Source organism: Notechis scutatus, chromosome 2 (genome assembly GCF_049901735.1).
Source record: "Notechis scutatus isolate UNSWTSFEM ecotype Mainland chromosome 2, rNotScu1.2, whole genome shotgun sequence".
Classification (NCBI taxonomy): Eukaryota; Metazoa; Chordata; class Lepidosauria; order Squamata; family Elapidae; genus Notechis; species Notechis scutatus.
The window spans coordinates 5,052,363-5,122,903 of record NC_142010.1 but is presented as its reverse complement, the minus strand read 5'-3'; the positions used below and the strand labels follow the sequence as shown (position 1 = coordinate 5,122,903).

The 70,541-nt window shown below is 44.5% G+C and overlaps 3 protein-coding genes across 6 annotated transcripts; 1 reads left to right on the top strand and 2 right to left on the bottom strand.

Moving 5' to 3' along the window:
• Positions 1-12,624: 12,624 nt before the first annotated feature.
• LOC113430280 (uncharacterized) lies at positions 12,625-22,491 on the bottom strand. Of its 4 annotated transcripts, XM_087952982.1 has the most exons (6): positions 22,109-22,240; positions 22,002-22,069; positions 21,090-21,214; positions 18,489-19,190; positions 17,629-17,755; positions 12,625-14,432 (listed from the first exon to the last, which is right to left on the bottom strand). In XM_087952982.1, the coding sequence occupies exons 4-6, from the start codon at positions 19,173-19,175 to the stop codon at positions 13,126-13,128; spliced, it is 2,121 nt and encodes a 706-aa protein (XP_087809108.1). In that variant the 5' UTR covers positions 19,176-19,190; positions 21,090-21,214; positions 22,002-22,069; positions 22,109-22,240; the 3' UTR covers positions 12,625-13,125. The 4 variants fall into 4 exon arrangements, with proteins under 4 accessions (XP_087809108.1, XP_087809107.1, XP_087809109.1 ...); XM_087952981.1 differs by lacking the exons at positions 22,002-22,069; positions 22,109-22,240 and adding an exon at positions 22,352-22,491; XM_087952983.1 differs by having other exon boundaries at positions 18,489-19,187; positions 21,090-22,069.
• Positions 22,492-33,375: 10,884 nt separating this feature from the next.
• Positions 33,376-48,626, bottom strand: LOC113425260 (uncharacterized). The gene is made up of 5 exons (XM_026687329.2): positions 47,975-48,626; positions 45,362-46,260; positions 39,765-39,894; positions 36,609-37,787; positions 33,376-33,702 (listed from the first exon to the last, which is right to left on the bottom strand). The coding sequence occupies exons 2-4, from the start codon at positions 46,106-46,108 to the stop codon at positions 36,610-36,612; spliced, it is 2,055 nt and encodes a 684-aa protein (XP_026543114.1). The 5' UTR covers positions 46,109-46,260; positions 47,975-48,626; the 3' UTR covers positions 33,376-33,702; position 36,609.
• A 4,172-nt stretch (positions 48,627-52,798) lies between these two features.
• LOC113425265 (uncharacterized) lies at positions 52,799-66,239 on the top strand. Its single transcript, XM_026687337.2, has 4 exons — positions 52,799-52,911; positions 60,514-61,698; positions 62,828-63,089; positions 64,389-66,239. The coding sequence occupies exons 2-4, from the start codon at positions 60,922-60,924 to the stop codon at positions 65,069-65,071; spliced, it is 1,722 nt and encodes a 573-aa protein (XP_026543122.1). The 5' UTR covers positions 52,799-52,911; positions 60,514-60,921; the 3' UTR covers positions 65,072-66,239.
• Positions 66,240-70,541: the final 4,302 nt, after the last annotated feature.

The window sequence follows — 70,541 nt, the reverse complement described above, 5'->3', positions numbered from 1 at the left end:
GAGGTGTGTATAATGTCATCTTGGTTACATCTTCAGGTGACATCTCACACACCTGGCATGCCAAGATGGTTGACCTTGGCCTAGAAAAGATAAGTGGCTACATCTGTGCAGTAAGCAAATGAGCATAAGCAAGAAAGCATCCCAATTTTTACAATTCACCAACTTTATCCTCCAGCACCCTGCTCCCCATGAGGCCCAATTATCCCCACCCCCCATTTCTATGGCAGCCCGGAAAGAGACAAGCAGAAGAAGGAATCTTGGAGGCTGGCAGGTAACTTAGCAACCAGACAAGCCATTCCAAGCGCTGAAAGGGGAATCTCAATTTTTAATGGGTTTCCAATGCCTGTCCACTTATGGGCCAATGGGCGACATCAGAGATCGGCTACTAACTTCTCTCCCTGGGCTGGGACTGAGGAAGCAATGGTGTTTTTGACCTGGGAAGTGACAATCAAGGATGTTCAACAACTTTTGTCCCCCAGCCTCCCAACCCTGTGGCAGCCCTTGCTATGTTTTCACCTCATCAGTTTATTCTTTAAAATCCCTCTCAACCTATTAATTCTTAACTCCTCTGCTTTTGCAATTCCAAAGTCCTCCATTCTTTCTTTCTAATGGCATCCATCCATTGCTGACTCTCTGTCCCCTGGTCAGGCAGACTTTTAAAAGACTTTTAAATGCCCGCATTCAAGATGTGTTAATGCCTCTTTTGACAGACCCAACTTCTCTTTTTCATAAAACTAAGCGGGCACAATGGCACTCTTATACACAGTCAATTCGGCAGATGCTTTGCACCAAGATTGCCCATCAAGAACATTTGCATTTCTCCAATTTCAGAAGTCTGCCTCGGAGTTATTGATTGAAATGGAGGGCTGCTGGAACGCTGATATCACCCCCACCCTTGAAAAGTCAGTCTTGAGGGATGACATGGATAAGCCCACAAATCTTTACTGGCAAAAAAAAAAAAAATTGGCAAGATTTTCAGAAGTGATCTTTCTAGGATTTTCCTCCTAATATTGAGAGAAAGTCACTGGTCCAAAGTCACTGGTTTTGTGCTAAAGACAGGACACGAATTCACATTCTGGTTTAATTACTAAATTGACTGGCACTCTTGCCTCCAACTTTAGTAAACTAACCTAGTAGTTTAGTTTACTTTTAGTTTAGTAAACAAGTAAGCACTGTGCAATGAGTTAACTATTCAGTCATCAGAAACCTTAGGATCTACTACAAATCACCAAGAGACCAGAGACCTGTTCCTCAGGACTCTGATCCAGAAGGCAAGGAACAATTACAGGTCTGGTGCCTTCACAATCAAGCAGGGACCAGTTGTGGTTTTTAAAAGGGATAAAAAGTTCTGTTTTCCTTTGGGATAGCTAGAAATCAGGAGATGGTGTTGAATAGAATAGAACAGAATATAGAATATAGAATATAGAATATAGAATATAGAATATAGAATAGAATAGAATAGAATAGAATAGAATAGAATAGAATGTAGAGGAGAATAGAATGGAATATTATGGAATGGAATGGAATGGAATGGAATAGAATGGAATAGAATAGAATAGAATAGAATAGAATAGAATAGAATAGAATAGAATAGAATAGAATAGAATAGAATAGAATAGAATAAGGAATAGGAATAGGAATTAGAATAGAGTAGAGTAGAGTGGAGTGGAGTGGAGTGGAGTGGAATGGAATGGAATAGAATAGAATAGAATAGAATAGAATAGAATAGAATAGAATAGAATAGAATAGGAATAGGAATAGGAATAGGAATGGAATGGAATATAGAATAGAATAGAATTCTTTATTGGCTAAGTGTTATTGGACATATAAGGAATTGTGTGTCATGAACTCAAACCAACTTTCTGGATTTGCAAAACATCATCTTATATACTAAGTGAGTTGGAAGACCTTGGAGGTCTTCTAGTCCAACCCCCTACTCAGGCAGGAAACCCTATATCATTTCAGACAAGTGGTTGTCCAAACTCTTCTTAAAAACTTCCAGTGTTGGAGCATTCACACCTTCTGGAGGCAAGTTGTTCCACTAATTAATTGTTGTAACTGTTAGGAAATTTCTTCTTAGTTCTAGGTTGCTTCTCTCCCTGATTAGTTTTCCACCCATTGCTTCTTGTCCTGCCCTCGGGTGCTTTGGAGAATAGCTTGACTCCCTCTTCTATATGGCAACCCCCGAGATATGAGAACACTGCTGTCATGTCACCCCTAGTCCTTCTTTTCATTAAACTAGATATATCCCATTCCAGCAACCATTCTATACATGTTTTAGCCTCCAGTCCCCTTTGCCAGCTCCTCTCTTAAGTGTGCCCAGTTGCCATGGATCATCTTCCACACGTCCCTACTAGCTCAGATTGAAAGGGATGGGCAGATCCAAGACTTCCAGGGAGTATCTGTGACTGAGGACCTCATCACTTGACTTTATTCTACAGTCACGGACATCTTCCAACATCTGTCATTCCCCTGTCAGAGTCTGAATCGGAGGAGGAACAGCTGACTGGGAGTGGGAGTGTGGCTCCGTTGGCTGTGGAGGAAACTGGGGAAGGGCAAAGTCCGGCTGGGCAGAGCAGGGGAGAGGTAGAACAAGGGAGAGGTAGAACAAGGGAGAGGAAGACCCAGGCCCAACCCCTCTTCATCCTAGGGCACACAGGGAGGAACGGAGATGAGAGAAACATTGATTGTGTGGCTTACGGGGGAGGAAAGGGCCCTGATTCCCTTCATTAGCCACAGCTGGGAGGAGAGTTTAAAAGAAATGCATGCTGAATGCGGCAGTTTCTGGGAACAAACGTGAGTTTATCTTGTGTTGACTTTAGTTATCTGTGTTACTGGCGTCTTCCCAACCATTTCGAATCATTGCCATGCTTACAACCAACAGTTTGCTTAGTGACCGAAGTGACAATAGCACAAAAAAGTGACTTATGACTGTTTTTCACATTTACAACCTTTGCAGCATTCACTCGGTCACATGACTAAAATTCAAATGCTTGGCAATTGACTCACGTTTATGACGGTTCCAGTGTTCCCAGGATCATGTGACACCCACCCGCCCTTTTTTGAAACCTTCTAATGAGCAAAGTCCATGGGGAAGCCAGATTCACTCAACAAACCATGGTGCTAACTTAACAACTGGCAGCGATTCACTTAACAACAGTAGCAAGAAAGGTCGTAAAATGGGACAGAATTCACCTCAAAACTCACCTAGCAACAGAAATTGGGGCTCAATTGTGGTTGTACATCGAGGACGATCTGTATTTGAACACCAGTGCTGAGGCATATTGGGCACCAATGGAGACCAACTGGTATAATTCTAGGCCAGAGGTCTCCAAAGTTGGCCATTTTAAGACTTGTGGACTTCAACTCCCAGAATTCTCCAGGCCAGAGGTCTCTGAATTTGGCCACTTTAAGACTTGTGGACTTCAACTCCCAGAATTCTCCAGGCCAGAGGTCTCCAAAGTTGGCCACTTGAAGACTTGTGGACTTCAACTCCCAGAATTCTCCAGGCCAGAGGTCTCCAAAGTTGGCAACTTGAAGACTTGTGGACTTCAATTCCCAGAATTCTCCAGCCAGCATAACTTGCTGGAGAATTCTGAGAGTTGAAGTCCATAACTCTTAAAGTAGCCAAATTTGGGGACCCTTGTTCTATTCTAGGCCATTGTTGGTTGTAACTAACAATGGCAGCATGCCTCCTGCTGGATCTCTATTGAATATTGAACACTATTAAATTTTTATTTTATTTGTTCAGTTGCTATGGCTGCCCATCTCAGCCAAGGGATTTTACAATACATTTTCCTTCATCTGTCTCCTAGGAGCTTCCACTAGTGCAGTGATCCCCAACCTTTTTTACGCCGCGGCCCGGTATCCCCAACCTTTTTTATGGCGCGGCCCGGTACCGACATCAGCTGGGCGCCGCCATCTTGTTTTGATGAAAAAGTGCTTCTGGTGAGCTCACCGGAAGCACTTTTTCATCAAAACAAGATGGCGGCGCCAGCACTTCCGGTGAGCTTTTCTGGGTAGAAATGGCTTTCTACTCGGAAAAGCTCCCGAAGCGCTGGGCGCCGCCATCTTGTTTTGATGAAAAAGTGCTTCCGGTGAGCTTTCTACCCGGAAAAGCTCACCGGAAGCACTTTTTCATCAAAACAAGATGGCGGCGCCCAGCAAGCCAGCGGCCCGGTAGGACTTGTTCCATGGACCGGTACCGGGCCGCAGACCGGTGGTTGGGGACCCCTGCACTAGTGGACATGGTGGTTTTCCTTCATTTTATAACTGCAACCCTCGTCCAGCGAGGTGTTGCGAATGGGTAAGTTGAGGGTTTCAGGTTTGGTTGCTCAAATTCTAGTCTTGCCCTCTTATTGCTAGGACATGCTTGAAGTGTTGCGTTTGAGGAGTTCCCAAATGTGTTGGATTAATTGGTGAGAAATAGGAGATTGGGTTAGATAAGCCCCAGTTCTCCTTTAGCAACTCATTTTTACCAGCTTAATAATAACCTTTCAGATCTCCACACCATTCAGATAGAACTGAAGAAGCTTTCTTGGATGAGAAGTGAAACGTCTTCAAGGAAGAAAAAAGAAAGAACCAAGAAGTCCAGTTGCCTTTTGGAAAAAAGCATTTTTGGGACCTTGCAGATTTTGTTGGGAGGATGAACTGAACTGCAAACTATCAGCTATCAGGATGTATGCATGCGGTGTCGACCAAGTGGTATTCAGCTGATGGATGGTATATTCAGCCAGTTCGCACCGGATCGGGTGAACCGGTAGCAAGGATTTGGTGTGGGTTGCTGAACCAGGAGTAAGTTCTGGCTGGCCACGCCCCTGACCCGGTTGCTAGCTTGTTCATCCTGACGCTTGCCCTTAAAGGCAGTGGCCCCCAACACGGCCCGGTACCGGCATCACAAAATGATCCGCGGCCCGGTACCGGCATCAGCATGCATGGCAAGGCGAGCCGAGCGACCGGCCAGCCAGCCGTCCCCCGCTTCTCCCCGCCACCTTCAACTCCTCCTCTGTACCTTTGTCGATGGGCTTCGGGACAGTCACTCGGCTCGCCTTGCCTTGGGTGCTGAAAGAATCCTCGCGCCTTAGTTTTGTTCGAAGCCGCCCCCCCCCCTTCGATGAAACTAAGGCGCGAGGATTTCTTCAGGACCCAAACGCCGCTTTCCAACCGGAAAAGCTCACCCGGAAGCACTTTCTCATCGAAACAAGATGGCGGCGCCCAGCAAACCGGCGGCCCGGTAGAAAATGTTCCACAGACCAGTACCGGTCCGGGGCCCGGTGGTTGGGGACCCCTGCTTTAAGGTTTGTTTTTTTTTTCCTTCCAGACAATCAGCTGTTCATATGATCAGCTGTGCCAGGATTCTCCTTGCTGACACCCAGGAAGGCAAAAAATTGAGGGAGGGGCTCAGCCTCCCCTCCTCCATTTTTTGCCTTCCTGAGCACCACAGGAGCCTTCTGGGAGCAAAAACAGCCCTGCTAGAGGCTCTTCTGAGGCCCAGAAGGCCCAAAAACAGGTGGGGGGGGCTGCAAAAAAGAAGAAGCCACGCCCACCCAATCACATGGCCATGCCCACCTAGCCACACCCACCTAGCCAGGCCCATAAAACCAGTAGTAAATTTTTTTGAATCCCACCACTGCAAGGAATCCTATAAATGTAGTCCTTGACTTATAACCATGAGTTTAGTGACCGTTCAGGATTACAACAACACTGGAAAAAGTGACCTAGGACCGTTTTTTGCACCGTTGCAGCATCCCCAAGGTCCTGTGATTAAAATTTGGATGCTCGGCAAATTGATTCAAGCTTATGACGGTGATCACCTTTGGGGACCCTCTGACAAGCAAAGTCAATGGAGAAGCCAGATTCGCTTCACAATTGCATGACTAACTTAAACAACTGCAGCGATTCACTTCGCAACTGTGGCAAGAAAAGGTCATAAAGTGAGGCCAAATTCACTTAATAACAGTCTTGCTTAGCAGTGGAAATTTTGGAAGGGACTTTGGAGCCTTCTAATCCACCACCACCCCCACACACACAAGCAGGCGATCCTATATCAGGGCCCCACAACTTCCATTCCAGGGATTGGCATTGGACCACGGTATGCCAGCAATTGGGAAACGCGAACAAGGGTAGTCTCATCCACGGAATGCAGGCAGCACTTAAAGCCACGTTTCCCTCCGGACCACGGAAAAACCTTCCTCCACGGAACCGGCCCCTAGGGCCCAAAAGGTTGGGGGTCGCTGCCCTATACTCAGTGATGGGGTTGGAATAACATAACAAGCGGTTCTCTGGCTGGGTAGGCATGGCTGGTTGCTCATGTGGCTGGGTGGGTGATGTCACTCATCACACCCAGACCCGCCTCCCGGCTACTTGCCTCAAAGGAAGAGGACCGATTCAGCCGGTTGGCGCTAATCCCACCACTGCTTGGCCCCACACCCACCTGTTTTTTGGCAATTTTCAGGTCAAAAAACGGCCAAGAAACCCAGCCATTTTTCAGGCCATTTTCAGCCCCAAAAACGGACTGAAAAACAGCCTGAAAACGGCCAAAAAAAGAGCGGGGGCAAGGCCAACCAGTAATGGGATTTGCCGATTTGCCGAACTGCACAGAATCTTAACTACCGGTTCACCCAAACCAGTGCGAACTGGAAGCACCCCGCCTCTGCCTATAGCAGTGGTGGCTAACCTTTTTGGGTTCCTGTGCCAAAAATTGTGCGCACGCTCGTGCTCACATGCCAGCACCCAGAAGGCAATGCACGTGCACCCCATGCCCCTGTGTATACACGCGCGATTTCCCCGCCGCCGCCCCCTTACCTGCACTGCGCCTCCTAGCTGATTTTCGGCCCGTTTGAGGCCCTTTTCAGCTTCTCAGAGGCTTGAGGGGAGCCTGTGCAGCCTTGGCAGGCTGAAAAATGGGCCTGTTTCGTCACTTCTGGTATTTCCGGAAATACAGGAAGTGCCAAAATGGGCCTATTTTTCGGCCTCCAAAGGCTTCAGAGGCTTCCCTCAAGCCTTTAGGAGGCCAAAAAAGGCCTGAAAATCAACTGGGAGGCGCACGCATGCGCAGTGAGGTAAGTTTGTCTGGGGCTCTTGTGCCCGCACAGATGGCTCTGCGTGCCACCTGTCGCATGTGTGCCATAGGTTCGCCATCACAGGCCTATAGTATTCTGGACAAGTGGCTGTCCAATCTCTTCTTAAAAACCTCTCAAGATCTGAAGGCAAGCTGTTCCTGCCTTTGGTACACCCCTCCACACACACACACACACACTCATGACACTGCAAGAGTTGACACTCCAAGGAGAGATTATTAAGTCCCGCTCATTCGGTGCCTTCGTAAAATTGAAGAGTTACTGAACAAATAGTCATAACCCAAGCACTAGCTCTACACACTAGAGAATTACTAGCTTACTAGCACTGATGATGTTACCTAATTTGGGGAATGAAATGTCTTGCAAGAAAACAAGCAAGCTGAGAGAATCCATCACAGAATCCCCATCTATAAAAAAAATTTCAGCAATAAATCCTCGTCACCAAATATCGGAGAAATTGTCCAGGGGAGAAATCACGCTCAACCTGTGGGAAAAAACTTCAATTTGAGATCAAAAGTTATTACACTCCTGCAGAGGTGAGAAATCACGTTCTCATCCTCCAAGCGTAGTAAATATTTGAGTGACAGGTCTTCTCTTACCAATCACGTCCAAAGCCAAACAGGTGAGAAACTGTATAGGTGTTACGAGCATGGGAAAAGCCTCATTTCTTAACGCAGATTGTTGAAAACAACCCCTATTGTTCTCAGAAATGGAAAAGTAAGATGTGAATGCAGCCATAAGGGTGCTTATGTAGGAAAGCAAGGTGTGAAAACCTTTCAGACAGCAAAACTAGTCTTAACACAATTGTCTTTAAGAGTTACATTATTTTTTTAAAAAAAAGGAGTGGCTCTGTATATATTCTTTTGGGCCAGAAATTAAGATGAAACTGCAACTGGAAAATATGGTTTAGATTTTTAGAACTTTTAAACTTTTAAGATTTGGGTACTTCAACTCCCAGAATTCCCCAGCCAGCTATGCTAACAAACGCTGTTGAAAGATTATTTCCAGTTTAGAAATACCCCAAAGCCTAGCCTTAGATGTTGAAAATATACTTATTAAACACCTTGTAATTCCTTAAAAAAAAAAAATCAAAGGGACTTGTCTTTTTTTTTTTTTAAAGAAAACCTTGAGGCCCTAATTCAGCTGTCTTTCAAAGGCCAAATTTTGATTGGAGGAAAAGTGCCACCAGTAACAAAAATATCTGAAACACAATTTCCAATTATCATAACTGCGTGTACAAGTATTAAAATAATGTCATAACTTTTGATCCTTTCGTCTTTTCCTTGTTCGTTAAAACAGGCCCCTTTGGTCCCTGCCTGGATTAGATGAGATTGATGACACGAAAGTTTTAGATGCAGAACCCTTTGCGTATTGAAAACTAGCTCTATATCCGTGCTTTACTACGAAACTATGTAGTGGGGCTTAGTTTTTGGGGAGGAAAATAAGGGGAAAACATTCTGTGTCTGCCTACCAGCATCCATCGATATTCATCTGGCTAGCGTCCTGTCAGTGTGTGAGAGAGTTGAGGGCTGTTTGGAAAGTGAAACAGTATTTGCTATGTGAGCAAGGAGACAGCAAGGAGCCTGGACGTGGCTTAGCTCAACTGTTCTGTACTAAAGCTGGTGGCTGCTGTGAAACTAAAACTGAAACTCCTCTCCGCTGCTTGTGTTTTGCATTTGGAACAGATTTATTTTCAGGTGGGGAGGGGGAGTAGAATTCCTTAGTGTCAGAGTGTGTTAATAATAATATACGAAATACTAAGGATCCAATGGTCATTTCAAAAAACCCTTTCTTAGCACCTAAAAGCCAAGAGGAACATACGTGCCAAATTTCAAGTTTGTAGGCTTTACGGTTCTGGAGATTTTGTGATGATGCGCGAGTGGTATTTCGCTTCTGTATATATATATATATATAGGTAGATGTACAGAAGCTAAAATTTGTTTGGTGCTCTGGCCACTGCTATAACAGTGGGGAGGGGGGAGGGAGGGAGGGAAGTTTACTTTTGCGTTGAATTCCCAGGTCCCAGAAATGCTGTCTCCATCGTGATTCAATCAGCAGATTACCTCTGAATCTCTCTCTTAACTTCCCTTCAGCCTTATGTGCCACATCTTTGTATTTTCACCTTGCTGTTCCAGAAAGAAATTGCTCTCGCTTCCAAGCTTTTATTATCTAGTATAAACCAAGAGTTTAATTTTATTCAAATGCTACCATTGTAGAAAAGATCCGTATTTCAACTTATAAGCTTCATTGTTCCATCTGTTAGCACCATACAATGGTGTCTCCACACTACAGGAAGCTGCCCAACGTTCCCATGGCGTACTAGTTTTTTGTTCAAGACCTAAACAACAAAATTCATTTGGATTCGCAGATGAACGTAGGCAAGGCTAACCAAAGCAGCTAACATTATATATTTGTGGTGGAATGTCGCCCGGAGTCACAGGAGGGAGTGATGCCAGGCCCCACAACACTACAGGGTGTTAATTCTGAGTAGTTTGCTGGAACTGGGTATGTTTAGTTTAATGAAAAGAAGGACTGTGTGTGTGTGTGTGTGTGTGACATGATAACAGTTTCCCAATATCTCAGGGGTTGCTGCAAAGAAGCAGGGAGTCAACCTATCTTCCAAAGCACCCGAAGGCAGGACAGGAAGCAATGGATGGAAACTAATCAAGAAGCAACCTAAGACTGAGGAGAATTTTTTCTGACAGAACAATTAACCAGTGGAACAACTTGCCTCCAGAAGTTATGAATGCTCTAACACTGGAAGTTTTTAAGAGATTGGACAACCCTTTGTTTGAAATGGTACATGGGGTTTCCTACCTGAGCAAGGAGTTGGATTAAAAGGTCCCTTCCAATTTTGTTATTCTATTCTATTCTATTCTATTCTATTCTATTCTATTCTATTCTATTCTATTCTATTCTATTCTATTCTATTCTATTCTATTCTATTCTATTCTATTTTCCTTGTTGTTGTTCACCTATGGACAGACTCTTGCTAGATTAAAGCTACTACCTGCATAACTATAGATATACAGGTAGTCCTTGACTTACACTCACAATGGAGCCCCAAATTACCGTTGCTGAGCTAGACCCTTGTGAAATGAATTTCTGCCCCATTTTATAACCTTTCTTGCCAGTTATTAAGTGAATCACTGCAAGTTGTTAAGTTAGTAAGTTGGTGGTAAAGTGAAATCTGGCCTTCCCCATTGACTCTGCTTGCCAAACGACCCTGGGATACTGCAACCGTCGTTAAGTACGAGTCAGTTGCCAAGCAGCTGAATTTTAATCACGTGACCATGGGGATGCTGCTATGGCCACAGGAGTGAAAAACGGGCATAAGTCACCATTGTAACTTTGAATGATCACTAAGCGAATGGTTGGAAGCTTGGAGGTTTTCTTGGTGCCTTTTTCCCTTTACGGGGAACAGGTGTACCTCACCTGAGGTACTGCTGCTGGTGCCTTTAAGCACTCTGATGAGCTTTACGGTTGCTGCCCACAACGGAAACATTTCATGGAAGTCGGGGGACGACTGCTGTTTGACGTCCTTCGCGTGAAGCTTATTATATATTCCTTTTCTTTCTTTCTCTTTGTTGGTTATGGGGGGAAGGGTTTCGGGCTTGCCACTTTCCTAAGGAGAGAGTTGTTTAGGCTAGGTGGTTCTCCTTCCCGTGGGAACAAAAGCTGACCCTGCTGAGACCAGGCATGATATTCCCCTCTGGAAAAAAAATTTGGGCCGGCCGCGCGCAAGAAATCGCACACACAACACCAACGCTACACCTTCCTTTCCAGCCGGTCAGGTGTGGATCAGCTCCGGAGCTGGGCAGCCGCTTCCCTGGTGGCGGGGCTGAGGCCGCCGCCCGGGAGCGCCTGCTGCTTTCCTCGCCAGGGCCGGGCGGTGGCGTGTTGCCCTGCGCCGCGTGGCCCCCACCTGGCAGCGCTTCTCGGCACGAGGCAGCCGGGTTGCTCAAGGAGCCCGGCCGGCCAGGCGAGGAAGGCAGCGAGGCCCTGCCGGCTGGGGCGGAAAACCCGCTTGGCAAGGGGCCGGGAAGCCTGCGGGCGGAGGACCAAGCGGGCTGGGAGGCAGAGATTCGGCCGAGGCTGTCAGATGGAGAGACGGCTGGTCTGCTCCGGTGCCGCTGCTGCTGTTGCAAAGCGCCGCCGCGGCTCTTCCTTTTGCCTTCCCTTCCCGAGGCAACGCGGAACTGGAGCCGCACGGAGCCGTGCCGGTGGTAGCAACTCCTGACTCAGGGGCTTCCGAGGGGAGGGGAAGGAGGAGAAGAAGGGGGGGAAAGGGTGAGGGGGGGCGATTCCCCCAAAAACTGGAATTCCGATTTTAATCGGAAGAATATCATGTCTGTGAGACCTGGAGGTGAAGATTGATGACACCAGGAAACGTTGATTTACTCCTATTGGAGAATGTGACTTTGGGGGGCTGTTTCTAACTTCCCATATTATGTGGTGTACTTCCGGGTCGTGTCAGATCCGGAATTACAACAGAGTTTGCCCATTTGATGATTTCCTAAATAAAAGAAATTGTTTTGTGGAAGATGGACTTTGCTCTTTTCTTTTTAAATGGATTTCATCACTTGGAAACCTGACACTATCTGTACTCTGCGAATTGCTGGGGAGGGGCCATCTTAGCCCTCTTCCCGCCTACCAGACGTTCCAAGCTCCGCTGCCCTTTTGCCATCTGGGAATAGCCCCTCCCTCTTGGGACTCCAGACTTCATTCCACCACAATAGTATTGCTAACACATTGCGAATGGTGCTTCCTTATCAAGGAATATTTCTCAATTGTTTCTAAACTTCCTAAGAAGCTAACCCAAGCTCCCCCTCAATTCCAACCCCTGAAGGAATCTAGATTCCCAACTCCATTGTATAATAAATTCTAATTCGTCCCTATTCAGTGTAATAGACCAGGAGCGACCCAAACTTCTTGGTGCAGTGGTCGCCAACCAATGGGCCGGGGACCACTGGAGGTCCGTGAGAAAATTTTGGTGGTCCGCAGAGAAATGTCACCCTCAAAGCACCCCCCCCCAAAGCAATTAATCCAGGCTGCACAGGAACACAAGGCTGTGCTGCCCACACGGCCTGTGGGAACACAAGGCTTGTGTCGCTTGCATTGCGAACAACACGAGGTAGTGAGGGGAGGGGGGGGGGAAAGGGTGGAGGGGGAGAACTTGTCCACTCGCCCCACGTATCTTGCCTGGCCACCAGGCTGCTTCTTTCTGCTTCTTTCTTCTTCTGCTTTTGGCTCACGCAAGGAAAGCAGCAAAAGTCTTTCTTTCTCTCCCCCAAACTCCACTAGAAATGAGTCTTTGATTCCCTGCAAGGCATCCTGCTCCAAGAGGCTGAGCCATTCTGGGGAAGTTTGGGGAAGAGAAAGAAAGATTTCTGCTGCATCTGCTGCTTTCCTTGCATGAAGCCAAAAGTCTCTCTCTCCCCCAAGAACAGAGCTGCAGTATCCTGCGATCCCAAATAAAGAATGATCGATCGGTAGGAAAACGGGATGGGGAATTTTCCTGCAGACTTTTTGGGGGATTTTCCCAGGGTCTCTAGTCTGCGGGATTTAAAATTATGAGTTTGGTGTCCCTGAGGTCCAAAAGGTTGGCGACCCCGTCTTGGTGGACCATTCGAGTAGAACACAGATGTTAGAAAAAGACACCAAAGTCTTTTGCTGGATTTAACGGAGCCCTGGGTGATTTCTGGGACTCCTGCAACTAAATTGGGGACTTGGTAGAGCCCCACTTAATTTCTCTTCAAGTAAGCGTGTGCAGAAGAAGTGCAGCTCAGAGACTGCGTGCCTTTGTGGCTACTGCCTTCTCATCCTTTTGGGGAATTTTCCAATAACATCTGGAAATGCAGCTGATGGATCCCAGATCAGAGGCATAGGACAGGCTGGGCATGTATCAGGTCCTATGTTTGATCTCTCCAAGTAAGGCAGCGAATGACACCTGTCCATGAATGGTTTCTTCCCAGTGATGCTGACTCAATGGGCCAGGAGTCTACCGTAACATAAGGCAACTTTCCACGTGGCTATAAGTTTGGTTTTAACATTTGGCCCCCGTTCCAAGCAGACATCTGGATGCTTCCCTGGAGTGGATTCTCTTGTGCCTCCGGAGAGAAGCTTTATGACCGAAATTCTGACCGCAGTCAGCGCATTTGTACGGCTTTTCTCCCGTGTGAACCCGCTGGTGATTGACTAGGTTTGAGTTCGTGCTGAATTTCTGCCCGCAGTCGGAACACAGGTACGGCTTCTCGCCCGTGTGGACCCTCTTGTGGTTAACCAAGTTGGAGCTGGTGCTGAAGCTCTTCCCGCAGTCGGCGCACTCGAAGGGCTTCTCTCCCGTGTGGGTCCTCTCGTGGATGAGGAGCTTGGATCGGCTGATGAAACTCTTCCTGCAATAGCCGCACCGGTGGCTTTCTTCGCCCGAGGGCGCTTTCTTCTCCGTGTGCAGCCGCTCATGCTTACGAAGGTAAGAGCTCGAGATGAAGCTTTTCCCGCACTCGGGACACTCGTACGGCTTCTCCCCGGTGTGGATGCGCCGGTGGATGATGAGATCGGCTTTCTGGTTGAAGCTTTTCCCGCACTCCGGACACTCGTACGGCTTTTCTCCGGTGTGCGTCCGGATGTGGATAACCAGTTGTGGCCGGTGAACGAAACTCTGCCCGCACTCGGAACACTTGTAGGGCTTCTCCCCGGTGTGCACCCGCTTGTGGGTGATGAGGTTGGAGCTTGAGGTGAAGCTTTTCCCGCACTCCGGACACTCGTACGGCTTTTCTCCCGTGTGGGTCCTCTCGTGGACGATGAGCGAGGCCTTGTCGCTGAAGCTCCTGCCACACTCGGGACACTGGTAGGGCTTCTCCCCCGTGTGCACCCGGGTGTGTTTCATCAGGTTGCAGTTTGTGCTGAAGCACTTCCCACACTCCGTGCACTTATACGGCTTCTCGCCGGTGTGAGTCCTCTCGTGGATGATCATATGCGCGCTGTTATTCGAGACCTTCCCACAGTAGGTGCACGTGTAGAGTTTCTGCATTTTCCGGTTCGGAGGGAACGCGAAACCACGGTTCAGAACTGTCCCCCAACTGGCGGGACCTGTATTCGTCCTCTTTTCCTTCTGGCGTCCCGGCGGGAAGGTGTTTTCTCGTAAGCTTTCCTCATGAAAAAAAGCTGGGATCCCCGATTGGTTTTCCTGGTGGATTTCTTGATGGGGCTCACTTCCTGCCATCTTTTCCAGTCCACAGACTTGATATAATTTCCCATGGAGTCTTGCCAAGGACAGTCCACTGATGCCTACTTGTGGGTGCCTTTCAAAGGGGAAGGTCTCCTCCTCGTTTTCGTAACCTTGGTCATTGCCTGGAGGTACAAATAGGAGAATCGTGACTAGGGGAGTGTAAAGAAAATGACCCTGATGAAGAAATGCAACAGCAGTTACCTAAAGTCCAGGTAACGTTCAAAAGCTGCTTAGACACCTCCCTAATTCACAGGTATGTAAGAGTGGGGATTATGTACAGCATAATCAGACCTGCAGCATTCTGTTACTATAGCCCATCTCAATACATTTAGTCTTAGGCTTGCTGTGATGTTGATTTCCTGGTCTGGTCTATCTAGTGGGGCTGACATAATCTGATGTGGTGGAATGTTGTCTGGTGTCTCAGGAGGGAGGATAGATTACGGATAGTCAGAGGGACCTTGGAAGGGACCTTGTAAGTCATCTAGTCCAACCCCCCGCCCAAGCGGGAGACCCTACACCATTTCTGACAAATGGCAGTCCAATCTCTTCTTGAAAGTCCCAACTGATGGCGCTCCCACAACTTCCGAGGGCAACTTCTGTTCCATTGGTTGATTGTTCTCACTGTCAGAAAGTTTCTCCTTGTTTCCAGGAGGAGTTGTTGCCCAGAGACCTTGGAATGTCTGGTAGGCAGGAAGAGGACTAAAACAGTCCCTCTCTAGCAGTTCACGGATTATATCTATAGTTATGCCGATAGTCTGGCAAGATTCTGTCTGTCGGTGAAAAACAATAGAGAAACTACACAGAAGTAACTCCGTGGGTTATTCTTGGTTCTTGGGGCCTGACATCAGGCTGCTTATTCTATAGTTAACAGAATAAATACAGTTTCATATTTAGCTAGAAACATAGCATCCCTAAGGACCAAACACATCCAACTCTCTAAGGGAGATATTATCTGAGGGCCAGTTACATCAGCCCGATCATGCGGAGAAGCCATGCTGCAGGTACTGTCGGCCAGGTCCTACATTTGGTGGGTCCCAGGAGAGGCGCCTTCGCTGCTGAAGCACCTACCATATGGAACATCCTTTCCCCTAAAATTGGATTGGCCCCCCTTTTGTTCATTTGCAAGGCCCTCAAGACCTGGTTATGCTGCCAGGCCGGGGCTCCCAGGGGATCAGAGATCTGTCCAAGGGAGCCATTTTATGCTATTTATTGTTCTGATTTTTAGATTTTTTTTAATCGGTTTTATATTGGCTGTTTTATTTACTCTTGTTCACGGCCCAGAGTCCCCTATCAGGGAGATGGGCAGCTGCATAAATTTGATTAATTAAAAATAGATAAATAAAACTATATTTGAGTTAGAAACCAGACCGACTACTAGCCAGAGGGCTGCCGCTGGCGTTATAGGATGACATGGGGATTATTTTTTGCTCATTATTTTTTTTTTTTAAAGAGTGGGGTGATGTGAAGGGTGTTGAGTAAGAAACCCCAGCCTCAATTCCAACTGCACACTTTGGGGAAATTCAATGTTGGAAAAATAAACGTTGCGCCTCTCAGATCAATCTTGATTCACCGTTCGTGGTTTCAAACAACTGCAAAAGCTGAACTGCTGAAAGTTAGTTGTTTCCCCGCTTCCAATTTAGCAGTGGAAAGGTTTGCAAATGGGCTGCATGTGGCTTATGGGTTTCTAGTTGCTGACCACTGGTTTAGCCTGATGACTGGCAGTAACCAGCCCTTCTAAGGCAAGGCATTATACAAAGCATAAATGCTAAAAGCTCTTGTTTACCAAACATAGCCCTACTAAACTTATTTATTAGAATTTGTCAAACAAAAATGAGAACAAGAATAAAAGAATAAAAATACAAGGACAGGGACGATAGGCACGTTAGTGCACTTATGGACGCCCCCTCTACTAACCACTTAAGTATGATGTAAGGTGCACGGAAGTCAATTCGTGACTGAAACTGTGAAAATTTGTAGCTGAAACAACTGAACAGACTTTGACAACTCTATTACGGAAATCGTATTTTTTTACAGTCAAGTTTCGAACAATTTACACTGTGTTTAAAGTGGTTGTTAGCACGCATATTACTGCGATTAAAACAAAAAAAAGCCATTTACAGGTAAAACATTACTATGTATAATTTTGTATGCAATATCTAAGTCTGGCTGCAAGTGCCGCAGTTCTAAGTTATCCAAACCGAGAATTTCAAACCCAGTAGCATAGGGAATTATATTGTGTACAGAGAAGAGTGCAAGACTTTTCTCGTGAAATACTTCTGAACCCGTTCAATTGTACTGAACTTGCAATAATTATAAATTAAACGTAACTAGGAATAGTGGCCCAAGAGAAAAATCACTGCAGTTAAGTTAGTAATACGGTTGTTAAGTGAATCTGGCTTCCACGTTGAGTTTTATTTGTCAGGTCACAAAAGGGGATCACATGACACACACAAACACACACACACCGAGATATTGCAACTGTCATAAATATGAGTCAGTTGCCAAGCGTCCGAATTTTGATCATGTGAATCTGGGGGATGCTGCAATGGTTGTGTTGTGGTTCACCAGCAACCTGTGCAGATGGCAGCTGAATTGGACAATGGGGAAGAACGGGGACCAGTCCAGGAGTCTGGGGAGGACTCAGACGAGGGTCCTGCATCCAATGCAGAGATGGGGCCAGGACCATCTGGGAGTGGGTTGCTGACTCCGGAGCCTTCGGAGTCTGGCAGCAGCGAGGCAGAGGAACAAGGGGAGCCTGTTCCCAGGGCGCGTGTGCGCAGAGCTGCTGGAAGGCAAGAGCAGCTAAGACAAAAGGGGCGACTCGGAAGTAAGGCTGGGAGGTGATTGCCCCTCCCCTAAGGTATAAAGGAAGTGCAAAGGTAGAGAAACCTTTGAAAGTCGTTCGCTCTGTTCGGATTAAACTTTGAAGCTCTGTGTGGACTTGATACTTCGGTTGGTTTATTTTACAGCTAATTTGGCACTTTAGTTGTTGGCAGCAATTCAAAGGATATAAAGGTGGGTGCTTATCTCGAGGGACTATTTGGGACTCATTACGGGCTGGGGATGAACATAATTCCCAGCGTTGAAATAAAACGAGTTGTTTTAACTAAGCAGGTGCTTAATTATGGTCTCAGGAGGCCTCGGTTAGAACAGGTTGTAAGTGTGAAAAATGGCCATAAGTCACTTTTTTCAGTGCTGTTGTAACTTGGAATGGAAACTAAACCAATGTTTTTAAGTCAAGGGCTACCTGTCATTTCTTTCAAATGTTCTTTGGGGTTGGAAAGAAGAAAAACAGAAGGACAAGACCTTATCTCTTACCTATATAACTGGCCTCTTCATCACTCTCTTCTTCTGCCTCTGCAGAGAGATGGTTCACTGCTTCAGATGGAACCTGCTCTGATTTAGAAGAATTAAGAACAGTGACTTCTTCCCCCGCACAGGAAACCTGAAACAGGAACAAAGTTTCAATGGAAGCATAATTTTCCCAGGCTCCTCTGAGCTACAGTTTGTTTTGATCATGGCTGGCTGACTTTACCTCTAGTTAAGACATGATTTACACACACACACACACACACACACCAGAATGGCAGCCCTGCACAACCCAGGGCTGACACTCAGTTTATATTCTGGCGTCTTGCCCTGTCAGAGGTGAAATTATCTAGTTTGGGTAATAAAACATCTGCAACATAATAAGCAAGCTCAGAGAACTCCCAAGGACCCCCTCATTTCAACCCCGAGCTACAAATATTCTTCTTCACGGGTAACATTTGAACTGAACCCCAGATAATTTAAGGCCAATTTCCTTTTAGGCAGGAAAAGCAAGGACCAGCAATAGCAATAGCACTAGGACTTATATACTGCTTCACGGTGCTTTACAGCCCTCTCTAAGCAGTTTACAGAGTCAGCATATTGCACCCAATAATCTTGGTCCTCGTTTTACCCACCTCAGAAGGATGGAAGGCCGAGTCAACCTTGAGCCTGGTGGGATTCGATCTGCCAAATTGCAGGCAGCCGGCAGTCAGCAGAAGTAGCCTGCAGTACTGCACTCTAACCATTGCGCCACCACAACGAATGGTTCAGTAAACAGATCTAGCAACATTCACCGCAGATCGCAGAGTTTACACTGCTGTTGGTTTTATCTCCAACTGCCTTCAGGTGAGGAAGAGGGCTGTGCTTACCTTCTCTTGCAGTCTATCGACCTCTTGCACCCTCAGAAAGTAATCCTCTGCCAGGGCCACCGTCTGGGCACAGCTCCCTGGCTTGCCCTCCTTGATCCAGCCCTGCATCTCTGGGGGCAAAATGGCCAGGAACTGCTCCAGGACTATCAGGTCCAGAATCTGCTTCTTGGTGCGTCTCTCGGGCTCCAACCACTGCCAGCAGAGTTCCTGCAGCTGGGAGAAACTCTCCTTGGGCCCTTCGGCTTCCAGGTAGCAGAACTGCCTGAACTGTTGTCGCTCCGTTTCGGAGGCAGGGGTTTCTTCCACCTCCAAAATTTCTTCCTTCACTCTCACTGAGGAAATTAAGCCTTGGCAATCTTGGATGGGGCCTGGCAGAAGCCGGGTTAGGCTCCTTCTTCCTGGCCTCTGACTCAAATCAGCCGTTTCTTTAAACGAGGATTGGGAATTGTCCCCGGACCGGGCAGGATTGGGTAGCCGAGTGCGTTTCTGCCCAGAACAAGAGGGTTGCATTTCCTTCAGGAAATCCTGCCACTGAACATCCCAAGGCTGCTGGGGATTTTCTTCTGGCTCCTGCTTAATAAACCGGGAATCTAGTCCAACCGAGAAGTCTTGGATGGCTCCGAGCTGAACGGGATGAGAATTTTTCCGTCCTCTTGGAACTTTTCGTACTGGTCCCCGATTCTCCATTTCTACCCCGGCCTGCTGGGAAAAAAAAAATCCAACCTTCATCAGTTCAAAATAAAACACATATAAGGCATACTGTACATACAGGTGGTCCTCGACTTCCGACCACAATTATGAGCTCAACATTTCCGTGGCTAAGCAGGACAGTTGTTAAAGTGAGTTTTGCCCCATTTTATAATGTAGAGTGAATCACTTCAATTGTTAGGTTAGTAACACGGATGTTAAATGAAGCTGGTTTCCTCGTTAACTTTGCTTGTCAGAAGTCGCAAAAGCGGATCAACGCGACCCTGGGACACTGCAACCATCATAAATATGAGCCAATTGCCCAGCAACTGAATTTTGATCTTGTGTCGGCAACGGTCGTAAGTGTGCAAAACGGTCAAAAGTCACTTTTTAAAGTACCGTTGTAACTTTAAAACAGTCACTAAATGAATGGTTGTAAGTCAAGAGCTACCTGTATACACAATATGCCCCTCCCTCCCTTTCTCTCCATCACTAGTATGTAAGTGCTGAATTGATGTAGGGAGATTAGAATTAGAATAGAACAGAATTCTTTTATTGGCCAAGTGTGATTGGACACACAAGGAATTTGTCTTGGTGCAAATACTCTCAGTGTACATAAAAGAAAAGATACATTCATCAAGAGTCAAGAATCATCCGGCACAATACCTAATAATAGTCATAGGGTACAAATTAAGCAATCAAATCATACTAGGAGACAGTGCATATAAATTGTAAGGATACAAGCGACAAGGTTACAGTCATACAGTCACAAGTGGGAGGGGATGGGTGATAAGGAGTGATGAGAAGATTAACAGTAATAGTAGTGCAGACTTTGTAAATAGTTGGACAGTGTTGAGGGAATTATTTGTTTAGCAGAGTGATGGCATTCGTGGGGGAAAAAAACTGTCCTTGTGTCTGGTTGTTCTGGTGTGCAGTGCTCTATAGCAGTGATCCCCAACCTTTTTTACGCCACGGCCCGGTATCCCCAACCTTTTTATGGCGCGGCCCGGTACCGGCATTAGCTGGGCGCCGCCATCTTTTTGATGAAAAGTGCTTCGGTGAGCTTTTCCGGTGAAAGCTCACGAGCCTTCTCAAGATCTACCGAAAAAGCTCTTTTTGATGAAAACTTCGGTGAGCTTTCACCAAAGCTCACGAAGCACTTTTCATCAAAAGATGGCGGCGCCAGCAAGCCAGCGGCCCGGTAGGACTTGTTCCACGGACGGTACCGGTCCGCGGACCGGCGGTTGGGGACCCCTGCTCTATAGCATCGTTTTGAGGGAAGGAGTTGAAACAGTTTATGTCCGGGATGTGAGGGATTCAGGCCCTAGTTCCACCCATCCACCACAGAAGCTGCTGGGGGGGGGGCACTCTGAGCCAACCCCTCTCTCCCAATCTAACCTACCTCACAGTGTTGTTGTGGGGGAAAATAAGAAGGAGGGTACAAGGGACATTAATGGCTTGAAGCTTCTACATGAAAGATGGGATGTAAATCAGAAGCAACCTGGAATCAAGGAGAAACTTCCTAACAGTGAGGACAATTAACCAGTGGAATAGCTTTGCCTTCAGAAGTTGTGGCTGCTTCATCACTGGAGGTTTTTGAAGAAGAGAGCCACTTGCCTGAAATGAATCAGAACAGAGCTGGGAGGAACCTTGGAGGTCTTCTAGTCCAGCCCCTGTTCAAGGAGGATCCTATACCATTTCAGACAAGTGGCTGTCCAGTCTTTTCTTCAAAACCTCCAGGGATGAATACAATTTTTTATTGGCCAGGTGTGATTGGACACACAAAGAATTTGTCTAGGTGCAAATGCTCTCAGTGTACATAAAAGAAAAGATACATTCATCAAGAATCGTAAGGTACAACACTTAATGACAGTCATAGGGTACAATAAGCAATTGAATCATACTAGCACCTACAACTTCTTATGGCAAGCTGGTCCTGTCAGTGTTCCACTCCAAACAATAACTCAGAGACAAACATCTTCTCAAAAGATGTTTGTTTTATTTGGATAGAAAACTGGCACATCTGGGGAATCCCGAATCTGAAAGTCAATAAGTAAAAAAATTACAAATCCACCCCCCTGCACCCATCATCGCATCACATGCCCCAATCACCATCCCTCCCAACTGGAGACATGCCCTCACCCAGGTGCAAAATAACCTGACCTTGACTTAGCAGAAGAATGCTATTATGTCTAACCGCAACCACTCCAAGAACTTCCCCCCTCCCATTTTCCCAGGCTCAAGAATGTGGCTGTGTGGAAGCTGCGTCTACTGTCACAACATGGCTTCCAAAGCTGACAGTGTTAGGAAGCTTCTGTTAGGATGAAGAAGTTTCTTGGATGAGAAGCGAAAGTCTTCAAAAGAAAAACCCAGAAAGTCCATCTGCCTCTTGGGGGAAAAAAAAAAAAAAGCCCCTTTGGGACAACCTGGGTGACTGATAAATCTCCATAGACATTTCTCTTAGGAAGTTTCTCCTTAATTCCAGGTTGCTTGGTTTCCCTCCAGGGTTTCTTGCCCTGCCTTCTGGTGCTTTGGAAAATTAAACTGACCCCCTCCTCTCTGTGGCAGCCTCTCAAATACTGGAATACTTTTATCATGTGTCCACCTCCCCCCACCCAAGTCCTTCTTTTCTCTAGACTAGAGGGGGGGGGAACTACTCCTGCTTGAGCAATGGGCTGGACTAGAAGACCTCCAAGGTCCCTTCCAGCTCTATTCTGATCGGAAACAAACTGAATCTAAGTCAACAAAGGATGGCTGAAAAAATCTTATCACTACAGCATTATCTGGGGGACATTAGCACCTCACGAAAGAGCTTTCAGACCCCACCCTCCTCAACCAAGGGTTCCTTCGGCTTCACGCCTTCCCGCCCAATCCGTGACCAAAAGCAAAGCCCTCTTTTTTTGGGGGGGGGGAAGGGCAGGGTCAGCATCGACCTTTGCAACAGGATGGGGCAGCTTTAGAAAAAGAAAGCCAAAGCGTTTTTCCCCCTCCAAGTTGCGGTGGGGGGAGGGGGGGGGGGGCTGCGTGGGCTCGGAAGGGGAGAAAGCCACCCTCCCCCGCTTGCAAGCGATCGCCCCCCACCCCATCTCCACGCGCAATAGTGTCCCCCCGCCCACACGGCCCTCGTCGCTTGCGCTTTGCGCTCTCGGAAAGCGCCTCCCTCGCTCCCGACGCACCGGAGCTCGGCGAGCCTCTGCCTTTTTTTCCCCTTTCTTCCCACGGCCGGTGGCCGGACCCACCCCGGCACGGTGGGGCAGGAAAGTGCAGGGATGCTGGGGGGGGAGGCGATCACCGTCCCCCGCCCCCCTTTTGCTCCACGTTTCCTGTCTCTCTAAGCGACCGAGCTCGCTGGCCCGTTTAACCATTGCGGCGCCGGGGGAGATGCGCGGCAGATCTTTTATTTGTTTGGTTTGGTTTGGGTTTGGGTTTGGTTGGGTTTGGTTTGGGTTTGGGTTTGGGTTTGGTTTGGGTTTGGGTTTGGTTTGGTTTGGTTTGGTTTTGGTTTGGTTTGGTTTGTCAATGGCTTACAAGATAATAGGTATAAGTAAACACATAGTTATGAATACATGGATATGTTGGAAGTTGTGATTCCCCTGTCTTCTAGGAAAAGTTTAGAAGAAAGGAAGAGGTGAAAACACAAGTAGGGTCAGCTCCATCAGCCCCTCCCACCCCACCCTTTGTCAAGTAGGGCTATTAAAATAGCTGGAGCCAGCTTACTTTTCACAACAAAGGAAGGAGAAAATGACAGGCATGAGATACAGAGAAAAAACCCCCCTACAAACTAGCTAAGATCCTTTCCCATAGAAATCAAATGGGTGGCAAGCTATAAAACTTGTGAAAAGCAAATCAAGAGGCGTAACAGGAAACTCGGGATATTGCAACCTAATGCAACAAACAGCTACTATAAAACAATTACCGAGATCCCAGGAAGAGACAGGAACTCATCACACACACACACACAAACACACAAACACACACACACACACACACACACAAACCCCAATCAAAGACTTCAAAGTTTCACACTCACAAAATCAAAGGATCTGAAGGGTATAAAAAAGGGATTCTCTATTCACAAGATTAGATTAATCCTAGGAACGCTGTGAGATTTTTTTACCTGCCTTCCTATTAATAAACTGATTCTGACTTTCAACGCAGCTGACTAAATCATTTTTCATTTCTCCCAGCCGGGAAATTTGAATCCACAAAAGGAAAGAACTTTGCCTACACAAAAGGACAAGGGTTCTTTTTCCTTTCATTAGATACATATAAGAAAAATAAAATAAACAACAGGACAGGGACAGTAGGCACGTTGGTGCGCTTATGCACAGCCCCTACAGACCTCTTAGGAAAGGGGTGAGGTCAATAGTAGACAGCCTAAAGTTAAAGTTTTTGGGGTTTGGGGAAGAAACCACAGAGTCAGGTAGAGTATTCCAGACATTGACCACTCTGTTGCTGAAGTCGCATTTCCTGCAATCAAGTTTGGTGCGATTAACCTTGAGTTTGTATCTATTGTTTGCTCTTGTGTTGTTATGGTTGAAGCTGAAGTATTCATTGACAGGTAGGACATTGCAATGTATGATTTTATATACTAAATTTAGATCGGACCGAAAGTGGCGTAGTTCTAGGTTTTCTTGGTCTAGAATTTCGAGTCTGGTGGCATAAGGTATTCTGCAACTAGTAGAGGAGTGGAGAACTCTTCTTGTGAAATATTTCTGGACTTTCTCAACTGTGCTAATATCAGATACATAATGTGGGTTCCAGACTGATGAGCTGTATTCGAGTATTGGTCTAGCAAATGTTTTGTATGCTCTAGTTATTAGTGTAATATTACCAGAGAAAAAGCTATGTAAGGTTAGGTTAACAACTCTTAATGCCTTTTTGGCTATGTTGTTACAGTGGGCTTTAGCACTTAGATCGTTAGAGATGAGTACTCCAAGATCCTTGACAGAGTTTGGATCATCAACAAGGTCTTGACTGTTCAGCCTGTATTGTATTTTCTGATTTTTTTTTTGCCAATATGTAAGACAGAGCATTTATTTGTTGAGATTTGAAGTTGCCATTTGTTTGACCATTCTGATACATAGTCAAGGTCTTTTTGAAGGGTAGCAGTATTGTCTGTGGTGTTGAATAGCTTTACATCATCAGCGAAGAGAACGCAGTTGCTCTTGATATGATCACAGAGGTCATTTATGAAGAGTATGAAGAGAGTTGGTTCTAGAACACTGCCTTGGAGGACACAACTGTTGACAGGTACAGAATTTGATAGGAAGCTCCCAATTTTGACCATTTGTTGTCTGTTTGACAGGAATGCTTCTATCCAGTTATGCAGGTGTCCCGAGATACCATAAGATTTTAGTTTTAGGAGTAGTTTGTCGTGTACCACTGAATCAAAGGCTTTACAGAAGTCTATGTAGATTGTGTCTATTGCTTTGCCCTGATCGAGTTGTGTAGTCCATATGTTTTTGCTGTGTAAGAGTTGCAGATTGCAGGACAGTTTTTTTCTGAAACCAAATTCTTTATTAGAGAGTAGGTTGTTTGTCTCTAAGTGGAGGATAATGGATTGGTTAATAATTGATTCCATGACTTTACAGGTGACGCAGCATAAAGAGATTGGTTTGTAATTTTCAACTAGGCTGGGGTCTCCCTTTTTGAAGATGGGGATGACTGTGGCTTGTGACCATAGTTTTGTCAAGGAGCTGGTCCTGAAAGATTTTTCAAAGATTATGCTTAGAGGTTCGCTTATGGCAGTGGGTAGCTTTTTTAAGAAGTAGGCACATATTCTGTCCTGTCCAATAGATAGAGATGGTTTTAGATTGTGTAGTGCTTTTTCAACATTGCCTACTGTAAAATCGATCATTGTAGTTGTCTGTGGTTTGACTAGGAAATACTGGGCATGATCCATTGCTGTTTACAAATACTGAGCCAAAAAATGTGTTAAAGAGGTTGGCTTTAATAGTGTCATCGTTGCGGTCTTTACCATTAGGTCCTTTCAGGGGTGGGATGGACCTTGAGTCTTTTAGTTTGTTGTTTACAAAATTGTAGAAAGCGCAGGTGGAATTGGTGTGTAGAAGGTTTTCCTCTTGTTTAATGTGATAATTGGTGCATTCAGTCTTTATCTGGTGGCATAGATTTTTGTATCGGCTTTTGAAGTCGGCAACGTGACCAGATTTGTTTTTCTGCCAAAGTGATTTCTTTTTGGATTGAAGCTTCCTTATTGTTATGGATAATCTGTTTTTTTCTGGTTTTTGGAGTTGTTATTGGTACATATAGTTTGATTGCTCTTTTGACTTCAAGTAAAAATATGTTGTAATTGTCTTCAACAGTATTGCATCCAGTGAATAGAAATTGCCAATCAAGGGATGAGAGATCATTGTCTATAAGATCATAGTTGCCTTTTTTGAAGTTATAATTGGGGATCACATCATTGTGTTGATTTTTGTGTGGACGTATGTTGAGACAAAAGTCAATCATGCTGTGGTCATTGTTGGAAAAGGGTTCTTTAATTTGTATTCCGTAAATTGAATTCAAAGTATTGCAGAAGATGAGATCGAGGCAGTTGTTAAGTCTAGTATTGTTGGTTACTAGCTGTTCCAGTCCCAGGTTTGTTACAGCATTGTAGAAGGTTGCATGTATGGGTTCAGTTTTACATTCGTTTAGGGTCCAGTTAATGTGTGGTAGATTGAAGTCACCAAGAAAGATAAAAGTGTGTGGGCAGGATGTTGCCTATGTTAGTAGTGAATTTAGCTTGTTTACATGTTCGATGTTATAATCGGGGGCTCTGTAACATATTAAGAATCGAAATGTGATATTTAAGGACAGTTCACAGACGATGGTCTCAGGAAGAGCAAGCTCTTGGGTAACTTGGATGCTTTTTAGATGTAAGGACTTTTTATAGAAGATAACAGCACCACCTCCGCTACAGATTTCACGATCTGATCGGTAAACAACATAGTCTCTTACTGTGGTAATGGAGTCAGAGAGAGATGCATTGAGCCATGTTTCACAAATATGATGTCGAATTTAGCCATATTTAGTAAGAGGAGAAATTCAGGTATTTTATTCACAAGGCTTCTTGCATTGAGTAGCTTGCATTTAAGGCCAGTTGTAGTTGGAATTGAGGTAGTTAGGGGCATGCGTGCCTAGTTTTGAGTGATGGTGGGTTGGATGAGGTAGGGTTGGATGTGGAGTTGTGGGTTGTGTGACTTACTTTTGATGCAGTCAGCATGGTAGTCAATGTACAGGTCCTTTTCTCCATTGTCTAGACGTTTTTTGAGTTCTGTGCAGAATTCACGGGAGCAGATTCTTTTCAGTATGGATAAGTCTGGTCTTGAGCGAAGTTTTTTGTGGTTGGGATTGGTTCTTGCAATGGCGTTTTTTTTTAATGAATGAATATGCGTTTGCTGGACTCATTTTTGTAAACAACTCTACAAAATTTTGGGGCCACCAAGCCATCATTGTATTTGGACTCAGGGCCATCTCTGGTTACTTCAATGATATCTTCAGGAGAGATGTTTGTTGTATTTGAGTTGCTTAGGATATTAAGAACTTTGGTGATGTCAACTGATTTGTTGGTGTCTTCAAGACCAAATAAGATGACATTTGGGGAAAGCATCCTTTCCTTTGGCGCGAAATCTGGGGGTATGGAGGGTGGGTGGGGGACCGAAAGGTTGTGTGTGTGTGTGTGTGTGTAAAAAGGCAATAATGTGAGCCTCCCTCCTTCCGAAACATTCCCCCTCATCCTACATCCGAGCTACAGATATTCGCCACTATTGCAAGCCCTTTGTACCAGGGGTCTCCACCCTTGTCAACTTTAAGACTTGTGGTTTGGAGGGGGTTGGAGTAGATGACCTACAAGGTCCCTTCCAACTCTGTCAATCTAATCCAATGCCTCCAGTGATGGAGCACCCACAACTTTTGGAAGCATCTCATTCCACTCATGAATTGTTCCATCTGTTAGGAATTAGTGCACTGCCTGGAGTTTTCCCCTGGCTTTGAAGAATTCTCTGGACAAACCTGCCGGACTCAAGAAAGATGCTAAGAAATGAAGAATGAATGAAATAAATAAAATAAAATAAAGGTTAAAATAGACTCACCTTGCCCATTCCTGTTGTAGTTCTCTGATCTCCTTGTGAGGGGTTGTGAGAACTCAATATGTGCGACTCGTGTGGAATGGAGGACATGCGTGAGTTTGCAAGATCAGGAATGGAGGTGTGTTAAAAGTCAGACCATACTTCAATAGGGAAGGGCACTTTTTTTGACTAGTATTAGCACAGCTTACTTGTTTAAGTCAATGTTTCTCAATCTTGGCCACTTTTAGACATGTAGATTTCAACCTTCAGAATTAATATGATCAGGGGGATGATAGATAACCAGAGAATAATCATACAATATTAACTGTTTTGAATGTTAACTAAATTTAACTGTAAATCAGATTACTACAGCAATTGAGCCCAAGATATATGTTGCTGAAACATTTGTTAAGTGAGTTTTCCCCATTCTTTCCTTGCCACAGTTGTTAAATGAATATTGCATTTGTTTAGTTAGTAACATGGTTGTTAAGTGAATCGGGATTCTCCAAAGATTGACCTTGCTTGTCAGAAGTTTGCAAAAGCTGATCCTATGACCCCAGGACATTGCAACCGTCATAAATATGAGCCAGTTGCCGACTTCCGGTTTGAGCTTCTTTGGCGACAGTCCGAAACCTCGCCTCTGCGAGGCTTCGATCTGTGCTCGCCGCTGGAGCGCCCCGAGCCGGCTGGTTTCGGGGCTAAGCCACCCCGTAGAGGTGGTGAAGAGGGCGGAGACTGCCTGCAGGGTTGAGGAGAGCCGCATCTCTCCTCCCCAGGTGGCCATTACTCCCTTTCCTGAAGGCGGTTGTAGCGGTGGTCAGAAATGGCCACCATAAAGAAGAACTCGACCGGAAAAGAATGTGCAGGAGGAAGATAAGAAGAAAAAGTTTTGGTTGACCGGGTCAAACAGCAAAAGCAACAAATAAGGTACCCTGGAATTGAAACTATTAAAAAAAACCAATAACATTGTTCCCTAAGAAGATTTTTAAGCTGCGAAGGAGAGAGAAAAGGGAAAAGATTTGGTTTTTTTTTCTCCTTTTCCTATACTGACAGCTAAGAGACTTAAGCAAGAAATTGGAAAAAAATCCACTTTGACATTAATAGGCATTTAATGCTGAAAATAAAAAGTCAAAGGGATAATAAAGGTTTCTGGATAATTAAAAGCTTTTGAAAACAGGAAAGGAGAGAAAAAGAATAAAAGGGCAGGATCTGGAAGGGAGGAGACTGCCTGGAATTAAAAAGAACATACAGCAAAATCTCAACAAAACTTCCAAAAGATATATTCTAACTGAAATATCGCAACAAAATCCCCAGGAAGAGAAAGTGGAAAAAGAAATAAGAAGATATAACTTGGGACTATTTGGATTACTTGATGATTTCTGGATTTTTGGTTATTGTATTTGAATGACTAAAATCAATTGGGTGGTTGTTTAAAACTGTTTAAAATGGCTCCACTTTTAGAAGAACTGAAAATGGAACTTAAAAAATACAAAGAAGATGCACAAGAAGGGAGAGGTTCTTTTGGCTTCGTATTTCAGTTTTTAGAAATGGAGATTTGGAATTATGAGAAACAAGAAATGCCTGCAGAACAAGAAGATTGCGATAAAGAAGAAGCCATCTTTAATGAACAAGTAATCTTAGATGGGGGAAAATAAAGAAAGGGGGGAAAGAGAATGGAAAGTTTAAGATTGGGAAAAACAACTCCAAAATAGAGTGAAAAATAAGTATAAAATCAGAAAGCAACAGAAGAGGGAAATGCAGAAGAGAGAATTAGAAGTAGAGAGACAAGGGAGTAAAAAGGGGAGGGAGAAGATGAGAAGGAAGAAAGAAAGGAAAAGAAGTTATAAAGGACAGAAACAAAATATAGAGAAACAGGGCCTATTTAGAGATAATGGGTGAAAATTTAATGGAAAAAGGGATTCTGCAAAGGTACATAAGATAGTATTGTTATATTAGAAACAGAAATAATTTTAGAAAATATGAAACAATGTATGATTAAAATGTTTGATAAAATAGCTATCATAATTCAGTGGAATGCTTGTCAATAAATGTAACAAAATGAATATTTAATGATTTATAAAACATATGTGAAGAGAAATAAGGGAAAATTAATTATGGAGATTATATGTATTTTTAAGGAAGTATGATATTTAATTGAAAAGAAGTGTTAAAGATGTTAAGATTTTAATGATTATTAATGATAGAACTGAATTGGAATGGAATGAGGGTTTATAATTACATATATTTATAATCTTTTTTTTAAAGAATATAGTGTGTATTATAAGAATGTACCAAGCAGAACTCGATTGGAAGTTATGTATTATGTATTATATTGAAGGTCATAACCTTAAGGTATATATTGAAGTTTAAATAAGAGTTGAATGGATGTAATTAAAAGATATAAAGGTGTCATACTCCAATTAGTAACTACAGGAGAAAATTTGTTTAATGAGAAAAGATAATATGAAATTGAAACAGAACAGACAAAGTATAAATATAATGATTTGAATTGAGATGAGATAATCAAAATAAAATTGAGAAAATTAAAAGAGGGGAAAAACTATATAGAAAATGTAGAATAGAATAAGATATGGAATAGAACACAAAAAGGAGCATGAAATTGAGTTTTGTGTCTGTATAAAGAAGTTCAACCCGGGACCATGCTATTTTAAAAAAAAATGTTTTACTTGTATTTTGTATGTGTGAAAACCCAAATAAAACTTTATTAAAAAAATAAATATGAGCCAGTTGCCAACCATCTGAATTTTGATCATGTAACTGTTATGACCCAGGGTGGGATACAAAAGCAACAAAGTCACAAAAATAGGTGAAGTCCCTTTACTTCCTTCAACTTGGCCCCCAAGGTCCAATTATCATTGACTGGAGAAAAAACTCCCCCATGAACAGTTCCGAAAAGGAATAAATTCCGTTCAAACTCAAAATACATATAAATTATAAATAGAAAAAAAACAACACAAACCACACTGAAGCAATTAATGCGACAAGGCAGGATAAGGGCTTGAAGACATCCACAGATGTCAAAATACACACTGGGAATGACACCAGAACTCAGATAAGCAATGAAAGACTAGAAGTATTTCACACTTTGCCTCCAGCACTGGGCCTTGTGCAGTTTGTCCTTTTAAACAGTCCTCCCAGCTGCAGCCCATGAAGGGGATCAGGGCCCTTTCCTCCCCTGTAGACCTCGCCATTCACGTTTCTCCCTTATCCACTCCTCCCTGCGTGCCCTAGGATGAAGAGGGGATGGGCCTGGGTCTTCCTCTGACTGCCCAGCCAGCCTGTGCCCTTCCCCAGTTTCCTCTACAACTTCCGGAACCACATTCCCACTCCCTGTCTGCTCTTCCTTCTCTCCCCCAGAGTCAGATTCTAAAAGGGGCATGACAGTAACCATGGGGATGTTGCAACGGTCACAAGTGTGAAAAACAGTCATAAGGGGATGATCATGATCATAGGAATGTTTCAAAGGTCGTAACTGTGAGAAATGGTCAGAAGTCACTTCTTTCAATGCTGTTGTAACTTTGAACAGTCACTAAATGAACTGTCGTAAGTTGAGGACTACTTGTATATCAAACATAGGCTAGCCTTGCTACTGTACTTCTATGCACACTTATCTTAGAGGAAATCTCATCTTATTCAATGTATCTTAGGTCTGATTGGCCGGGAAGAAACATAACATTGGGGGCTGAATTGTTTGCTTTGTTTTCCACTTTACCATATTCTCTCCCATCTTCAGAAATAAATGTTTGAAAGTGGTCCATTCTGTTGTCATATCAATCCTGGAGACAAATTAGATTGAGATAAAATGAAGATACTGGATCCCTTATCTCAAACATACAATTAAAATTACTTCCATATTTTAGTTGTCGTTGCTCGTTTATTGCTATTAGTTTTACAATCGAATAAAACCACTTGCAGTTAACTATTCTAAACCAATGTTTTAGACCCTTGGTAATTTTGAGATGGGTGGACTCCCAGTTATTCCTGGATGAGGAATTCTGGGAGTTTAGAGTTTACACCTCTAAAAATTGGTCAGGTTTTGACAAATTGATTTTGACATCAAGCTGCTTTAAAGGCATGGAAGTGAGAGCTAGCTGAAAAGTTGGTAAGCGTCTCTGAAATAACATTTCCCCATAAGATAAAAGTAATGTTCTCAATCTAGACAACCTGATGTGTGAACTACAACTCCCAGAATTCTCAGCGAGGTCCCACCAGCGAGCGTTGCCCAGGTTGGGAAACACTGAGATAATGAAAAGGATTAAATCTACAGAGTTGGATTTCCTAGAGAGGCCACGCCTATCAGGGAAACAGGCGCTTAAATTTGCATGGATGGATCTGTCCAGTGTTTTCTTTTGTGCTTTTGCGGGGGAGCGAGTGGGGTTTCTGGGGCAGGGGAACTTTTGGGATGCAAGTGAGTGTTAAGGTGGTACAATGACACAGTTTCAGGGTGAAGGTGAATTAATGCATCATACAAAAAGCCCTGAAGCGGAATAATAAGATTGCAATAGTTTGCAATCTGGCATCTGGAAAAGATAAAAGAAGATAAAGTTACATGCTTAACCAAATACATGAAACACTTGTGATTTCATGGCGTAAGTTGATTTCCAATTATTTGGTTTTTTGATAAAGAATAAAATTATCTATCATATTAAGGAATCTTTTAAATTCTGCCTGTGTCTTACTTTGTGCTAACCAGGATTAGAAAGAGTCCATTTTGATTTTCATTGTCCGGGGAAAAGATAGCCGTAAAGATTCGTTTTAAAATATTTTTGAAATCGTATTTTGAAGGAATCTGCCCTGTCTCTTACATTGTTTCTGTGGTATCTAACCTGATTTTAAAGGTATTCAATTTTTTAAAATTCATTTAGACACCGCTCTAATACACCTGGTGGGACCCAGAAGAAGGGCCTTCTCCGTGGTGGCTCCCTCTCTCTGGAACACCATTCCCCCAGAGATTAGACTGGCCTCCTCTCTAACACTCTTCTGGAAGGCGCTGAAGACCTGGTTCTGCCAGCAGGCCTGGGGAACACAAAGTGGGATGGAGCCCATTAAATGGCTTGTGTGGTATGTTGTTGCCAGGGTGGGGGGGCTATTGTATTATTTGATTATTTGCTTCTATTAGTTTTATTTTTTATATACAAGGTTTTTATATTCATGTAAGCTGCCTTGAGTCACCACGTGCAAGTAGGTGGCAATACAAAATTTCTAAATAAGTAAGTAAGTAAGTAAGTAAGTAAGTAAACTCCCTGTGCTTCTTATCCTAAATTATACAGATTAACAGAGTTGGAAGGGACCTTATAGGGCAGTGATGGCTAACCTTTTCAGCTTGGTGTGTCGAAAATCGGGAAAAAGTGTAGCCTTCCTCGGGTCGTGTGTCACTTCAAGATATATCAATAATTTGGTTTATGACGGACTGGGCTGGGGTGATCACACAGGGCTGTGAAACTCGTCTCCCTGGTCTCAGGGCTGCAGGTGCAGGATGTGGGGATCGGAAGGCCACCTTACAGGGCTGTGAACCTCATGGATCTCCTTCCCTCCTGTAGCGTTCCTGAGGTAATGAAACTGACAAACCTCCGTTTATGGCGGTTAAAACTGGTTCTCTGCTGCAAAGATCTTGCGGCAGCGGTGACACCACACCTCCACGCAACAAGCAGGGATTGGAGCAGAGCACAGGCAGCCTCTAAATGTGCAGGTTTTCCCCACACCAACAGGCGTGTCAGTCAAAGTGCCTCGGCGTGTCACGAGTGACACGCGTGTCATAGGTTAGCCATCACTGTTATAGGCCATGTAGTCCAACCCCCGCCCAAGCAGGAGACCCTACACCATTTCTGACAGATGGCAGTTCAGTCTCTTCTTGAAAGCTTCCACTGATGAAATTGTTAAGAATCAAGGGACAGAATTTTGCCCTGGCCATAAGGAAGAGGAGAACCAGGACACAACTCTTGGTTGTACTTTGCCTGTCCATGGATTGGAAAGTGTGTATTTTTGCCATTGGTATAAGGAGCTGCCCTATCGTTCTCAACAAAAGTGATTCCCAAATCATGGATGGGAAAAAGGGAGGAATAGTGAGTGTAGGATGTTTTAATTTCAGGAAGACGCAAAAACCCAAATCAAATTGATGGATGACTTGTATTGCTGATGTTATACAATTTCCTCCACATGGAAAAAAAAAAGCGACAGTCATAAACAGAAACACACAACAGTTCACGTAAGTGATTTACAATTCTTAGCAAAAAAAGGCTGGAAGTGTGGGATTGAGGACCAGGGCTAGATTTTGGTGGAGAGGTGGAGAATTCATTCCTCAACCCACGTGAAATGTGTTTTACAGCACATTTCCTCCATATTCCCCTTTCTGACATTCTGCTGTAACAGCGACACTCTGCTCCTACCGAAGAGGTAAATTGGTAAAGGTCTTCCTTCAGAATTAAATGATTCATCTGAAATACAAGAATGGGGGAAAAAGAGAGAGATCATTTGTTAGAAAAATGGCACTTCAGAGAGAAGGTTGCTTCTGGAGTGTGCAATATCAATTTATATTGTTTATAATTTATACGGTTCCTCGTGGCAAAACGCTTCTCAGTAAATCACCAAATCAGCACAGTCCTGTGATATGCCTTAAAATCCTGCTGCTTAGCCACAGAGTCCTCAGATCCAATTGCTGTCAGTAAGTGTGACTATCTGTAATGGCTTTTGAAATGAAATGAAATGAATTTATTGGCCAAGTGTGATTAGACACATAAGGTGTTTGTCTTGGTGCGTATGCTCTCAGTGTACATAAAAAGAAAAGGTACATTCATCAAGAATCATAAGGTACAACACTTAATACAGTCATAGGGTACAAATAATCAAATCATACTAGGAAACAGTCCATATGAATCGTAACAAAGTTACAGTCATACAGTCACAAGTGGGAGTGGATGGGTGATAGGAGTGATGAGAAGATTAACAGTAATAGTAGTGCAGACTTTGCAAATAGTTGGACAGTGTTGAGGGAATTATTTGTTTGGCAGAGTGATGGCGTTCAGGAAAAAACTGTCCTTGTGTCTAGTTGTTCTGGTGTGCAGTGCTCTATAGTGTTGTTTTGAGGGAAGGAGTTGAAACAATTTATGTCCAGGATGTGAGGGGTCTGTAAATATTTTCACAGCCCTCTTTCTGACTCATGCAGTATATTCAATGGAAGGCAGGTTGGTAGCAATTGTTTTTTTTTCTGCAGTCCTAATTACTCTTTGAAGCCTGTGTCTGTCTTGTTGGGTTGCAGAACCAAACCAGATGGTTATAGTGGTGCAGATGACAGGCTCAATAATTCCTCTGTAGAACTGTATCAGCAGCTCCTTTGTGGCTCCTGATCCATAGATTCAGTCTACAGCACAACTTCGCAACATGCAACCTGAGGTTTATGGAGATTCTCAATCATTCTGGTCATGGTTGTCCTAAAAGTGCTTTTCCAAAAGGCAACTGGACTTTCTTGTTTTTTCCCTTGAAACCATTTCACTTCTCATCCAAGAAGCTTCTGAAGAACTGAAGAAGCATCTGGGATGAGAAGCAAAACGTTTTCAAGGAAAAAACTAAGAAAGCCTAGTTGCCTTTTGGAAAAGCACCTTTGGGATGCAATTTGATGGTATAACCACCGGATATCGTCCTAGAATGCCCATTATTAAACTTGAAAAATTATTTTGGAACTTTGTTATTATATATGTTGACAGCAGCAAGACTATGATATGCGCAAAAATGAAAGGACACTTTGGTTCCTACCATGGACAAATGGTTGCAGAAGTTGATGGGAGTTGCCTGAAATGACAATATTGACTATTTTGATTAAAGAAATGAACATAAGTACTTTTGTTTCCACATGAAGACTGCTTCTATCTTTGTGCTTGAAGTGGAAAAGAAAGCAGCTTTGATTTTGGGCTTTACTGAGTAGATTGATAGATCTTTATAGAAATGGCTTACTCATATTTTTATGAAAAAACAAAAAGTTGTGATTTGATGTTAATGCCTTATTTTACTCCAACAGAGAAAGCTGGAAGTCAATGTTTCTTTTTCTTTCCCCCCTTATCCTTCCTCACTTCTCTTCCCCTTCCTCCTCTCCACTGTTTTCCGATTTATTTTTGTATTCTGTATCTTATTATATTTTATAACTCAATGAAAATGTTAAACACACACACACAAAAATTAAACTTGAAAAATTGCCTATGGTCCATGTGAGCACTAACACTGGCATGAGTTTTGTGTTCCTGTATGAGATTCTGCAAAATTTCAGACAAGGGTATGATGTTTTCCTGAGAGATCACCAGTCTGACAGACTTATCAATTTTGGGGGACTTAGAATAGAGTAACAGAGTTGGAAGGGACCTTGGAGGTCCTCTAGTCCAACCCCCGGCCTAGGCAGGAAACCCTACACCACTTCAGACAAAGGATTATCCAACATCTTTTTAAAAACTTCCAGGGTTGGAGCATTTACAACTTCTGGAGGCAAGTTGTTCCACTGATGAATTGTTCTAACTGTCAGGAAATTTCTCCTTAATTCTAGATTGCTTCTCTCCTTGATTAGTTTCCACCCATTGCTTCTTGTCCTGCCTTCAGGTGCTTTGGAGAATAGCTTGACTCCTTCTTCTTTGTGGCAGCCCCTGAGATATTGGAAGACTGCTATCATGTCACCCCTAGTCCTTCTTTTCATTAAACTGGACATACCCAGTTCCTGCAACCATTTTGAACTTTGGCGTTGCAGAAGACCCCAGAGACTACCATGGACAGCCAAGAAAACATATTGATGGATCATTGAACGAATCGGCCCAGGCTTTTCACTCAAGGCACAAAGGATTGGGCCTTCCTGCAACCGTTCTTCATATCTTTTAGCCTCCTTTCCCCTGATTAACTTTGCTACTCTTCTCTGCACTCTCTCTAAGAGTCGAGTCTCAACATCTTTCGACATCAAATCACACCACCATGTTGATTTTTGTCATTCGACAGTGGGAAAATATTGTGGAACCCCATAGAGTTCTTGAATCATCTCGGCTGGGCCCGCCTCCAGGGGTGGGATTCTCGCGGTTCGGGCGAACCCCTTGTCCTGACGATCAGCTGGCTCCAAACTGGTTCGGATGAGCATGTGGGCCCACCTACCTGCCTCTGCTCTTTCCTGTGCTTTATGTCTTTTTGTTAGAGCACAGCTGATTCACGCGGCAGAGCCGTTTGCCGCAGCTCAGCTGTTTTCTTCAGCTGCAGTTGAAGGTAAGTATTAGCGTTTTTAAACGCGGAGCATGAACGCAGAGTGGGCGCTCACCAAACCGATTGTTATACCGGTTGAATCGCACCCTTGCCCGCCTCTCAGACCCAACAGACCTACCTCAGAGGGTTGTGATGAACAGCGTGGGCACGAAAACTGCTGCAGGGGGATGCAGACCTGCTGTGGCCAGACCTTCTGGCATTTCCTTCTTCTGCCCGTGGATTCTCTGGTGGCTCACGAGGTGCGTCCTCCGACTAAATCTCTTCTCACAGTCGGGGCAACCGTACGGTCTTTCTCCCGTGTGGACCCTCTGATGGCTGATCAAGTTGGTGCTTCGGTTAAATTTCTTCCCGCAGTCCCCGCATTCGTAGGGTTTCTCCCCCGTGTGGATTTTCTGGTGCATTTTCAAGCCCGACTGACGGGAAAAGTTCTCGCCGCAATCGGAGCAGGTGTACAGCTCCCCGGCCGTATGGATTCTCCGGTGCCGGAGAAGGTGCTTGTTCCGGCTGAAGCTTTCACCACACTCAGAGCACTTGAACATTTTCTCGCCCATGTGGTTCTTCTGGTGCCGGATGTACGTGGACCGATCGCAGAAGCTTTTGCTGCACAGCAAGCACACATAGGGCTTTTCACCCGTGTGGCTCCTCTTGTGAGTGACGAGATGGTGGCTTTGGTTGAAACTCTTCCCGCACTCCGTGCACTTGTAGGGTTTGTCGCCAGTGTGGAGGCGTTCGTGGCGCACCAGGCTGTATTTGTCGCAGAACTGCTTGCTGCAGGAGGCGCAGTGGTAGGGCTTCTCCCCCGTGTGCATGTGCTGATGGGAAACCAAGCTGGAACTACGGCTGAAGGTCTTCCCGCAATCCGAGCACTGGAAGGGCTTCACCCCGGTGTGGATTTTGCTGTGGTTGTTGAGGTGCGAACTGCGGCGGAAGTGTTTCCCGCACTCTGAGCATTCATAGGGTTTCTCCCGGCCATGGACTCGAATGTGCACGATGAAGCCGGCTCTGGAAATAAAGGCCTTCCCGCAATCGGAGCATTCAAACAGCTCCTTGCCGGTGTGGGCCTGGAGATGCTTGTTGAGACTATGGAACAGCTTGTCACTTGGTTGCTTCCCTTTGGGGATCGGCTGCCTGAGGATGGTTGTGTAGAGGTCTCTCCTCTTCAATGCAACAGGATCGGTCTCTGGCTCTTCTGGCTGTTCTTTGGTTGGCTTGTTCGGATTGGAGACAGGTTCTTTTAAATCCTGGACGTTTTCTCTCTCTGTCATCATCTCCTGGTGGTCTCTTTGCCCTTCGTCATCTGCCAAATGCAAGGAAGGTGTCAACTTGTAAAACATTCCTATGCCTGTCTCCAAGTTGCCATAAGAAAGAGGGAGTGGGAGAGAGAAACCCTGAAGGAGCATATGGCAAATGAACCCAGAAGCACATTCCTAGCTTTTCTCACAACGATTGTAACTGAGGTAATTCTGGGTGCAAAAATCCTCTATTGGAGAGCGTGACTGATGACACCCAGGCCATGAACGTGTTTTGTTGGACAATCTGAATTATGATACACTCAGAGGGGTGAGGGGAATTACGTATAGGTGACTGTAAATTACGTATCTCAGATTCGGCTTCATACAGGTCATGCCAGTATGTCGTTCCTAATAAATCCTGTGGAAGTTTTTTGAAGTTTGGCTGGAGGCTTACGATTTAATTAGGGCGATCGCTGGAATCCTGACAGAAGGGTCTTCAAGGATGGGGGATTGGAAGTTTTGCAAAAGAACCCATTTTTTGCTGGGGGAAGAAAAAGGGGAACCTCAGAAGCAGGCCAGTGAAAATACAGATAGTCCTCGAATTATGACCAATCACTTAGTGACCGTTTGAATTTACAATGGAGACCCCAAAAGTTACTTACGACCCAGTTCCAAAGTTCCAATGGCTGCCCCTTTCCCCTGCAGTCACGTGACCACATTTTGGGCACTAGGCAACTAGTGTTTACTTCTGTTTTTTTTTTACAAAAATGCCCTAGAGTGAATAGTGAGCTCACTTAATGACCACTGGAAAAGAGATCATAAAAATGAATCCAATTAGACATAACCACTTTACAACTATTGTGACCTATTACCTTAATGGGCAGGATCTATTATGGTCATAAGTTGAGGATTATCTCTCCTGCCAATGGTCACTCAACTGCCAAGTAGGGTGAGATATGGAAAGGTGGAGCAGAATGCCTCAGATTAACAGCACCTCCTGCCACAACTTTTTATTATTCTAGCCAAGACTGAATTTTCTTTTGTCTCACCATTGTTTGGGTTGTGGCTCCTCCTTCTACCCCTCAAGGTTAGTCCTTCTTCCCATTATTGGTAGTCCTCAACTTATGACCATTATTGAGCCCCAAATTTCCGTCACTAGGCAAGACAGCTAAGGGAGTTTTGCCCTCTTTTACGACCTCTCTGGCCACAGTTGTTAAGTGAATCATTACAGTCATCTCATGGTTGTTAAGCGAATCTGGCTTCCCCATTGCTTGTCAGAAGGTTACAAAAGATGATCACGTAACCCTGGGACATTGTAAGTGTCATAAATACGAGTCAGTGGCCAAATGTCCAAGTTATGATCATGGGAACTTGGGGATGCTGCAACAGTCCTAAGTGCGAAAAATGGTCATAAGTCACCCTTGTAACTTCGAACAGTCACTAAATGAATGCTTGTAAGTTGGAGGCTACCTGTACCTTTTTGGGAATTTGAGGCCTTTCACATGCTGCTGAACTACAATTCCCAGAAGTCCTCACTCTCAGCCAAGTTGTCTAGGACTGCTGAGAGGAGAGGTTCAGCAACATTCTGAAGGCCAAAACTTCTTTGCGTTTGTAGTTCTCATGTTATGAGGACAAAGGGGGACTTGGAATGGCCACTGCTGAACAACACAGTTGTAAAGCATGATCTCACATCACCACCTTTCTTAGCGATGGCAGTTTTGGCAGTCCTAAACAAGGACCGTGAAGGTTGTTAAGGATCTCATGTGATCCCAGCCTCCGACTTCCCTCCGACTTCCCCATTGACTCTGCTTGTGGGAAGCCTCTTCTTTTCCTGTGTTATCCTTTGTATGGATAACCCCCGCTTTCTCAAATCAAGTGACATAATTCAAATTCTTCAGTCACAGTATGGAGGCTGATGCTGCAAAGGCTGCCCCCTAGTGGTGAAATTCCACCATGAACAAAATGGAGGGCGCTAAAGCTTCCACGGCTGAGAGCAAAAAGACAGCTGGGAGTTGTAGTCTGCCAACAAAGGAACCCCTTACCTGTCATGCAGGCATTCCCATCCTCCTCTTGCTTGACCTCCTTGCTCAGCTGCCTGAGGGTAACATCCAGAGAAGTTCCTTTTCCTTCGGGGAAATCCGCTGCTGCCTCCTCTTCCTTCATCCCTGTCATCTGGAACAAAAGAGGAATTTTAATCCATAACCATGGGTAGAGAAAATGGCCATCTTTTTGAGATAGATACTTCCTACACCCCCTTTGCCTCTTTGGGGAGGAGGGAGGGTAGCTGGGCACGTTTCCAAACAAAGCAGGGCAGCCTCCCAAACCCACCCCATCATTATTTTCTAAGAAGACAGGAGAAGACCCAATGAACTGAAATAACAATGGCAATTAGTAAGAGCGCTTAGACTTATATTTCGATTTTGTTAGGGATTTGAACTCGGGACCTTCTGAACGCAGAAAGGGGCGATAACTGACAAGGGTCTAAGAAAGAAAGCCTGTAATCTAGTACAAGCAGTCCTGAACTTATGACCACAACCAAGACCCAAAATGGTGTTTGCTAAGCAAGACTCTTAAAGCGATTATTGCTCCATGTTACGACCTTTCTTGCCATGGTGGTTCAGGGAACAGCACTAGCACTTAGACTTATATACCGCTTCATAAGGCTTTATAGCCTTCTCCGAGCGGTTTACACAGTCAGCCTATTGCAGTGGTGGCTAACCTTTTTTGGGCTCCTGTGTCAAAAATTGTGCATGTGCTTTCATGCTTACGCTTGTGTGCCAGCACCCAGAGGGCAATGCATGCACCCCCCCCCCAATCATCCCCCCCTCCCCCTTACCTGCACTGTACCTCCCAGCTGATTTTCGGCCCGTTTGAGGCCTTTTTTGCCCTCCCAGAGGCTTGAGGAAAGCTTCTGCAGGCTTTGCAGGCTGAAAAATGGGCCTGTTTCATCACTTCCGGTATTTCCGGAAATACAGGAAGTGCTGAAATGGGCCTATTTTTCACCCTGCAAAGGCTTTCCTCAAGCCTCTGGGAGGCCGAAAATCAACTGTGAGGCGCATGCATGCGCAGTGAGGTAAAAGTTTGCCTGCAGCTCGCGTGCCAGCACAAATGGCTGTGCATGCCAGCTGTGGCACGCGTGCCACAGGTTCGCCATCAAGGGCCTATTGCCTCCCAACAATCTGGGTCCTCATTTGACCGACCTCGGAAGGATGGAAGGTCTGAGTCAACCTTGAATCGGTCAGGATTGAGGGAATTGAACTGCTGGCAATTGTCAGAATTATCCTGCAATTCTGCATTTTAGCCACTTGCCACCACGGGTCCACGTTGGCAGGGAAGTCAAAGTACAGGTAGTCCTTGACTTACAACAGTTCATTTAGTGACCATTTCAAAGTTACAATGGCAATGGAAAAAGGGACTTCTGACCGATTTTCACAATTGTGACCTTTGCAGCATCTCCATGATCATGTGATCAAAAATCAGATGCTTGGCAACTGGTTCATATTTATGACGGTTGTTGTGTCCCGAGGTCACATGATCCCCTTTTGCAACCTTCCGACAAGCAAAGTCAAAGGGGAAGTCAGATTCAGTTAAGAACCGGGTTGCTAACTTATCAATGGCAGTGATTCACTTAACAACCGAGGCAAGAAAGGTCATAAAATGGGGCAAAACTCACTTAACAAATGTCTCACTTAACACCAGAAATTTTGGGTGTCTACAGCATTATGATCGTAAGTCAAGGACTACCTGTAGTTCTCAACGTATGACCACAATTGAGCCCAAAATTTATCTTGCTAACCAAGACAGTGGTTAATTGAGTTTTGCCCCATTTTACGTTGTTTCTTGCCAAACCTGTTAAATGAATCATTGCCGTTGTTAAATTAGAACACAGTTGTTAAGTGAAATGCTTGTCAGAAGGTCCCAAACTGTGATCACATGACCCTGAAACACTGATATCAACCAGGGTGGATTTCATTTAAATCACTATAAAAAGGCTTGATTTAAATCAACTTAAGAGCAGCTATTATGTCTGCTGTGAAATTGTCTGAGTTCATCAATGCATAAACTACGTATATTATTAATGTATCCTAAACTGAAAATGATCTTTAGTTAGATTTTTACTCCAAAAGCATTTTATTAAAATAAATTTGATTTTTTAAAAAACCTGATTTAAATAAAAAAATCTGATTTAAATAAAAAAATCTGATTTAAATAAAATGATTTTTAAATTAAAAAAAAACCATTGATTTTTATCCACTCTGGTATCAACCCATTGCCAAGCATCTGAATTTTGATCATGTGTAACATTGTGAAAAATAATCGTAAGTCTTTCCCCCCAATGCCCTCATAACTTCTGTCATTGAATGAGTGGTTGTAAATCGACAATCTACCTGTAGCTTTCTGTTGGGCATTAGGAAGAATTGCCTAAGGGTAAAAGAAGTACAGGTAGTCCTCAGGTTACGACCACAATTGAGCCCAAAATTGATGTTGCTAACTGAAACATTTGCCGTATTCCAGGGTAGATAAAAATCGATTTTAATTTTTTTAAAAAAAAACCCCAGCTTTATTAAATTAAAATAGGATTTTTTTTATTTAAATAGGATTTTGTTGATTTTTATCAAATTTATTTTAATAAAATGCTTTTGGAGTAAAAAACTAGCTAAATGTAGTTTTCTATTTAAGGTACATTAATAATTTACTTTATTCAGCATGAAATGGAGCTTAGTTATGTAGCAAAATTCTGCAATGTTGGGACCGTCAGTGAGTCAACAGCGGATGAGAGGAGGAGCTGCTGTGGGACAGAGATGACAGCTGCTCTTTAAAAATTATGATTTAAATCCAGTTGATTTAAATCAAGCCTTTTTACTAGTGATTTCAATCGTGATTTCAATTGGCTTGATTTAAATCAAATCCACCCTGCTGTATTCTGGCAGCCATTTTGGATGTTCCTTTGATGTACTGTATGGCAAGACTTGTTTTTGTGTGGTGGTTGGCTGTGTATTTTGTCGGGGTTTGGATGACAAGGATCGTATTGTGAAATTAAATTGTGTATTATATAGCTAATGCACTCCTAAGTTGCATTAACAGAAGGATACAATCAAGATCAAGTGAGGTACTAATATCACTCTATAAAGCCTTAATAATACCACACCCAGAGTACTGCATCCAGTTTTGGTCACATTATAAAAAAGATGTTCAGACTGTAGAAAAAGTACAGAGAAGAGCAACCAGGATGATGAGGGGACTGGAGACTAAAACATATGAAGAACAGTTACAGGAACTGGGCCTGGGCCTGGCTAGTCTAGGGAAGAAAAGAACCAGGGGAGACATGATAGCAGTCTTCCAATATTTGAGGGGCTGCCACAGAGAGGAAGGGGGTCAAGCTATTTTCTAAAGCACCCGAAGGCCAGACAAGGAATAATGGATGGAAACTGAACAAGGAGAGATTTAACCTGGAAATAAGGAGAAACTTTCTGACAAGGAGAACCATCAACCCATGGAACAACTTTGCCTTCGGAAGTTGTGGGAGCTTCATCACTTGAGACTTTCAAGAAGAGATTGGACTCCCATCTGTTAGAAATGGTGTAGGGTCTCCTGCTTGGGCAGGGGGTTGGACTAGATGACCTACAAGGTCTCTTCCAACTCTGATTATCTGTTATATTACGTGTTATGTTTTATTATATGAAATAATACGTTCCACACATCAAAGGAACGTCTGAAATGGCTGCCAGAATACTGCAACCCTCTAGGAATAAAGGATAGCTCACAAACCCACATTTACACTCAGAAAAGAGCTACAGAAAGTCAAAGACAAAATACAGAAGGAAGACAACAGCAACATATAGTATATACAAAACCAATTGCAACGATTGTAAGCGATTCTGTGTGGGGCAAACAGGAAGGCAATTGATAACAAGGGTTCATGAACATCAACTGGCATTTCAACAGCACCATCAAAAATCCCTGATCTCGAACCACACTGATCCTAAATAAGCACCAGTTTGATTGGGAAGGAACAAAAATCACTGGCCATGCCAGCACTCGCCACACACGTGAATTTATTGAAGCCTGGTATTTCTACCAAAGGAGCAATTAACAAACATATTGATCTAGAGCCAGCATATGTATACGTAAGAAACCCAAACTATTCGAACGACCGATCAACAAGAGCAACCAATCAGCTGCTCAGAATTTAAATTGAGCTCCAAAAGAACAACCGATCAAACGACCAAACTGTCACACGAGACACTGATAAGCTAAGGAGAATAGGACAAGAAAATCCTGATGTTACCTAATCTGGTAACAAAACGTTCAAAAACTTAAAAATAAATAAAATAAATTCCCCCCCCCCTTTTTTTTTCTTTTTAGTCAGGTCAAAGAATTGGAAAGAATACAATGAATGTTGTAAATAAAAAGGGTGAAAGTTCCCCAAGATTACTTAGGTGCATATAGAAATACACATTATTTCCATGGCAAGGAAGATAAAGCAGGCGTGGTTAAATTGATTATTGTATTCAAAAAGAGGTACATTCGTTTTCATTTGGATATCCCTTCTGGCATTGGTGCTTGTGGAGGAAAAAAATATATGAAACTCTGACTTGGGTTTTGTTGATGAGAAAGATTTGACGTTATAGGAATGGCTAGTTAAGCAAAAAGTTGTGGTTGGAGTGTGTTCATCTTGTACTGTGCTAAGAAGAGTTGAAAGTCAATGCCCCTTTCCTTTCTTTTTTCTCTTTCTCCTTGTATCTCACACCCCCTTTTCCCCACTCCCTTTCCCTCCCTTAATTTTCTATTTTTTTCTTCTCTTCTTTGTATTTTATATAATAAAAAATTAAATAAAAACTGGGGGGGGGGGGGAACTAAATTGAAACAAGTTTGGAGAGTAAATCAGTGTCAATATCTATCTATCTATCTATCTATCTATCTATCTATCTATCCATCCATCCATCCATCCATCCATCCATCCATCCATCCATCCATCCAGCCAGCCAGCCACTTACCTACCTACCTATCTCATCTCTCTATTTAATTATCTCTCTAATTTATTGGCCACCCATTATACCACAAGTAAGCAAAATTGGCAGCAAATCACTGCCAACCCCCCTCTCTCTCCCTCCCTCCCTCTCTTTCTCTCTCTCTCTCTCTCTCTCTCTGCAAAAGGGGATCACATGACCCTGGGACATAGCAACGGTCATAAGTATGAACCAGTTGCCGAGCATCTCAATTTTGATCAAATGATCCTAGGGATGCTCCCTCTTTCTCTCTCACAGCAGGCTAACAAGTCTGTCTGGCAGGGAGATGAATAGTTGTCTGCCACACCTAGTTATCTCTGCCTCCTGCCTTTTATCCTCAGAGCTTCGCTAGCAGTGGTGGCTCTTCGGTCCCAAGGATCAGCCCATAGATTTCCACTGGTCTCCTCTCCTCTGCCTTCTGAGCATCCATGCGTCAGGCACTGGACCCAGCTGTTCCTCCTCTTCCTCATCCGCTACCTCCAGACCTGGGGACTGTTGATGCCCCATCTGAGAGTCCAGGCTCTGCCTCTGCTTTTATCTCTGACAGGCTCCATTCCCTCTTCCCCCTCGGAGCCTCCTCCTCCTCCTCTGATCCTCTGCTGCTCAGCATCTCCAGAAGTAACCCTCACCTGCTGATCTGGCTTCTCATGCTGCCTTAGGAGGAAACTCTCTGCCAAGGCTATTGCATGCAAGCAGCTCTCAGAATCCTGTTCCCGGATCCAGCTCAGCATCTCCAGGGGCAGGATGGCCAGGAACTGCTCCAAGATCACCAACTCCAGCATCTCCTCCTTGGTGCGCCTCTCGGGCATCAGCCACCGGTGGCAAAGTTTCCGAAGTTGACAGTAGGCCTCCCACGGGCCCTCAGCCTCCCTGTAACTGAACTGCCGGAAATGCTGGCGTTGACATTCGGAATTGCCAGCTTCGAGCCCTTCGGTTTGCTCCTCGCTTCCCCCACTCGGCATCCTGAAGTCTCTGCTGTCCGGTGTAACTTTGGGGACCTTCCCTGCCTTATCCCAGTCAGACATAGGCCCTGCTCCTTCCAAAATGGATGGAGAAGCCTTGGGTCCATGCTGCAGCATCCCCTCCGGCAACTCGGAGAGCCCCTGGCCCCGAGGAAGAGATGGGGATGTGTCGAGAAAGTTGCACTGTTGTGCTTCCCACTGTTGTGGCTCCAAACTCTCGTCATCTTCCTGTTTAATGTGCTGAAGTGGGCGGCACAACCCTCTTGATATGGCCTCGGTATGCCCAGCCAGGTGGGCCTGCCTCTCAGGCTCCACGTCCTGCTTTTCCATCTTGATTTCTGGCTTCGTGTCCAGGTCAAAGATGACTCTCTGAAACCCCGAGGCTGAAATCTCCACCTCCCGCTCCAAAGACATGATCTTTTTCCCTGGATGAATCTAATTCACTTCTAAGCCGCCATTTCTTCCCTCAGGTGCAGAGGAAAACATCCAGTATTGGGATCTTGCTTCCCCGAGGCAAATTGATGGGGGGCTTCTCATGCTTCTCATCTCCCCCCAAGATCAATTCCCTAAAAAAAATAAGAAATAGAAAGATTCATGAGGACAGGAATACTCAAACAGGGAGCCTCCAGGTGTTCTAAGTTTCAGTTCCCATTGTTTCCAACCAGCAGAGCTAATGGCAAGGGGTCACATAGGGTGTAGTCCCTAAAATCGCACAGAATAATGTGCTCCTGGTTTAAAGTTAGTGTTTGGCCTGTATGTGGCTAAAAGGGCAGAAACATGCTGCACTGGGATGAAGCCCTGAAGTCTGGCACTCCAAACACATCATGGACAAATTTTGCTTAAGAATTGTGGCGAAAAGGTTGTAAAATTGAGCACAACACACTTGGACAACCGCTTTGTTTACTAAGAGAAATTCAGGTTTCACTTGTGAACATTCATGCTATCAATAGCTGGCTTCAGATTGTCACTTGCTAGCGGGACTCTATGGGTCAAGAGCCAGCCAACTTTCCCCCCCAATCTGCCCTCCCTTACAGGATTGTGGTTGTGGCTCATCCAAATTGAACCATTCCCAGTTGGAGTGGGACAATTCGCCACCACCAACTTGCCATGAGCCAACTCACCACGGCCAACTCGCTGTGGGACAACTCTGTGTGGGACAATTTAACAATTCTATTTAATGATTTAAAATAAATAAGAAAATTATTTTAAGTTTTGCCATTCACATTTCATTCTGTCCCTCCTTTTGCATCCTTTAATGGCTCCATTCCACTATTTCTTTGATATTAGTGTAACTCTTGCCCTGCGGCGAGTTGGCTGTGGCGAGTTGGCAGCCGAGAACTGTCATAGGCCAATTTCTCACTTCCCAGAGGGAGAAAAAACACACACAATGTAATTGCAACAGACATTGCAATTCTAAACTGCTTATATTAAAAAAGTACAGAGAAGAGCAACCAGGATGATAGGGGACTAGAGGCTAAAACATATGAAGTACGATTACAGGAACTGGGCATGGCTAGTCTAGTGAAGAGAAGGACCAGGGGAGACATGATAGCAGTCTTCTAATATTTGAGGGGCTGCCACACAGAGAGGAAGGAGTCAAGCTATTTTCCAAAGCACCTGAAGGCGAGACAAGGAATAATGGATGGAGACTGATCAAGTAGACATTCAACCTAGAAATAAGGGGACAGTGAGAACAATCACCCAATGGAACAGCTTGCCTTCAGAAGTTGTGGGTGCTTCAATAGTGGAAGCTTTCAAGAAGAGACTGGACTGCCACCTGTCAGAAATGGTGTAGGGCAGGGGTGTCCAACCTTGGTAACCTTAAGGCTGGAGGACTTCAACTCCCAGAATTCCCCAGCCAGCTTTGCTGGCTGGTGAATTCTGGGAGTTGAAGTTCTCCAGCCTTAAGGTTACCAAGGTTGGACACCCTGGTGTAGGGTCTTCCTGTTTGGATAAGGGGTTGGACTAGATCACCTGCAAGTTTCTTTCAACTACTCTACTCTACTCTACTCTACTCTACTCTACTCTACTCTACTCTACTCTACTCTACTCTACTCTGGCTTGCATTTGAATTAAAGATGCATTTACTTATCTGTTTAGCTTCCATTTCAATAGTTTCCCCCTGATCCTTGATTTATGCAATGAAAACCAATTAACAGCGCCCCTTCACTCATTGGCAGTCTTGTGCACGCAGTCAAAGGCCGTTTGGAGGGGTGCTGCGTATACCCACCCCTCTTCATTTGGCGTTTCCTATAGCTCCCGCCTCGCCCCTTCACTTACAGATCCCGAGTAAGGCCCGAGAGATCTTCCTTGCAATGGGAATTCCGGCCTCGAATAAAGGCGCGCTTGTGGAATAAGGCCCCCTCCACCCCAAATTTTATTTCTAATTCATCTTAGATTTGCAGGCTAATCCGCTTGCAAATTTGCCGAAGAACGGCGGGTTCAACAGAAAGAAGCTCCCGCCCCCCCGTCTCTTTCCCCCCGCGGCCACACCTCTCTAGCAAACTAATCTGAATTTTAACCCTTCAAAAACCGGAGCTCCTTGCCTCTAATTTTGCCTTAGATGTGGTTTTTCAGAGGATCGGTGGCTCCGAGCAGCCGCTCGCCTCGCCGATAAAAATATATTTGTTTTTCGATTGTACTAAGGGCATTGGTGAAGTGTTCCCTGGTTTATTTTTCCTTTTGCCCTTTTTATGCAAGCTGCATCAGCTACTCAAAAGTTAGAATGGAATAGAATTGGAATGGAACTGAAATGGAGTGGAATAAATTGGAATGGAACTGGAATGGAACAGAACAGAAAACTATTGTCACTTTAAATGTACACTAATCAGCATACATTAAAACAAAATTTCGTTGCATTCAGTTCTCAAAATATAACCATTACGCATATACCCACATACACGTACATATATGACAAAGAAACATCACAGTCCATCTCGGATGTTTCCATATACATGGCAAAATAAAAGAACCCAAGTTTGCAAGATGGATGGCATAGGGAACAAGCTGTTACAGAATCTACTGGTCCTGCTATAAATACTTGGAAACCTCCTTCCAAAAGGGAGCAACAGAAACAAGATTCAAGGTTCAATACAATGATTCCTGGTCTGGTGTGAAAATCTATGGGATTCAGTGGGAGGCTGTGCTTTTTAGATCCTTCCTGTGAAAGTAAAAAAGCAGAGGGTAGCAGAGATTCCTATTTTTAAAGAACCCAACTGTGTAAAAAAAAAAACTTTAAAATGTGAGGACCAACTCCCAGAATTCCCTATCTAGTCAAGCTGGCTGGGGAATTCTGGGAGGTGAAGTCCACACATTTTAAAGTTGCTAAGTTTGAAAAATTGGTGTAATTATTACAGTGGACTACAGATTGTGAACCATTCAGAGGGATAGTTGGGGGTGAGAATTGAGGAAAAAAGAGGGATATAAAAGTCCCTTACTTTTATCTATTTCTCATGTGTCAGTTTTACATTCTGCCATTTTCTTTGAGTTTAGGAGATGTATATAGACCAAGGGTCTTCAAACTTGGCAAGCTTAAGACTTGTGGAGCTAACATGACTGGAAGAGGAATTCTGGGAGTTGAAGTCCACAAATATTAAAGCTGTCAAGTTTGAAAACCCCTGATTACTCATGTAATTAGAAGTGAAAGTATTGGGGCTTCTGTGCCACTTTAGCTTAAAAAAATGTTCAACCTACGATCACAATTGAATCCAAAATGTCTATTGCTAAGGAAAGCAATTATTAAGTAGGTTTGCCTCATTTTACGGCCTTTCTTGCCAGAGTTGTTCAGTGAATCCCTGCAGTTGTTAAGTTAATAACACCGTGCTTAAATGGCTTCCCCATTGACTTTGCTTGTCAGAAGGTTGCAAAAGCTGATCACATGACCCTGGGACACTGAAACCATCATAAATATGAGTCAGTTGACAAGCATCTGAATTTTGATCACCTGACCATTGGGATGCCCAACAGTTGTAAGTGTGAAAAGCGGTCATAAGTTACTTTTTTTCAGTCTCTTGTAACTTCGAATGGTCACTAAACAAACAGTTGATAAGTTGAGGACTATCTGTAAATGGAGCAAATCCCACTCCCTTCTAGCACTGAAGATGTTACCTAGCTAGGTAATAAAATGTTTTCAAGAAAATAACCAATGTCAGTGATCACCAAAGACCCCTCAGAATTAAGGGGTTAATGTGAAAGTCCTCTGGGGCCAAGCTCTATAAGCTTATGAAGGCAAGCCTGACATCTCCAGCCATTTTGTTGTTGTTGATTTGATTTTTTTACCCCTTTGAAAAAGTGTTGACTGCTGGCAACTGGCTGAACCTACAGTTTCTTTGCAAGATTTTGGAAGTGGTTTGCCTTTGCTGCCTTCTCCCTAGAAAGTCAGTGCCTAACCCCTCCTAAAAGAATGAAATATCTTGAAGAATATTAAAAAAGGCAGAATATTATATTTCCCCAAAGGGAGAAATGGAGAAACATGTTTTTTTAGAGGCAGAAAGCAAACCCCACTTTCCTTAGTAGCCCATGGAAGATGTCAGCACTAAAGAGATAAAAAGCTTATTGAAAAAGGAAGGCAAGTATCTAGATAGCTCTATTCATAGGCAAAGCAAATACTGCAGGCAGAAATCCATTCAGGACAGGATATTTTGAAACTCCCTGCGGCAAAGTCTGAACAAAGGCAGAATGGTAGGATTAGACCTCACTCAAGATCCAACACAGGACAAAGCCATTAAGACACAATAGGAATTGCTCAACAATCTTTCAGAGCAGTCCAAACTTCAACCAAACTTAGCTCAGAGAAGACCTGGGATTTGCATTTCTTCTTTTGCCTATAGAGCCAGCTACGATCCCTACATAACCCCATAGGAATCAGACAACAGCCAATAGAATACATGTTCTTCCACAGGAACAGGAAGTTCAAGTGCATAGCCCAAAGAAGGTATAAAAACCATCCACTCTCAACTCCATTTGGTCAGCTGCCCAGAACCACAAACCCATATGGTTCTGCTTCATCAATAGACCATCTTTCCAATCAGCCTCCGTGTTTCCAGTATCTTTCTCCCGGCTTGGAATCGATCCAGGTGGATATTTCTTCCCACACTAGGACTGTGAGAGAGCAACTGTTCCAAAGTCACACAGCTGGCTTTGCGGCTCAGTTGGGATTAGAACTCACAATCTCCTGGTGCCTTCACCACTACACCAAACCAGCTCTCTTCCCCCAGCATCATAGCCATATTAACAAAGTGGCCATTTGCAAAATAGTCCTGCTTTGATGAAATAATATGCTGGTTTTAGATTAGGGCATGGATGTCCATGAAGGACAAATAGTGACATGTAAATCATTCTGCATTGTGCAAAAGACACATATTACGTTCTTGACAAATGGTGCAAAGGACACAACGGATTCTGCCATTTTCACAGTGGGGTCATAAGATGCACAACGTTTAGACGACCTTGTGGCTTATAACAGACACTGGTCAATGTAACATGGCTTCTGCCTTATGAAAACTGCTAATGGGTTGGGGGACTAATTCTGTCAAGGGGTTAAAAACCATGTACAGAAAGCCTCACCTTTCCGACGCGAAGGCGAAGACAAATATTGTGTTTGAGTTTGAAGTGTGATTGCAAATGTGACTACAGGTAAGTCTTTGACAGTTCACTTAGTGAACTGTTCAAAGTTCGAAGTTACAACAGCATTGAAAAAAGTGACTTATGACCATTTTTCACACTTACAACCGTTGCTGCATCCTCATGGTCACATGATCAAAATCCGGACGCTTGGCAACTGACTCATATTTATGACGGTTGCAGAGTCCTAGGGTCATTTGATCCCCTCTTGCAAATTTCTCACGAGCAAAGTCAACAGGAAACCAGCTTTGCTTAACAACTGTGTTAGTGATTTAACAACTGCAGTGATTCACTTAATAACGGTGGCAAGAAAGGTCGTAAAACGGAGTAAAATTCATTTAAGAAATTTCTTACTTAGCCTCGTGATTTTGGGGCTCAGCTGTGGTCGTAAGCCAAGGACTACCTGTATAAAGTATTTGAAATACCCCTTTGGGCACCCAATTATGAAATCTCTTTAATGTATTCGTTATCAAAATCTTAAAAGATTTCAGCCATCTTGGGCTGTTATATTATTTTCTTAAAATACTACTCCGTAATTGCCATTTAGGATCCTTTGGCCATTGTGGTGCTGACATTTGGGGTAATGACACTGTCATATATTTATTTTCAAATTTATATAGCTGCCCATCTCACAAACAAGCGAATTCCCATGGGAGATTTCCATGAATGTGAAGAAATGTCAAAAAACCCCTTCCTGATTCTCACAGCATGTAGACCTAAACCGGTCCTTGTCCTCTGTTTTCCTGGATGTGTTCAAGAGTCTGTTGGAATTGGCAGCTATGATAAATTTGAATAAATTAATGGCTGGATAATTAAATCTCTGATGCAATAATTTGGCACTGCCAAATTCAATAGCCTAAACTGCCACTTGTAACTTTGATTCCTTGAAGCAAGCCAAGGCTCATTGAACAAGCACACAATGTGCCTTGTCTTTCAACTGATGAGTCTGCCTGATCATAGTCCCTACAGACCCGGTGAGGATTCACCCTTAGACATCTCCCCAATCGAGAGTGTTCCTGAGCATGGGCTGAGTGCTGAGTGCAAAGCAAATGGTTTCTCAACCTGAGGTCAGAAAAGCAACCTACGTAACATTTCAGCCATAACATTAAAGTAGGCAGGGATATCTTCTGGACCGTTAAAAAAAAAAATTAAAATGGGAGAGGGGAAGTAATTGAAGCAATTCCCCTCTTTCATTCACGTCCTACCTAGACCTAGAACAGGGGTCTCCAAACTTGACAGCTTTAATACTGGTGGACTTCAACTCCCAGAATTCCTCCTCCAGTCATGTTAGCTCAGGAATTCTGGGAGTTGAAGTCCACCAGTCTTAAACTTGCCAACTTTGAAGACCCTTGAGCCTAGATAGAACTTCCAACGGTCTTTATTCTGTTTTAAGGTACCTTTGAAAGAGTTGAAACCACCAAGTATTGTCGCCTAGAGCAGCCCGGAAGCGCAAGCAGCGGGGCGCATTTCCCTTTCCTGTCCGTTACTCTCGATTGGGAGGAAGTGGTAGCCGCCAAAACCCGTCGGATTGTCTGAAGTCGGGCGCGCGGGGGGGGGAGGGGCGGCCCGTTTGCGGGTCCTCCGCTTGGCAGGAGGTGAGTTTCGGCGAGGCGGCGAAACGGGAGGAGACTGGGGCCGGGACGGGCCTGCAGCGAAAGGGGGGAGGGCTCGCATGCAGGCTTCCTCCCCCCACCCACCCCCAACAATCCGGTGCATTCTAATTCTATAGGTTGCAGAGCCCATCCTTCCCAGCCCCGCTAGCTGCAGGGGATGGGTTTTGTAGTCCAGCTCCCCCTCCCCGATCTTGACAGGGCGCCGGCTGAAGTGGGCGCATTGAAAGGAGTGAGTATCGCCCTACCCCAAAGTAAGAAAGTCCCACCCTGGTGCCCCTTTCTCCAAAGGTTTTGCTGTGAGTGAACCCCGTTAAGTGCTGCAAAGGGTTGGGGTTTCTTCCACTATTACAGCATTAGAGCAGATTAAGAAACCCAATCTCGTGGAATTCAGGGCTGCTCTTGCTGTGACAGCTACAATAAGGACCGAACGTCACTGATGAATAGAATCATAGGGAACAGAATAGCAATAGAATACGAATAGAACAGCAATAGAATAGCAATAGCAAAGGAATAGCATAGCAATAGAATAGCAACAGGAATAGAATAGGAATAGAATAGCAATGGGATAGAATAGGAATGACATAGCAATAGATTAGCATAGCAATAGAGTGGCATAGCAATAGGAATAGAATAGGAATAGCATAGCAAGAGGAATAGGAATAAAATAGCAATAGAATAGCAATAGAGTGGCAATAGCAATAGAATAGCAATAGCATAGGAATAGCATAGCAATAGATTAGCATTGCAATAGATTAGCTAGCAATGGAATAGAATAGCGTAACAATAGAATAGGAATAAAATAGCAATAGAATAGCAATAGAGTAGCAATAGAGTGGCAATAGCAATAGAATAGCAATAGCATAGGAATAGCATTGCAATAGATTAGCATTGCAATAGATTAGCTAGCAATGGAATAGAATAGTGTAACAATAGAATAGGAATAAAATAGCAATAGAATAGCAATAGAGTAGCAATAGAGTGGCAATAGCAATAGCATAGGAATAGCATAGCAATAGATTAGCTAGCAGTAGAATAGCAATGGAATAGAATAGCATAACAATAGAATAGGAGTAAAATAGCAATAGCACAGGAATAGCATAGCAGTAGAGTAAAGCAATAGAGTAGCAATAGCAATATAATAGGAATAGAACATCAATAGAATATCATAGCAATAGAATACAGGTAGTCCTCAACTTACGACCACAATTGAGCCAAAATTTATCTTGCTAAGTGAGAAATGTATTAAGTGTAATTTTGCCTTGTTTCACGACTTTCCTTGCCATGTCTGTTAAGTGAATCACTGCAGTTCTGGGCCTACTAAATTAGTAACACCGTTGTTAAATGAAACCGGCTTCCCCCTTGACTTTATTTGAAAGAAGGTAGCAAGAGGGGGGATCACATGACCTCAGGACACTGCAACTGTCATAAATGTGAATGTTGCCAAGCATCTGAATGTAAATCATGTGACCATGAGAGGCTGCAATGTTCCTAAGTGTGAAAAATGGTCGTAAGTTACTTTTTTCAGTGCCGTTTGTAACTTGGAATGGTCTCTAAGTGAACTCTTGTAAGTTGAGGACTACCTGTAGCATAGCTATAGAATACCATAGCAATAGAATAGAATAGAATTAGAATAGATTCTTTAATAGAAGAAATGATGAAGATGACGATAATCCCTTTTGGCAGCTGTGTATTTTAAATTTTCTTTTTTTTCCCTTTTTGGTCTTTATGATGGGCATCGTTTTGTAGATTGTTCGCTGTCCAGAATTGAATGAATGAATTTGTTTTAGAGAGACGCTCATCTGACATACGAGACTCTAGGTGGCTTGCAATAAAATAGATAAAATGCAGAATATACAAATAAAAGACATTGCAGCCTGGGCATGCTGTATTTTTGTCCATCGGTTGGCCGGCCCGTTTTAGCACGCGGTCACACGAGCAACATAATAAAAGCGGAAGCGATAAGGAGAGAGGAAATAATACGTGAGGTAGAAAGGAAATATGTGAGATAGAAAGGCAAGATAATGTTACCTGCTGTCTTTTCCTTGCATAGACTTCCTTGCATCAAATATTATGCAACGATGCTATTGCCTAAGGCCATTTGGCAGCCGAATAAGGAGAAAGCCCTATTTCTTTACAGTGGCTTGTTCCTCTTTGCAGAAATACTACAGGATTTTTGTTTCTGTGAATAGGCAGTGGGGGTACCTCAGGGTTCTGTCTCAGTCCCAGGACTCTTCAACAGCTTCATAAACGATTTAGATGAAGCAATAGAAGAGTTATTTATCAAATTTGCAGATATCAAGCTGGGTGGGGTGGGGTAGGGTAGGGAAGAGCCTATCTTCTAAAACAAGAGTCTTCAAACTTGACAGCTTTAAGACTTGTGGACTTCAACTCCCAGAACTCTTCCTCCAGTCATGTTAGCTCAGGAATTCTGCTGGGAGTTGAAATCCACAAGTCTTAAAGCTGTCAAGTTTGAAGACTCTTGTTTTAGAAGATAGGCTCAAGATCTAACAACATTTTTTTTGACAGATTTGAACACAAGTATCTATCCAACAAAATGCAGTTTCAGTGTTGATAAAATAAAGGTTTTAGGCAAGAAAAACCAAATGCATTGATGTACCCTGTTTCTCCAACAATATGGCCTCCCCCAATAGGAAGTCCCAGCATGTTTTATAGGCATATTAAAACATGTGAAATGGGGGGGGGATGGTGGGGGGGCTTGCCATTAGGAAGTACTTTTGTTGCACACCCGGATATGGTGCTGCCTGTGTTGACCCCGATACGAAGTGCCTCAACAATGCCGAGGTCAACATCCAAGCCGTCGCTGCCCGCCCAAAGATGCAAGGGGGGTGGAATTAAGTCACCCCCGAAAAGACGGCCTAGCCATTTTTTGGGGGCTCAAAAAAAAAATAAGACCCAGCCTTATTATATGAGAAACACAGTAGAAGAGGAAGGACCTGGCTCAACAGTAGTAGCTTTTAGAGGGATCTTAAGAGTCCTAGGGGACAACCACTTAAATACGAGCCAGCAGTGTGTTGCAGCTGCCAAAAAAAATCCTAGGCTGCATCAAGAGAGAGATAGTATTGAGATCATGCGAAGTGTTAGTATTGCTTTATACCAGGGGTCGTCAACCTTTTGGACCTCAGGGACCACCAAGCACATAATTTTAAATCCCGCGGACCAGAGACCCTGGGAAAAACCCCTTAAAAAGTCTGCAGGGAAATTCCTGACCCTGTTTTCCTACCAATCAATCATGCTTTCTTTGGGATCACAGGATACGGTCTCCAGCTCCATTCTTGGGGAGGGGGAGAGAGAGAGAGAGACTTTTGGCTTCATGCAAGGAAAGCAGCAGAAGCAGCAGAAGTCTTTCTTTCTCTCCCCCAAACTCCACCAGAAATGAGTCCTTGCCGGTGCAGCCTCTTGGAGCAGGATGCCTTGCAGGGTCCCAAAGACTCATTTCTGGCGGAGTTTGGGGGAGAGAAAGAAAGGCTTTTGCTGCTTTCCTTGCATGCAGCCAAAAGCAGCAGAAGAAAGAAGCATAAAGAAGCAGCCCAGTGGCCAGGCGAGGTGCGTGGGGTAAGTTCTCCCCCTCCGCCTTTTCCTTTCTCCCCTCACTACCTTGTGTTGTTCGCAATGCAAGCGACGCAAGCCTTGTGTTCCCACGCAGCCTGGATTAATTCCTTTGGGGGTGACATTTCTCTGCGGACCACCAAAATTTTCTCGCAGACCACCAGTGGTCCCCGGCGCACTGGTTGGTGATCACTGCTTTATATTGCTTTTGTAAAGCCGTATTTGGAATACTGTATGGTCTCCATGACCAAAAAGACATTGAGTCTCTAAGCATCTAGAAAGAGAAAAGCAGCAAAGACGATTAGGGGACTGAAGACTAAAATCATATTAGGGTGGTCTTCTTAATGCAGGTAGTCCTCGATTTACGACCACAAATGAGGTCAAAATCTCTGTTGCTAAGCAAGGCAGCTAAGTGAATTGTCCCCCACCCCAAGTTTACAACCTTCCTTGCCACGGCTGTTAAGTGAATCTCTGCAAGTTGATAAAACAGTTTTTAAGTGAAGCAAATTGACTTTGCTCATCCAAAGGTTACACATGACTTTGGGATGACCGCAATGGTCATAAATATCAGTTGCCAAGCATCTGAATTTTGATCACATGATGATGGGGATGCTACGAAGTGTGAAAAATGGTCCTAAATGGTCACTTTTTTCAGCACGGTTGCAACTTTGAAACGTCACTAAATAAGTACCTGTTTTGGCACCCACCCATCATTCTTTCCAACAGAGTTAACTGGCACCCTCTGCTACCCCCCCACCCCTCGTGATACCATCTGCTTCCTGCCACCATTTCCTTTTATTATTTTATGCCATTTTGGGGTGCATGCTTTTCATGTCTCCTTTCTAACAAGTTGTTTCTGCAGTTGATCTTCAGTTAGGACTCCCCAGGGTGAGAGAAATGCATTTTTTGGGCTACACAGTGAAGATATTTACAGACCTCAAGTAAGGATTTGTAGGGTTTTGCTGAGCAAGACAGGCGAATAGAATAGGAACAGGAACAAGAATGGAATGGAATGGAATAGAATTTAGAGGAGAATAGAATAGAATGTAGAGGAGAATAGAATAGAATAGAATGTAGAATAGAATAGAATGGAATAGAATGTAGAATAGAATAGAATAGAATAGAATAGAATAGAATAGAATAGAATAGAATGTAGAGGTGAATAAAATAGAATAGAATGTAGAATAGAATAAAATAGAATAGAATGTAGAGGAGAATAGAATAGAATAGAATGTAGAGGAGAATGGAATGGAATGGAATGGAATAGAATAGAATAGAATAGAATAGAATAGAATAGAATAGAATAGAATAGAATGTAGAGGTGAATAAAATAGAATAGAATGTAGAATAGAATAGAATAGAATAGAATAGAATAGAATAGAATAGAATAGAATAGAATAGAATGTTGAGGAGAATGGAATGGAATGGAATGGAATGGAATAGAATAGAATAGAATAGAATAGAATAGAATAGAATAGAATAGAATAGAATGTAGAGGAGAATGGAATGGAATGGAATAGAATAGAATAGAATGTAGAGGTGAATAAAATAGAATAGAATGTAGAATAGAATAAAATAGAATAGAATGTAGAGGAGAATAGAATAGAATAGAATGTAGAGGAGAATGGAATGGAATGGAATAGAATAGAATAGAATAGAATAGAATAGAATAGAATAGAATGTAGAGGTGAATAAAATAGAATAGAATGTAGAATAGAATAGAATAGAATAGAATAGAATAGAATGTAGAGGAGAATAGAATAGAATAGAATAGAATGTAGAGGAGAATGGAATGGAATGGAATGGAATGGAATAGAATAGAATAGAATAGAATAGAATAGAATAGAATAGAATAGAATAGAATAGAATGTAGAGGAGAAGAGAATAGAATAGAATGTAGAGGAGAATAGAATGGAATAGAATAGAATGTAGAGAATAGAATAGAATAGAATGTAGAGAATAGAATAGAATGTAGAGGAGAATAGAATAGAATAGAATAGAATAGAATAGAATAGAATGTAGAGGAGAATAGAACAGAATGTAGAGGAGAGGAGAATAGAATAGAATAGAATAGAATAGAATAGAATAGAATAGAATAGAATAGAATAGAATAGAAGTAGAAATAGAAATAGAATAGAATAGAATAGAACAGAATAAAATGTAGAGGAGAATAGAATAGAATGTAGAGGAGAATGGAATGGAATGGAGTAGAGGAGAATGGAATGGAATGGAATAGAATGGAATAGGATAACAGTTGGAAGGGACCTTTGGGGTCTTCTAGTCCAACCCGTTGCTCAGGCAGGAAACTATAGCATTTCAGACTAATTGTCAGGATTCCAGCAATCGCTCTAATTAAATCATGATTCTTGAGCCAAACTTCAAAGGATTTATTAGAGGCAACATGCTGGCACTACCCTGTATGAAGCCAACTCTGACATAAGTAATTTACAGTCACCTGTGACTCTGTTTCCTATGCCTGTTTTAGTAGTTGCCACTAATGGTTGTTCAATCTCTTCTTCAAAACTCTCAGTGTTGGAGCATTCACAACTTCTGGAGGCAAGCTGTTTCATTGATTGATTGTTCTCACTGTAAGAAAATTTCTCCTTAGTTCTAGGTTGCTTCTCTCCTGGATTAGTTTCCACCCATTGCTTCTTGTCCTGCCTTCAGGTGCTTTGTAGAATAGCTTGACTCCCTCTTCTTTGTGGCAGCCCCTGAGATATTGGAAGACTGCTATCATGTCACCCCTAGTCCTTCTTTTCATCAAACTAGACATACCCAGTTCCCGCAACTGTTCTTTATAAGTTTTGCCTCCAGTCCCCTAATGATCTTCGTTGCTTTTCTCTGCACTCTTTCTAGAATCTCAACATCTTTTTTACGTCGTGACCAAAACTGGATGCAGTATTCCAAATGTGGCCTTACTAACAAGGCATTTATAAAGTGGCATCGACACTTCATGGGATCTCGATTCTTTTCCCTCTGTTAATTCTGTAGCGAAGATGGAGTTGAAAAATACTATTTTAAACCAAACATTAGTTTCAATCAGTATTTTTAATTTTTTTAAAAACTGGACTGTCATTTGTCTGGAATAGTATAGGGCAGTGGTGGCTAACCTTTTTCGGCTTGCATTGCCAGTACCCAGAAGGCAATGCGTGCTGCCCCCCCACCCTTGCCCCCTGTGCATGCGCACACATCTCCCACGTACCCCCTGCGCATGCGCGCCAAGATACCCAACAATCAGCTGTCGGGTGGCGGCGCGTACACGCATGTGCAGTGGGAGTCCTCCGGTGACCTCTCGCGTGCCCGGGGAAATGACTCTGCTTGCCACGTCTGGCACGTGTGCCATAGGGTCGCCAACACGGGTATAGGGTCTTGGGGGTTGGGTTGGACTAGTTGGCTCCCAAATGTCCCTTCCAACTCTGTTATATCTTCCCTGAGATCAGGGAAATAGTTGCATGGGGCCACCACGCAAAACATACTAAAAGTTGCATCTGCTTTAATTGGTTCCTGCTGAACATTTCACCCCTCAAAAGAGTCCAGGCAGGAATTGTTAATGTTAGTCTTAGATTCCCTCGTTCTTTAAACAATCGATAGAAGGAATTCATCGGTAAAAATAAATAAGTATCATCCAACAATAAACATTTAATAACAGAACATTATGTCTGATAGAATATAAATAATAGGGAACCTATAGGAAACAAGGTATAACTGCCACATAATATAATTTAGGAAATGTTTAACTCACTGTCAAATGTGCTAAAGGAAAGTTTAATTAGTTACAGCACAGAGATTATTGTGACGCTTGTTTGTGTGAATCTTTGTGTTTTGAGTTTGTAGATTTGTCTATTAATTTTTTGTATTCAATAAAGTTTATTGAAAAACAAAATTTTAAAAAAAAAGAGTCCAGAGGAGTAAACAACCCTCGTATCTTATCTTTTTCCAGAACAGTGGGATGGAAGCAGCTGAAATAAATCCTGTAGTGATAAAAGCCTTTTCTCCAACATTTTATGTCTTCTTTAGGTTTTTTTTTTAGAAAGCCAGAAATCACCCCCAGGCCACCGCTACTTCTCAAGATGATCACGAGATCTTGTCTGGGAACAATGCCGCCTGTTTGGACCCAGCCGTGGATGCCCTGGCTGCTTCTGTTGTAAGGCAAGGGGCAAGGCCGAAAGGCAGGCCTTCGAGTTTGGGGGTCTGACTGCTTTTCCTGCTCTGAGAGAGTGGAGGGGGTGGGTGAGCCTGAGCTGCTCTCCCTCCCCTCCCTTCCAGAAGGAACCCATAGGCAAAATCTTCTCCGTGCCCTGCAGTTCTCACTGCACTCCCCGCTGGCTGCCGGGCAGGGCCAGCCATCCTTCCTGCCAGGGCCCCAGGGCCTCACCTCGCTCGTCCCGAGGTGAGACGGAGGCCTCCCTCGCGGCGGGGGACAAAATGGCGTCGGGGAGAGGGGAAACAGCTGCCCTTCACCTCCAGCTGCAGGGGGCTGCCGAGCCGAGCCCACGGCCGGCCATGAAGATGGAGGACAGGGCCACGCAAGAGATGGGTCGAGGAGGGGTCTCGCGCTTCCTTCAGATCGGCTCCACGCGGGAGTTCTTATCTGGAGAGTCCTCACGCCACGTCAAACAGGAGCCGGATGAACTTCTCCCGCCCCATCACTGGGCTCCCCCCAGGCAGGAGTTTTCTCCATCGGGGTGGAGAAACCCAGCTCTACCCAAGCCCCCGACGTGGGACAATAGCTCTTTCCAGGCCCCATACGAGACTCCGGGCAATTCGAGCCCCTGGCCCTCGGGAGGATGGGGAGGCCAGACTCTGGCCAGCCTGAGCAGGGGGACTCAAACGGTCTACAGCGTCCAGGAGCAGCGAGAACGGAGGAGCCACGGGGGCCTCAAGGAGGAGCCTCCGAACGAAGGGACGGTCGGCGTGGAGATCCTGCGCCAGCGTTTCCGGCGGCATCGCTACCGAGAGGCCGAGGGACCCCGCGAAGCCTGCAGGCAGCTGCAGGAGCTTTGCCACGAGTGGCTCCGGCCGGAGAGGCACACCAAGGAGCAGATCCTGGAGCTGCTGATCCTGGAGCAATTTTTGACCATCCTTCCCCAGGAGATGCAGAGCTGGGTCCGGGAACGGAGGCCGGAGACCTGCAGCCAAGCAGTGGCCTTTTCAGAAGAGTTCCTGGCGCGGCAGAGAGAGACCCAAAGGAAAGAGCCACAGGTAACCAATATGGACATATTGTCCAACTGCTCATAAACCATCCTTGTTCCTTGGCTAGATTACAGGGAGATCTAAAACAGAGCCCCCCCCCCCAAAAAAAAAACAACAAAAAAACAAAAACCTTTTGGACGCCAGGGACCGCTTCCGTGGAGAGAGTTTTCCATGGATCAGAGGGGGGTGTGTGTGTCAGCTTTGGAAGCCATATTGACACCAGATGCTTCCACGCTGCCACATTCTTGAGCCTGGGAAAATGGGAGGGGGGAAGTTCTTGGAGTGGTTGTGGTTAGACATAATAGCATTCTTTTTCTCAGTCAAGGTCATGTTATTCCTGCACCTGGGTGAGGGGACGGCTCAAAGTTGGGACGGATGGTGATTGGGGCATGTGATGCGATGATGGGTGCAGGGGTCCAGTCTCTTGCTTGAGCAGGGGGTTGGATTAGAAGAAGGTCCCTTCCAGCTCAATTCTGATTCTGTTTTCCAAAGCGTCAGAAGGCAAGAATAGAAGTAACGGAGGGAAACTTAACCACAAAGATCATCCATTCTAGAACCAAGGAGAAACTTCCTAACAGTGAGGACAATCCACCAATGGAAAAAGCTTTACCTTCAGAGGCTGTGGCTCCTTCATCCCTGGAGGTGTTTAAAAAGAGACTCGACAGACACTTACCTGAATTGGTATAGGCCAGGTCTCCTGCTTGGGCATGGGGCTGGACTAGATGATCTCCAAGGTCCCTTCCAGCTCTATTCTGATTGATTGATACACACAGCCCAGTTCCCTCAGAGCAGGGGGTAGGGAAACTTGGCTTTTCTATCACTTATGGACTTCAACTCCCAGAATTCCTGAGTGAGCCATAAAAGGTTCCCCATCCCTGGCCTGCTGGTTTTTCAGTTGTGAGGGAAATCAATTTTGTCCTAAATTTGTATATTAAACAGTCCCGTTCAAGTCAAAAAATTGATTTCCCCCACAACTGAAAAACCAGTAGGCCAGGGATGGGGAACCTCTTTTGGCTCACTCAGGAATTCTGGAAGTCCATAAGTGATAGAAGAGGCCAAGTTTCCCTACCCCCTGCCTCAGAGCATTTCCCCCCAGATAGAAACAAGCCTGAATTAACTTCCCTGTTGCCATTTTCAGGTGATGTGGTCCTTCGAGGACTTGATGTTGAACCCTACCCGGCCACCACCTGCCCAGTATTCTGCCATGTCACAGCAGGTCCATTACCCCGCGGTGGCACTGCCCATGCAGTACCCACCCTTAGCTCCCCAGTCTCAGTACCCTGCCGTCGGACAGCCAGCCCCACACCCCATTGTGACGGAGCGAGTGCCAGCGGATGCTCGGCAGAGGATGCTCGGCAGGAAGTCGGCGTCCGACGACGGCGCCACCCTCCGCCCTTACGGTAAGCTGATCTTCCAGGGGGAGCTACAGCTCCCTCTACTGGTGGGACTCCAACTTCCCATCACTTCCCTCAGCAGATCGGCGCCGGCTGAGGAACATGGGGGTTGGAGCTCCATCTTTCCAAAGGACAGCAAGAGTGTCTAAAACAGGGAAATCAATCTTTTTGGGGTCTTTGAACGGATCTGTTTTTCAATCAGTCTTTAAAAATTAGCTTTTTAAGAAGTGATTTTCTATCTTGGCTGCAAAGAGAAGAAACCATTGCAGGTAGTCCTCGACTTACAACGGTTCCATTTAATCATTCAAAATTATAGTAGTACTAAAAAAAAAGACTTCTGACCGGTTTTCACATTTAATGACTGTTGTAGCATCCCCATGGTCAAATTCAGATATTTGGCAACTGACTCATATTTATGACGGTTGCATGCAATTCCCTTTAGTGACTTTCTTGACAAACAGAGTCCATGGGGAAGCCAGCTTTCATTGAACGACAGTTTGACTAATTTTAACAACTGCAGTGATTGACTTAACCACCGAGCCAAGTTGTAAAATGAGACCAACTCACTTAACAAATGTTTCACTCAGCAACCTTTAATTTTGGGCTCCACTGCAGCCGTTAAGTTAAGGACTACGCAGGGAAGAACGGAGAAGGGAGCAACATGGGTTGCGTGCCTTACAGGGGAGGAAAGAGCCCTGATTCCCTTCATTAGCCACAGTTGGGAAAACAGTGTCTAAAAAAGGCAAGCTGCATGCAGCGAGCTGTTGGGAGCAAACGTGACTTTATCTTGCATTGTTGTGACTTATCTCTGTTCCTGGCATCTTCCCAACTGTGTGAATTTTGCAGTGCTTTCAAGTCTGAAATTCATGCTCCTGCCCTGCCAAACTAATTACTTCAGTTTGGCTTGTTTGGAGTTTGAGTTACAGTTTGTGTTGCTCATGTTTTGGACTTAATTTTCTGCAGTCAAAGGCTGTTCCCGGGAGAGTTTCTCTCCAGCCAGAAGGTAATCATGGACACTGGGGGCAAAGTTGGAGATAACAAGGGGATTCTTATTGATTATTTGACTGTGTTGCCTTTATGCCATGCCCTGGGTCATCACACTCCGCTAGCCGCCGACGGGCCACAACACTAGAAAAGCCAAAATTGCAATTTTTAAAAAACCCTTTTTTAAGGTGGGGGGTAAGTGAGGAACAATTTTCACGGTTGTAAATCTCAGGTCTCCAGCAAAAATCTTATTTTTTTCCCCTCTCCTTGGACACCCTTCTACATCTCCCCCCACCTCCATCCCAATCCTGCCCTCCTCAGGTCCCATCCAGGAGTTCCGGAGGCCCCTCACCAACGCCGAGCGGATGAGGAATCGGAGGATGAGGAACCGGAAGCAGCGCTTGGAGACCAGCATGCAGCTGGTGGAGTCGGCCTCCCGGGCCCCCTCCATGCTGTTGGATGCCATGCGGGGCCTGCACTGTCACGACCTGAAGGCCTTTGACAGGGCCAGGCAGGAGGAGAGGCAGCACCGCAAGCAGGAACGGCGGCAGGATCGAGCCACGGCGCAGCTGATGGTCGACGCCATCAAACGCTCCCACAGTGACCTGGGGGAATTCCTGGGAAGGCAGACCTCCGCCATGGCTGCCATCGCGGAGGTCTTTACGGGCCAGAAGTCGCCCGCCCAGAGCACCTACACCAATCCCAGCTCTTACTCAGGGTATGGCAACCCGCCCTGGGGTCCCCCAGAGCCTGGAGCTCCAGTACCGTCCAGCCACGTCCCTGGCATGCCTTCCGAGCCGGTCGCCGGTCCAGTCATTCCCTGCCCAGTGCCTCCGGTAGCCCTGCCTGGGGGCAGCGGTGACCCAGTCCCGGAGCCGTCTCCCACCGCTGGACCAAGCGAGGCTGCTGCGCCCGATTCCCCAAAGCCTTCCACCTCTGATGCCACTTCCTGTGGCCTTGAGGCCAGGCCCAGCAGGGGCACCAAAAGGAAGACATGGGATTGAGGACCCATAACTTTATATATATATATATATATATCGTTTGTTTTTTTCTTAGGGCAATTTCATTTCCTGTTGCCAGCTTGGCAAATTCCACCATGTCTCCCTGCCTTTAGCGTGTTAGGCGGACCTCCCATCTTAATCTATGCAAGGAAGCCTGAGGCAAAGCTTCAGGCCCATAGGAAGGGTTGCTGCGGGCTTCTGAGTCCCCCGGGATGGCAGATTGTAAAAGAGAGAAAGCCGCAGAGTGCTTGATCTGTTGGAGGTGGATTAGGAGTGCAGCTTTGGGGCGAGTAAGTTGCATCTGCCCATCTGCAAAATAGGAATAATCAACCCACGTTTACATAGTCACTTAAAAACAGATACTCTCAAGGTCATTTTACTTCTCCGGTAATTAAAAGGAAGTGAAAATCGCAAGCTCTTCAAATGACCGTTAAGAGGTGCTATTCGTCTTCCCATTTCTCAGTTGCAATTTATTTATTGTATTTATTGTATATAGGTATATATACATACACACACACACACACACACATACTGACTAAGAATATTGAAGAACCAAGTTGGTTCCAACAATCAAAACACAGGCTTGTAAACTTAAAATGGGGAGGGGGTGTGGGTGGGTGGGTGGGTGGAAGTACAGTGTTTACCGAGCTGCTGCTTCGAGTAAGATTCCTTTTATACCCATTTTGCAGACGGGAGGGCAGCAAGTGAGGCTGAGGATTCGAGGTGTGCCAAACTTTTTCAAGTCAAAGCATTCTGGAGCTTAGAAAGGGGTCCCATCCCGACCTCCAAAAAGTGTTGGTTCTGACTTCACGGGCAGATCCTTGTAACCTCTGGAGTAATCTCCCAACATTTCTGGGAGATCCTTGAATCAGGCTGGATTTCTGAAAACATTTCACCTTCTGAACCCAAGTCTCAGTTGCGTTGGGCTGTTTTTTTTTTTTTCCAATACTTTTTTTTTTTTTTAATGTGTACCGTTTGATTCTACAGCGGGGAAGGGCATCTTGAAATAAATGGCTGTTTCTGTCCGGATAGCTTTATATTTTCTAATGTAAAGAGTTCCCAGCCTTGTTTTTTACGCTGCTTTTGCTGAGAAATTAGGATTTTTTCCCTCCATTTCAAATAATAATAATAATCCAGTAAACTGAACATTAAAACCATTCTATTGCCTTGATTCTGGATATAGTATTTTACACCTCCTGTAAGGCAAAAAAAACAACGCTTTCCTCGTCTGTTTTTTTGTTTGTGTGTTCATTTAAACAAAAAACTCACTTTGTCCTCAATGGGCTGGGTAGAAAAATTTAAAATGGAGCTGGAGTTTATGGTGAGGCCCATAATTGTCTGATCTGAAATGACTTTTGGCAGTGCAGGTAAAGTCCTGCTTAGCACAGGAAGCAGTTAAATTGGGGGATGATCAAGGAGCCCAAACCACAATTCCACCTGCATCTCAGGGTTGCATCCAATTTCTTGCTCTTAGTGCTCTTTAGTTAGCCACCTGCAACATGGCTGGGGTGACCACGTTCATATGTGCAAATAAATAAGATGTCCGAGGCTGCCCTTTTGCTTCTGTAGCACGGCCATCCCCTTGAGGCATCCAAGCTCCAATGTTTGCACTGCCATCCAAGAGAAATGCAGGTAGCCTGTTCTCAAACCCACGGGGGAAACGGTGGGGGGGCGGATTTCCATTGGTGCCAGAGGGAGGAAGTTGCATTTTAGTGGCCTGAACTGCCTAAACAGGGGTTCACCTTTTCCAAAGCTGCAAATGGCCTCCCTTTAGCCTTTAAAACAAGAAGAGGGGGTGTGGGGGGGGGTAATGGGGTTCCATGGGGAACACCAGCATTTGAGGAAAAGGATGTTTGCCCAAGGAAGCCACCCGGAGTGGTACTTTCCTGAATTCAGCGCTCTCTTATTGCAGGGATGTCCAACCTTGGCAACTTTTAAGGCCTGTTGGACTTCAACTCCCAGAATTCCCCATCCCGCCATGGAAATTCTGGGAGTTGAAGTCCACAAGTTTTAAAAAGCTGCCAAGGTTGGACACCCGTTTTATTGCTTTAAATCAGGGGTCCCCAAACTTGACAACTTTTACAACTTGTGGACTTCAACTCCCAGAATTCTCCAGCCTGCCATCATGTCACTCCTAGTCCTTTTCTCTAAGAAGGAGGATTCTCTAGGGCTGTCCATACCCAATTCCAGCAACTGTTCTTCATATGTTTTAGCCTCCAGCCCTCTAACCATCTTTGTTGCTCTTTTCTGCGCTCTTTCCAGAGTCTCAACATCTTTTTTTTTATAATTTGGTGACACCCTTCGCTCTGCCTTCTCCCTGACACCCCTGCTTTCTACGCATAGGAGCAAGTGTGTTTTGTCCTGTCAGTTCCTATCTGCAGCCTGAGCTGGTTGAGGCCACAAAAGACCTGGTTTTCTTGCTACCCCCAAGGAGCATCCCCTTCTGGAAGGATCCTAGATGAGACCCTGGTGGTCTAGCAGGGAATTGGTGCATGCTAATGACATATCTTCCGCAGCGGGTCATTTCCCCCAAATCCTTTGCGGCACCTATCACTTCTTCAAGAGCTATGTTCCGACCTAGGCTTACCCAACAGCACGAAGCCGACGCCTCATCCCGATAAACCTCTTAGTTTACAGTGAATTTCCTTTCCAGCAAGGTGCCAGCTAACAGTCTTTTTCAAGATATTTCACTATTACAGACCTTTTTTATCAGGCTTGGAGAGCTGCCAGGCTGATATCTTTCAGATGCCACACTGCAGCACAGTGGTCCCCAACCACCGGGCCTCGGACCGGTACCGGTCCGTGGATCATTTTGTACCTGGCTGCCTATTTTGCTTGAGCGCCGCCATCTTGTTTCGACGGCGCTTGAGAAAGTGCTTCCGGGTGAGCTTGTCGGTCGTCGGTTGGAAAGCGGCATTTGGGTGCTGAAGGAATCCTCGTGCCTTAGTTTCGTCGAAGAGGGGTGGTGGCTTCGAACGAAGAGCCGTCCTGATGGCGGTGGAGTCTCACGTTACTCAGGAGGAGGTGAAGAAAGAGCCTGAAAAGCCCATCGACCGCGAGAAGGTACAAAGGAAGAGTTGAAGGTGGTGGGGAGAAGCGGGGAACGGCTTGCTGGCTGGTCGCTCGGCTCACCTTGCCTTGGTCGTGCGTGCTGATGCTGGTACCGGTCTGTGGATCATTTTGTACTGGGCCGTGGTACAAAAAAGGTTGGGGACCACTGCTGTAGCAGACAATAATTAGCAAGAACGCAGGAACAGATTTTCACCCAAATGAACTAATTGTCTCCTGCAAAACCCCACTCCCCTTTCGTTCCTCTTTTATTCCCTATGGGAGGGCCCATTCACCATCTACCTGTGGCTTTACTCCCAAGTCGGCCGTTGTTCCTCAGCTGTTCCCTTCTTCTGGCAGGTCTGCACATGTGCACACTGGGAACAGACTCCAGCTGTTCTGCCTCACTGATGTCCGACGCCAAAGGCAGCTGATAACTGTCAGATGGCCCTGGCCTGCCTCGTGATGCAGAGCCTTCTCCAGACTCCAGGACTGACCCATGTTCCTCCCCAACCTCATTGTCTGAATGTGCTGCCAGCTCCGCTGGCCACTGGTGGGCCACAACAAGATACTCTGAAGCACTATTTTTCAACCTCGGCAAATTTAAGACGTATGGACTGCAACTCCCAGAATTCCCCAGCCAGCCATGGCTGGCTGGAGAATTCTGGGAGTTGCACTTCACACGTCTTAAACTTGAGGAAGTTGAGAAACTGCTCAGACTTTTCTCCGTGAAAATAGTTTACTCGGAGGCAAAAAGTTTGAAAGCCAGGATCCTCAGACCAACATCCTTTCACACGTCTGAACAGTCTAAGGAAAAGTAGTTTCTGAGGTGTCATCATCTCTTTAGCAAGATTCATCCAAAAGGACATAGTACTCTATATCTTTGCAGTATGGAAGGTTATTTTGACATGTTATTTTTTTAAATGCAGGATCATTCTTGGATTGTTTTTTTCCCTCTCTCAAGTTTTGAAAATATCCAATAAAATTGGGGGGGAATGTGGCCTTGCTGTCTTCTGTATTATTTTGGGCTATTTCCGCTAAAGCTTATTAGTATCGGCCTTTTCAAGGGGATGCTCCTTCTGGAGAAAATTTCAAAATGGGGAGGGTTTGTTGTAATCATGGAAGACTAGGCTGAGGACAACCACTGAGGATGGAGTCAAGGTTACCTCATGAGGCCTAGTTTCTTAATATCAAAAAGTATTTCCAGAACGCCTTTCTTCCCACCAGGCCCTTCAGTAGAATGTTCATCTTCAAAGAGCAACCAAATAAAAGCAATCAAAATGCTCTAAAAGCAAAATCTATCTTTTAATAATATGACTTATTTATTTAAGCTGAGACCCAGTTTAGCGCAGTGGTTAAAGTATAGGTCTGTTATGGCGAACCTATGGCATGTGAGCCCCAGGCAAACTTACCTCATTGAGCACGTGATTTTTGAGCCTTTTTTGTCCTGCCAGAGGCTTGAGGGAAGCCTCTGCAGGCTGAAAAATAAGCCTGTTTTCATCACTTCCTGTATTTCCGGAAATACCGGAAGTGATAAAACGGGCCCATTTTTCGGCCTGCAAATCCTGCAGAGGCTTCCCTCAAGCCTCTGGCAGGATGAAAAAGGCCTCAAACAGGCTGAAAATCTGCTGGGAGGCGCAGTGCAGGTCAGGGTCTCAATTGTAGTCATAAGTCGAGGCCTACCTGTAACAGGCTATATACTGTATCCTCCAATGCTTCAAGCTAATCCCGTTCGGAGACCTGGATCAGCCTTGTAAGCAATGGAGGAAAAGAGGCCACCCAGTGAAGCTAGGAGAGACATGGGGATCTTTAGATGCGTGCAGAGTTGTTATACAGAAAAAGGAGGGGAATAATTAGCTTGTACTTTGGCGAGGACTATAACCAAGAGGTTAAAATTGCAAGGAAGGAAATTCAAACTAGATACCAAGAGGAATTTTCCAATAGTTTGAGTCAGGGGAACTGACTGCTCCATGAAGTGGTGAGTGCTCCTCTAAAAGATGAATTCAAAGCTATCTAATCACCTGTCAAAGATGTTATAGTAGAGCCTACATCGAGCAGGGGGTTGAGGTGGATGATCTCAAGAGAACATTCACAGAGACTGATGTGCTTTAAAGGCACCTTCCGTGTTAGTTATTTCTACTTCTTTGAATGCACTTTAGTTAGAAATCCAATTGTATTAGCGGTTGTGCCATTTGCAGACTGGGATGTGAAAGAGGAAAGATACTATAACCTTTTCAATGTTATTATTACCCTTTTTAAAATATTGCCATTAAAATGGGAAGTCTGGAAACCCTTTGTTCTTGATTCCATTTTGATCTTTTAAGGCGTGGAAAACAGCTTTGGCTGCTTAGAAATAAGTAAAAGCAGATTGGTGATGCTAATCTTGATAGTAATTAAAATGACACTTAACAGTGCAAGAATTGAG

Bases quoted from the DNA above. Each gene is read 5' to 3' on its own strand.
- LOC113430280 (XM_087952981.1), bottom strand. From the start codon at position 19,175: ATGGAGAATCGGGGACCAGTACGAAAAGTTCCAAGAGGACGGAAAAAT. The intron at 17,756-18,488 runs GTAAGCACAGCC...TTCCTGTTTCAG, and splicing joins TCGATAGACTGCAAGAGAAG to GTTTCCTGTGCGGGGGAAGA. The intron at 14,433-17,628 runs GTAAGAGATAAG...TTGTACCTCCAG, and splicing joins TGAAGAGGCCAGTTATATAG to GCAATGACCAAGGTTACGAA.
- LOC113425260 (XM_026687329.2), bottom strand. From the start codon at position 46,108: ATGTCTTTGGAGCGGGAGGTGGAGATTTCAGCCTCGGGGTTTCAGAGA. The intron at 39,895-45,361 runs GTGAGGGTTACT...CTTTTGTTCCAG, and splicing joins ATGAGAAGCCAGATCAGCAG to ATGACAGGGATGAAGGAAGA. The intron at 37,788-39,764 runs GTAAGGGGTTCC...TGCATTTGGCAG, and splicing joins TGGGAATGCCTGCATGACAG to ATGACGAAGGGCAAAGAGAC.
- LOC113425265 (XM_026687337.2), top strand. From the start codon at position 60,922: ATGGCGTCGGGGAGAGGGGAAACAGCTGCCCTTCACCTCCAGCTGCAG. The intron at 61,699-62,827 runs GTAACCAATATG...TGCCATTTTCAG, and splicing joins CCCAAAGGAAAGAGCCACAG to GTGATGTGGTCCTTCGAGGA. The intron at 63,090-64,388 runs GTAAGCTGATCT...TGCCCTCCTCAG, and splicing joins CGCCACCCTCCGCCCTTACG to GTCCCATCCAGGAGTTCCGG.